Genomic DNA, 70,618 nt, shown 5'->3' with positions numbered 1-70,618 from the left:
ATGTCTGTCCATCCTCCAGTCCAGACTGTGACCTCCTTGAGAACAGGGGCATGATCCTTCAACCCTATGCCTTAAAATCTAGCATAATCTTTCACATATAATAGATGCTCAGTAAGTGATTGTTACATTTGATAAAATAAGATAAACACTTTTTATTGAGGGCTTATCAGATACCAGGCAAAATGATAAATATTTTGTATACATCATCTAATTTAATCTTCACTGCTTCCCCACTTCACATTGAAGAACTAGTGTTCAAAAAAAAATAGTTTTTCCTAAATAAACACCAAGAAGCAAATATTTTATCAGGAGTATCCAGTATTTTGGCTGGACCACACTGGAAGTTGTCTTAGGCCACACATAAAATACACTAACACTAATGATAGCTGATGAACCAAAAAAAAAAGTCACAAAAAAATTTCATAACATTTTAAGAAAGTTTACAAATTTGCGTTGGTCTGCAGGTTGGACAAGCTGGTTTTAGATGGAGGGAGGGGGCCAGGAGAAAAAAACAAAATTAGTAAAACATTCTAAACTATGTTTCTGTGCCAAGAAAACCTTTAAGACTATTTATCTCAAGGACCTTTCCAACTACCCCACCTACCCACATGGAACTCGCAGGATAGATCTTCTCTGCTATCCTATCCTTCCCTCTCCCATCAGGGCCTGTATTTCCAGCTTTCAATTTGCTGCCTCTTTCCAGCATCCCAGGGGTCTTTTTAGTGTCTTTATCCTCCAGGGAATTGCTACCCTCATGTAGGATGCTAATAATAGGATAAATACCCCAGCTCTTTTGCTTCCCACACTCTAACCCCTGTAGGACCAGATTCCACTATCACATCCTGCCTCAGACCTGGTAAGTTTGTCTCTCTGTCTGTTTGGTCTTCTCAGTGTGCCTATTATACGGTTGAACAAAGACATGACTGCCACTAAGGTAATTTTTTCACTGAGGTTGTCTCTCCTTCAGATTAAAAGGACTTACAAATGAATTACACTTTTGACCACTGTTTTGTGGCCATGTAGTTTAATTGGCTCTTCAGATAACTGTCTCCCCTAGTAATTGCCATAGTAGCCTATGAAGTAGGAATCAACCTCTCCAGGTTACACAGATAGGGAAACAGTTTGAGAGAGTTTAGGTGGCTTGACTGAGATCACACAGCTGGTGAGTTGTAAAGCTGGGATTTGAATCTGGCTGCCCTTGGGCATCCATGAGTGAGTGCTAAATTCTAGGTTGCTCACTTCCAGACGCTCATGAGCACCTTCAGGATAAAGAACTTGCTCCTTTCCTCAAGAGACAGCCTTGTTCCTGGCATTTTAACTCCTATTCTTATATATTTTAGGTAAGGCCTTTCTTATACCAAGTGCTAAAATAAATAAGAACAAAGCAGAGGAATGAGGGGCATGAAGGAGAGTTATTATTCTGGAGAGCTATCTGGAGGAGGCAGGGAGTCTTCCTTGCCTGATCTCAGTAAGCAGATGAATCACAGGAAAATGACACTAGAGTATAGGCAGAAAAGTGTTCATGGGCAGAGAGTAGAAAGCTTTAAGAGTCTCTAGACATTCACCGTGGAGAGGACTCTGCAGCCGTGCCACCTACTCCCAGCCTACACATCACTGAATCAGACTAAAGTGGCAAAGGTTCCTTTGAACACGGTGATGATAACCCATCTTCTGCCTTGCATACTTTCCCAGTACCCTAAAATCTCATCCTGAGTGTTTTTCATGAGGTCTAACTCAAATATTAGTAGGAGAGTCAAAAAGTGAAGACCCCCAAGGCTCTCACCTCAACCTTGAGCTCTTTCCTAAAATCCAGGAATATTATACTCAACATATGCTCTTCCAAATTCATTTTCCCCATCTGTGCAAAGTGGGTGAGACAAGGGGAAATTCTGGTCATTATGCTGTGTAGTTCCAGATCAAGGGTGGAGCAAAAGTTTTTTGAGTAGCAGTTTAAGGCCTGAGAAAATCTGATTCAATTATTAAAAGACTGAGGTGGAAGAAGAAAAGAAGGGAGGGAAAGAAAGTAGGGCCGTCTCATTCATGACTGGATTATTCAGCTCTCAATTTTCCCCACAAAGGGTACTGAAGCAAGGACACTCCAAAAACAATGTCTTACATAAATGTATGTCCCTGTGTCTTCTGAGTACAGCCTTGCTCATGCATCTTGCACAATAACATATATAGGTACACACAATCACATGCCCAGCCAAACACTGCATTCTCATCAAATGGAACAGTTCTACATGCATCATTTCACAAGGTTCTTCACACTCTAATTTCTCTATCCCAGACCTTTCAGCTACCATGAAGGCTAAAATCTCTTCTAGGCTTGCTTGGACCCCGGCTGGATGGTGGAAATTCAGGGAGATACAATAGAAGAGAAAAACAGGAAATACATGAAGGGATGATAAGACAGAAAGGAACAAGATGATTTGCTCAATATGAGAGTGACAGCCACAGTTGACACTGGGATGGAAAGGAGGCATCCTGGACCACAGTTCTTTCCTGAAGATCATATTAGAAGACCTTACCCTCTTCATTCCTGCTCCTACCTCTTTCCCCAAAGCAGTTTCCTATGATCTCTGGGTCTGGGTAGCTGATACTAAGGATTGCAAGGAGCATTGCATTTTAAGATTAGGAATACAGATGAGCATCACTATAGGGTACAATTTGTTCCACTATCTCTGTTTCAATTAGCAATTGGAACACAGTCACATACAATTATATTAGAAGCTCTTTTCTTTTGATAGAGGTACTTTTCTTTCTACTCTCTCCTATGTCTATTTCTGGTTCTTGTTCTCATCTTTTTTATCTCACCACCTCTCTCTCTACTGTCCCCTTCCTGCCATTTTTTGTTTAATCTTTCCTTTCTCTCAAATTCCCAATTACTACCTGGTTAGATAAGAAAAAAATGAGATAAAAATATATTTTAAAATGTAGGTGAGGGAAGATCAGGAGGGTGTTTGAGGGTAATAGACAGGAGATATGGGGAGATGTACGGAAGCACAGTACTGTCATTTGGTCAAACTTGGGTCTCCATTTTTGCTTTCAGGGAATGATTCCATGTTCCCAGTTGCTAAAATTTACTTCTTGCCTCTTTCTTTCATGTACTTTTGATTTTTATGAGAGAAAATGCCTTGTATTCAATCATTTCTCAATGACCTTAACAGATTATTTTTATAGCCAAATTAGCCTGATCCCTACCACTGATCAATTGTGCATGATCACAGCTGTTTCTACCAGCATCCATACAGGACACCTGAGGCAAGTGCAGGATCCTTGTACTAAACATAAGCCAGGCAATCTTACGCCTGTATCAGACTATGAGAGACTCAGCCTATCACCTCTGTTTTGCTGTTCCTGGTCAGAACCTAGGTTCTGAGCCTCATCTATGGGTTATTATAGGCTCAATGGCTTGAAAAATCCATCCAAGATCTCTCCTCCTTCCTATCAATTCCCTTCAGACCTGATCTTTCCATCTTGAAAAGTAACCACATTTGAGTCTTCCATCGAATCTGCCTGACTTTTTATCATTAATATTACTTTTATATTTTCACACAGGCAGATGAATCCGAAGAAAAAAATATTAGACTATAGGCAAAAGAGGGCTCACAGGTAGAAGAAAGCTGTAAAATTCTCTAGCCACAGCCTGTCACCATAGAGAAGTTTCTACAGCCATGCCACTTGCACACCACCCACAGCCTGGACATCATTGAATCAGATAGAAGTGTGAAGGGCTCCTTTGAACCTTGAAGATAGTAACCCACCTCCTGTCTTGCATTATCTCCCAGTGCCCTACCATCTTCCCATCCTGGATGCTTTTCATGAAGTCTAATGCAAATATTTCCTGCTGCTTTTCAGCCATAGCATAAAGATGAATCCCAGTTGCTTCATCTCTCAGGGATTCCTAGGACTCAGAGCAAGGTAGTGAGGTCTTCTCTACCCACCTTACTTGGCCATGAAACTCATAAACCATAGCCATCAGAACCCAACCTCCTTTCTGCTCATGGGAATTCCAGGCCTGGAGGCATCCCACTTTTGGATTGCTTTTCCCTTCTGCTCCATGTATGCCCTGGCAGTGCTGGGAAACATGGTAGTGCTGCTAGTGGTACATTCAGAGCCTGTATTGCACCAGCCCATGTACCTGTTCCTCTGCATGCTATCCACCATTGACCTCGTCCTCTGCACCTCCACTGTGCCCAAGCTCCTTGCACTTTTTTGGGCAAAGGATGCTGAGATCACCTTTGGGGCCTGTGCTGCCCAGATGTTCTTTATCCATGGCTTCTCAGCTGTAGAATCTGGTATACTGCTAGCAATGGCCTTTGACCGCTACTTAGCCATCTGCCAGCCTCTGCACTATGGGTCATTGCTCTCCCCAGAGTCTGTAGGCAAGCTGGGGGCTGCAGCCGTGCTTCGTGGCTTGGGACTCATGACCCCACTCACCTGCTTACTAGCAAGACTGAGCTACTGCAGTCGAGTGGTGGCCCACTCCTACTGTGAACACATGGCTGTGGTGAAGCTGGCTTGTGGAGGAACACAGCCAAACAACATCTATGGCATCACCACTGCCACACTGGTGGTGGGCACTGACTCCATCTGTATTGCTATCTCCTATGCACTCATCCTCCGGGCTGTGTTAGGCCTCTCCTCCAAGGAGGCAAGGGCTAAGAGCTTTGGCACTTGTGGCTCCCACCTGGGTGTCATCCTTCTCTTCTACACACCAGGACTCTTCTCCTTCTACACACAGCGGTTTGGCCAGGACGTGCCCCGGCACATCCACATCCTCCTAGCTGACCTCTACCTGGTTGTACCACCCATGCTCAACCCCATCATCTATGGCATGAAGACCAAACAGATCTGGGATGGGGCCCTCCGGCTTCTGAAGTGGGGCCCTGCTTAGTCATAAAGTCTTCAACCCCACGCTGAAACCTTTATCTTTGCCCCTCAGCCCTCGGGGGAGACTGGTGGCTCCCAACATGATAGGGACACAGAAACTCATGCTCCGTGGTACCCGTACTTTGATAAGGAGCAACAGCAAAGTCAGATGGTGGAAGATCTGTCAGGTGTTTCTTACTTATGATGTAGATATGGTTACAAAGCTCAGGGAGCCCCTGTCTAATGGGAAATATGGCTACCAAACTGATGATGGCCTCCCAGGGAATCCAATTCTGCATCTGACATTGTTCCTACCTTCCAGAAGATATTGATAAAATGGGAAAGATATAGCTACTGGTCTGACAAGGAGAAATAACCCTCATCCACAGGCAGGTGTTCCTACTCTGATAGGAATACATACATCCCTCCCTTAGCAAGTTCTACATCTGACTGGGGAGAAACACACCCACACCCATACATAGAATCGGGCAGAGAGGCAGAGATGAAGCACTTAGCAATTAGCCATAGGGATGATAACAACAAAAGAAGGAGAATCCTGGGCAAACTGTCCAGTGTACACAAGAATAAGTAACAAGGTATAATGTCAATCTAGGAAGGTTCTCTGGAGTAGTTTTTATCTTTTCACTGAGCATGAACTATGGGCCAAATATTTTGCTAAAATCCAGGGCAAATTAAGTCAAAGGCCTCCTCTTGTGATGACTGCTGTTAGAGGAAACACACGTAAGGAGACAGTGGCCAAACTGAATCATACTATTTCAGTTGTCCCTCCGTATATGCGGGAGGATTGGTTCCAGAAACCCCATATAAACCAAAATCCGTGCATATTCCAAGTGAGACCTAAGAACAGAAATATACAAAAAGTTGGCTCTCCTTATTTGCAGATTTTATATCCTGCAATTCCGATATTTTTATCTGTGTTTGGTTAAAAATAATCTGCCTATAAGTGGACCTGCATATTTCAAACCCATGTTGTTCAAAGGCCAAACTGTAATATGGTTAGGGTAAGCACAAAGACCATGGGTGTAAGAACACCAACTTGCTCAGGAGAAATGAGGCCCCAGGCCACACCTCATCTCACCCCATCTCTGTATGCAGGTAAGGCCATGCCTGGGTGTAAGGTGCAAGAGCAAAGCCTAATGCGAGATGACATCCTAAGTATTTCCTTCTATGCCCTGGGAGTGGCCTTGTGCAGATTCCATTAAGCATCAAAGTTCCAGGGAAGGAACCAGGTCCCTTCTTTGGGAAGCAAAAATGGAACTCTGTCCAATTTGACCTCCTGAGGCAGGTTTATAAAAATGAAAATTATAAAATGATGGCAGCCACTAGAGAGCTATTTGGCTCCTGGAGAAAGCATTTTAATAAGCTTGGAAAGAGCTTAAACAGGAGAAGGCCTCTAATGGGCTCAGGATTCCCTGGGTCCTCAGAACTGCAGTCAGTAGCCACAGTGGATTAGTTTCACATTCTGCAGTACACCAAGAGAATTTACTGTACACCAAGTACGTTTACTGTAGTTTCATAATCATCTGATGAGATAATTATCCCCAACTTACAGGGCCAGAGGCAGAAGATTAGGAAGACAGTTGCTTGCCCAAAAAAGCAAGTACATTTCTAATTTGAAACTCCATGCCTTTTACTCTTTACCAGGTGAGTTCCTATAAATCTAGACCCTAAGACCAAGAATCTAGTAAAAGTCTGACCCAAGGGTGAGAGGATAATGTTTTTCCTAACATCACTGACATTTCTGAGAACATGAAATATGCCAAATGCTATTCTAGGTGTTGGACTTATTGGTGATTCAGGAAGATAAATTTTTGACAACTTGAATATGGGACCCCAGCAAAACTCCCCCGTGTGATCTCAGTGACTGTCATATTACTCAACCTGAAGCCATCCAAATAATTCTTCCTTCACCCCAGGTCTCACCACAAATGAGTTTGGTAGTCTTAATTTGCCCACAGACACCTCAGGTTGTCAGATAATCAGAGGCCACAGATTAGCCGGTAAATTCTATTCTCCAGGGTCCTTAACTCAAACTGTAGGGGAAGTCAGGAAAACTTGCTACATCCTATTTGGGACTATATTGGCTATGGCTGGATTATTTTTCCCAAAGCTCTTTTTTAAATGAGCTATAATTTACATAAAATACATCTCTGAAAAATACATACACATCAGTATAAACACCATCTTAATCAAGATGCAAAGTATCAGCTGGGCACCGTGGCTCATGCCTGTAATCCCAGCACTTTGGGAGATTCAGGCCAACAGATTGCTTGAGCCCCACAGTTCGAGATCAGCCTGGACAATATAGCAAGACTTCGTCTACAAAAAATACAAAAATTAGCCTGTAGTCCCAGCTACTCAGGAGGCTGAGAGGTGGGAGGATTGCTTGAGTCTGGCTGAATCGAGGCTGCAGTGAGCTGTGATTGTACCACTGCTCTACAGCCTGGGTGACAGAGTGAGATCTTGTCTCAAAAAAAAAAAAAAAATTCACAATCACAAAACGTTCCCTTGTGCTCCTTCCTAGCAATACCCTTGACCCTCCATGGAGATAGCCGTTGTTCTACTGTTTAATTTTTGATCACCTTGGATTAAATTTACCATTCTAGAAATTCGCATAAATGGAATTATACAATACATATACTTTGTCTGACTTCTTTGGCTCAACATAACGTTTTTGAGATTCATGTTGTGTCCATCAACTGTTAATTTCTTATTGCTAAGTAATTTTCCATTGTATGAACATATCAAAGTTTACTTCTGGATACCTGAGTTTCCCATATTTTACTATTTTGAATAAAACTGCTATGAATATTTCTTAACCTAGCAGTGAAATGGCTGGGTCAGAGGTTAATAGAACCTGCTTTTTCAAAGTAATCACACCATTTTCTAATCTCACTGGTGATGTTTAACAGTTCCCACCTGTTCTACATCCTGGTCAGTCCTTAACATTGTCATTCTTTTTTTCATTTTAGCCAGTCCGTTGACTAAAAGTAAGCTAGTAACTTGTGATTTTAATTTGCATTTCTCTGATGTTGAGCAACTTCTCACATGTTTTCTGTTCATGCATATGCCTTCTGTAGAATGTTTGTTAAAGTCTTTTGCCCACTTCTAATAAATTTTTTATCTTGTTGATTTGTACTAGCTGTTTATATATTCTGGATACAAGTCATTTGCCAGATATACATAGTGAAAATATTTTATTCAATTTTGTGACTTGCCTTTTGATTTTTTTTTAATTTTTGGATACAGGGTCTTGCTCTGTTACCCTGGTGGTCGCAGTGGTGTGACCTTGGCTCACTACAACCTCAAACTCCCAGGCTCCAAGTAATCCTCCCACCTCAGCTTCCCAAGTAGCTGGGACTACAGGCATGAGCCACCACACCCAGCTACTTTTTCTTTCTTTCTTTCTTTCTTTTTTGTAGAGATGGGGTTTTGCCATGTTCCCCAGGCTGGTCTCAAACTCCTGGGCTCAAGTGATCCACCCACTTCAGCATTCCAAGTGCTGTGATTACAGGCATAAGCCACAGCTCCTGACCTTCATTTTCTTACTAGTATCTTTTGGTTACAGGAAATTTTTAATTATGATGAAGTCCAAATAATCAATTTCATTCATGGTTACTGCTTTATTTTACAGATTTAGCTTTTAATTTGAGGCCTATGATCCAACATGAATAAAAATTGTGTATGTTGTAACCTAGAGTTCAAGATTTATTTTTCACATGAATATTCCATTGTTTCAGAATTATTTGTTAAAGATTTTCTTTTCCAAATTGACTTGCCTTGGCAACTGGGTCAAGAAAGTGATCAAGAAAGTGTCAATACTACACTTTCTTAATAATAGTATTAATAGTAAGTCTCAAAATGAAGTAGTGTAAGTCTTCTAACACTATACTTCCACAGTGGTTCTCATTATTCTGGGTTCTTTGTATTCCCATATATATTTTTAAATCAATTTGTTCATTTCTATAAAAATTGCTAGAGTTTTGATTGTTTGATATTTAATTTTTAAAATTTTATTGTACTGGCTAGGACCTCCAACACATCGTTGAATAAAACTAGTAAAGCAGACATCCTTGCCTTGTTTCTGATATTTTTCTTTTGTTAACACCTTTATTGAGATGATTCAAATACTATACAATTCACCCATTTAAAGTGTGCAGTTCAATGGTTTCTAGCATATCCACAGATACATGCAACTGTCACCACAGTAAATTTTAAAACATTTTCCTCACCTCAAAAACAAACCTCATACCCTGTAGTTATCACCCTCATATTCTCCTGTCCCCACCAGCTCTAAGCAACCACTAGTCGGCTTCCTCCTGCCTCTCTAGATTTCCCTACTCCAGACTTTCATATGAATGAAAACATAATATATGCTACTTTGGGAATGACTTCTTTCACTTAGCATAATGCTTTGTAGTTTCATCCATGTTGTAGCATATCAGTATGTCATTCCTTTTCCTAGCTGAATAATATTCCATTGTATGAATATATACCACATTTTGTTTATCCATTGATGAGTTGACAGATACTTAGGTTGTTTCCACCTTTTGGCGATTACAGATAATGTGACTATAACATCGTGTACAACTGTTTGTGTGGACATTGTTTTCACTTCTCTTGTGAATATACCTAGAAGTAGAGTTACTGGTCATGTGGTAACTCTGTTTAACCATTTGAGGAACTGCCAAAGTTATTCTAGAGCAGCTGCACCATTTTACATTTCTCATACCAGAAGTGTAGGAGAGTTTCAATATGTTCACATCCTAATGCCTGCTATGGTCTCTCACTCTCATATTAACAGCGTTATTGAGGTATAATTGATATGCAAAAACTTGTACCTATTTTGTGTAGACAGTTTGAGTTTGGACATATGCCTATATCCATGGGCTTGTTTCTGAAGTCAGGAGGATAGCATTCAGTCTTTCATGATGAAATATGTTAACTATGCACTTCTCACAGATGCCATGTTGAAAAAGTACACATCTATTGAAATTTGTTGCAAGTTTTCATCAAGAATTGTGTTGAATTTGGTAAGTTATTTTTCTTCACATACTGAGGTAACCATCTGGTTTTTCTCCCTTATGCTGCTGATGCAGTATACTGTACTTGCTTGTTTTTATTTTTATTTTACTTTTTTTTTTTTTGAGACAGAGCCTTGCTCTGTTGCCCAGGCTGGAGTGCAGAGGCACAATCTCAGCTCACTGCAACCTCCACCTCCACCTCCTGGGTTCAAGCAATTCTCCTGCCTCAGCCTCCCGAGTAGCTGGGACTACAGGCTTGCACCACCACGCCCAGCTAAGTTTTGTACTTTTAGTAGAGACGGAGTTTTGCCACATTGACCAGGCTGGTCTCAGACTCCTGACCTCAGGTGAACTGTTTCCCTCGGCCTCCCAAAGTGCTGCGAAATACTGCTTATTTTTAAATGTTAAATCCCATTTTGTCATGATGTATTATCATATTTATATATTGCTGGATTCAGTTTACTAATATTTTCATAAGGTTATGTTTATGTTCATGATAGGTATTGCTTTTTTAATTTTCTTGTAATTCCGTATCAGGTTTTTAATATCAGGGTTTTGCTTATCTCACAAAATATACTGGAAACTAATCCGTTATACTCTATTTTCTGATAATATTCATGTAACATTTATTTTATTTTTTTAAATATTTGATAGAATTCTGCATGAAAGAAACCCGGGTGTGAAGGGGGTTTTCTTTTTATTTCATGTTCAATTTTTAATGGATAGAGATTTATTAAGGTTTGTATTTTCAAAATTTTTCTATTTCCTCCAAAATTTCCTCTAAATATAACTCAAAATGATATACCAATGTTAGTATAAATGTTCATAATATCCCCTTATTATCCTTTCATTTCTATAGGACTTGTCATGTCTTTTAATTCTTGGTTATTTGTGTGTGCTTTGTCCTGTTCTGTAATGCTAGTTTGTGCAGGAAGGCATATCCATTTTGTTAATTTTTAGAACCAAATTATGGCTTTTAAAATTTTTGTGTCCATTTTTCTTTGCTAAGACTGTCAGGAGCTGGGAGCCCACATTTTCCCCAAGCCCATGATGCTGTTGTGCGTTAGCCAAAATTAGGTCTAATCCTGCTCTGCTCAGAAATAAGCTTAGCATAAACCTGCCCAGACCAAGTACCTGTAACCAGGAAGTCACAAGCTCTCCACAGGGTCCCCAGCTCCCTCCAAAACAACTCAGACCCCCTCCACCCATGTTGCTTCAAACAGACAGCTTTATGTCATAGGGATGAACGCAAGATGTATGGGGAAGCTTCCTTTTCTCCACAGCTCCTTCCTTCCCACACCATTTAAAAACTGAGAAATACTAAGGAGTTGCCGTTGAGTTTTAACACAGGACTTGGATCCTGAAAGCTATCAATGAAATTGCAGTGAGATCTGACTAAAATAAAACTGGAGTTTCTCCAAGGGTTTTAGTTTATGTATAGACTTAAGATCCATATAGAAAAAAATCATTATTAAATAAATCTGATCCTGTTTTGTTAAATTCTGTCCTTTAATCTCTGTAAATATTTTAAGCAGTAGATCCTCTTTAAATCTGACCATAGAAATATTGTCTCACATTCATAGTTGACAACCAAAATCCTTGATTAAATTTAAGTGGTGAAGCCAGGGTCTGGAGTGGATCAGGAATATCTCTAGTATTGAAAGACATTAAATTTTAAGTGATAGATGGCTGGATGGATGGATAAATAGATAAATAGACTCAGCCTGGTACAGAGGCCTTTATGTGTAAATCTGGCTCCTGTGAATATTTTGTAACCTGGCCTTCTGTGATCTTCCCTCCAGAATACAGATACTGCTAATCTATCTGTTAGCTGCTGAGATATCTGCAAATGTGATCTCTCTTTAACTTCCTTGAATATTTTTAATAGCACAAATAATGCGTATTCTATTAACAGCATGCATCTCATATTGGCATTTCAAAAGTTGGGACAGGTTGGCATATTTTATATATTTTATCCTAGGTAGGCAGCACAGGGTTAGAAGTGTATGCTCTAGACCCAAACTGAGTTTAAATCCTGGCTTTACTACTTATTAGTTGTAAGACTGTGGGCAAATTTCTTAACTCCTCTATGTCCTGTGTTCTTGTCCTGAGGGAAATGAGAGAACTTCTGTCATTGAGTGGTGGTGAGGTTAAAGGAGCTCATGAAGAAATCCTGAGACCCGAGTAAGTGGTAACTATGATCAGCTATTACATAGCTGACAGCCTTCTGACTTGAGTTAGCCTAGGATAAGATGGAGGGTAGCTCCCCTCTGTCCCTCCTCAAACTAGTCAGAATATGCCATCTAAGGGGAGGTTTATGCCATCAAAGCAGCTAGACCCAAGGTTGAGGCAGAGTCCATACTGTAGGCCTGTTTCTGTCCCACAAGCAGAAGTCCCACAGTAGGATTCAGGACACCTATCAAATTCAGCCTATGCTACGAGCAGCTACCGCAGATGAACCTGGAGGACTATCAATACATTGTTTTTCTCATATTTGACCAGTTGGTTGAGGATTGAAGAGGAACATTGTTGCCTTTAATCATGAGATGACCATGTTCCTGGATCATCAAGGAATAGTCCAACCCAAAAAAGGTAATGTTGTGATAACAGTCCATCACAAATACCCACCCAAAGTCATTATTTTATAAAAAGGAGGATCAGTAAAGGCCTTAAGGTAACTCTTCTCAGGTTATGGAAGGACCTGAAGTTGCCCACCCTAAACAGATTCCATTCAGGCCAGTGGTCCAAGGCCTCAGAGCTCAGGCTCCCCAGCCCAGACCCCAGCTTTGATACTCCAGCCCCTGAACTCACCACACCTCCAGAGCTTGTATCTCCTCTCATCTGTTCCTCTGTTTGTGAAAGTCATTACTTGCTGTGTCAGTAAAAGTCAACACTTTATAATCCTCTTGATGGAGGTAGGGATATAACAGGTCTGCTGGGATCCAGGTGCAAATCCAAGAGATTTCCACAATTTAACTTCCTGAACCCCCTGAGTTCTGAGCCAGGCAGCTCTGGGACATGGAAGGATGCATCAGGCAGTGTATCCTAATGATTCACACCTGAGGATTTTTCTTAGAGGGTACCAGAAGAATATTAAGATGTCCCATGGCCAGGGGCTGTGGCTCACGCCTGTAACCCCAGCACTTTGGGAGGCCGAGGCAGGCGGATCACGAGATCAGGAGATTGAGACCATCCTGGCTAACACAGTGAAACCCCGTCTCTACTAAAAATACAAAAAATTAGCCAGGCATGGTGGCGGGTGCCTGTAGTCCCAGCTACTTGGGAGGCTGAGGCAGGAGAATGGCGTGAACCCGGGAGGCGGAGCTTGCAGTGAGCCGAGATTGTGCCACTGCGCTCCAGCCTGGGTGACAGAGCGAGACTCCATCTCAAAAAAAAAAAAAAAAAAAAAAAAAAAAAAAAAAAAAAAGATGTCCCATACTGCATACCTGCTCTTTCCAAAGAGCCAGGCTATGAATTGCCTGGTGGCAAATGGAGGCAAGTTGGGGGAAACAGGATGGTTAGAGACTGAGACACACTCTGTCCTTTAGGGATAAAAGAGGCCATGAGTAATTCCTGCTTCTAGAAAGAATGAACACTGGCTCTTTTCAAATTCTGCCAAAGAGATATCAGGCAGTGTAGCCAAAGAGATGTGCATGAGTGCTTTAGATACGAGAGCATGTTAGTGAAAAGAGGTTCTCTGTCTAACTTTATGCCTGTACCTAGAGAACGTAGGTGACTGAAAATCTATATTGATGAAGCAATATCCCTTTCTCCCAGTAACACCTTTGGAGATTATTTATCAAGCATAATATAGTGAAAAAGCCATGATCTATTTCAGAGTCTGTCACTTGTCTACTGTGAGCAAATTATTTCCTCCTTGATAATGAGCAAATTATCTCCTTGCGCCTCTTATTCTTTATTCGTAAACTAGGGATGATGGTTATTTCATGAGATCATTGTTAGTATTATATTAGAATATACAAAGGGTGCAAAAAAAAAAAAGCTTGCAAGCTCCACACATAACTTCCTCTCCAATAGGAAACTGAGAACTGGTTCAATAACCTGTCTGGATTCCTCTATGGCCAGCATGTCATACTAACCCTCCCCCACCATTCATGGTCAGAGCTTTTTTTTTCTTTTTAATAAGTTTTATTCTGGAATAATTTTAGATTTACAAAAAAGTTACAAATATAGTTTATGGAGTTTCTGAATGTCCTTCACCCATTTTCCTTAATGTTAACATCTTACGTAACCATGGTACGTTAGTCAATACGTTAGTCAAAACCAAAGGACTAATATTGGTACATCGCTATTAACTAAAGTCCACAATTTATTTGGATTTCACCTGCTTTTCCAATGTCTTTCTTCTGTTCCAGGATCCAATCCAGGATACCAAATTGCATTTAGTCATTATTTCTCCTTAGTGTCTTCTGGTCTGAGATGGAAGTTTCTCAGTTTTTCCAAGGTTTCCATGACCTTGAGAGTCTTGAAGAACACTGGCTAGGTATTTTACAGAAGATCAGAGCTTTTAATTAACCAACTTTAGCCATCACTTCCTCCTCCATTTCTAGGATGGAGAGGACAATCTAGAGTTGAAAGGCTTTGCTACAGATGTCCTTTGTTTCACTGCAGGTCCCAGTGTGTCCTGGAGATTAGAGAAGAGAAAATTTCAAAGTTCAGTCTACTCAAGTCCCTTAGTTCCTGAGACCATCCAAGTTGTTCTTCCAACCTGGAGACCAATCTCTTACCTCTATGGGCTGCAACCCAATACAGGCATTCCCATATCTATCATACATCCTATGTTCATGCATTGAAATTTCAGTCAGAAATTTCACAGGTTCTTAACAAGTTTCAGTCTCTAAAGTTAATAAGAATTTTTTAAAGGATTTGTATGTGTATTTTGCTGAAATGCTAACTTCTCTCTGATGAAATATTTTCTTTAGCTTCTCTACAGCCTGTCTCTAGAATCCTTCATTTGCCTTAAAACTAATAAATGTGGACACAGTCAGATTGCCGGTCACATCTGGGATATGAGAGAAAATTATAAATGGAAGTAGACAGGTGAAACACAAGATCAATTCTTTCTGCTCGTATGGAGACTACTGCCATTCACCAACTTCAGCCATCCCCTCATCCTCAATCTCCAACATAGGGTAGCCTACAGGTGAAAGGCTCAGTTACAGATGTCCTGGAACTCTGTAGTTCTCTCTGTTTCACTGCAGTCCCAGGGTGTTTTCTTCATTCTAAAATCTGCATTTTCAATAGTCTTTTCAGTGGTTCACAAAATTCGGGTTTCTTTATGCACTGTGCTTTACTTAGAGATTAACCAGGTACCAATTCTGTTCTCAAGTAGCTATGACCTTAAAACACAGTAAACCATGTGTAAAAACTGAACTGCTACATTACACTACACCCTAGCCGATAACAGAGAAATAAGACTTCGTGTAAGAGAGGATGGTATTGGAGACTTTGAAGATGTGTTAGCCTTAAATATATAGACATAAAAGTCTTGCCAGCATTGTAGTTAACTGGATATGAAATCAGACAGAACTTAAACTCCTTATTAGCCAAGTGGCCCCAGAATAGATACCGAGCCTCTAAAAGTATCAGTTTCCACTCTATAAAATTGAGATACTAAAACAATCTGGAGCAGTTTAAGTAAGATGTTATATATAAAACAATGGGCCTTATTTTTCACTGTTTCAGCATCTTATTATACTTTAAGTTCTGGGATACATGCGCAGAACATGCAGGTTTGTCACATAGGTATACATATGCCATGGTGGTTTGCTGCACTCATCAACCCATCATCTACATTAGGCTTTTCTCCTAATGCTATCCCTCCCCTAGCCCCTCACCCCCTGACAGGCCCTTGTATGTGATGTTTCCTTCCCTGTTTCCATGTGTTTTCCTTGTTCAACTCCCACTTATGAGTGAGAACATGCGCTGTTTGGTTTTCTGTTCCTGTGTTTGTTTGCTGAGAATGATGGTTTCCAGATTCATCCATGTCCCTGCAAAGAATATGAACTCATCCTTTTTTATGGCTGCATAGTATTCCATGGTGTATATGTGCCACATTTTCTTTATCCAGTCTATCATTGATGGGCATTTGGGTTGATTCCAAGTCTTTGCTATTGTGAACAGTGCTTCAATAAACATATGTGTGCATGTGTCTTTATAGTAGAATGATTTATAATCCTTTGAGTATATACCCAGTAATGGGATTGCTGGGTCAAACAGTATTTCTGTTTCTAGATCCTTGAGGAATCATGACACTGTCTTCCGCAATGGTTGAACTAATTTACACTCCCACCAACAATGTAAAGCATTCCTATTTCTCCACGTCCTCTCCAGCATCTGTTGTTTCCTGACTTTTTAATGATCACCATTCTAAGTGAGATGGTAACTCATTGTGGTTTTGATTTGCATTCCTCTAATGACCAGTGATGATGAGCTTTTTTTCATATGTTTGTTGGCCACATAAATGTCTTCTTTTGAGACATTTATATCCTTCTGTCTGTTCATATCCTTTGCCCACTTTTTAATGGGGTTGCTTTTTCTTGCCAATTTAAGTTCTTTGCTTATTCTGGATATTAGCCCTTTGTCAGATGGATAGATTAAAAAAATGTTCTCCCATTCTGTAGGTTGCCTGTTCACTCTGATGATAGTTTCTTTTGCTGTGCAGAAGCTCTTTAGTTTAATTAATCCCATTTGTCAATTTTGGCTTTTGTTGCCATTGCTTTGGTGTTTTAGTCATGAAGTGTTTGCTCATACCTATGTCCTGAGTGGTATTGCCCAGGTTTTCTTTTAGGGTTTTTATGGTTTTAGATCTTACCTTTAAGTCTTTACTTTACCTTGAGTTAATTTTTGTAAAAGGTGTAAGGAAGGGATCCAGTTTCGGTTTTCTGCATATAGCTAGCCAGTTTTCCCAACACCATTTATTAAATAGGGAATCCTTTTCCCTTCCCCATTGCTTGTTTTTGTCAGGTTTGTCAAAGATCAGATGGTTGTAGATGTGTGGTGGTGTTTCTGAGGCCTCTCTTTGATTCCATTAGTCTATATGTCTGTTTTGGTACCAGTACCATGCTGTTTTGGTTACAGTAGCCTTGTAATACAGTTTGAAGTCAGGTAGCATGATGTCTCCAGCTTTGTTCTTTTTGCTTAGGATTGTCTTGGTTATACAGGGTCATTTTGGTTGCATATGAACTTTAAAGTAGTTATTTTCTAATTCTATGAAGAAAGTCAAGGGTAGCTTGATGGGAATAGCATTGAATCTATAAATTACTTTGGGCAGTATGGCCATTTTCACAATATTGATTCTTCCTATCCATCAGCATGGAACATTTTTCCATTTGTTTGTGTCCTCTCTTATTTCCTCGAGCAGTGGTTTCTAGTTCTCCTTGAAGAGATCCTTCACATCCCTTGTAAGTTGTATTTCTAGGTATTTTATCATCTTTGTAGCAATTGTAAATGGAAGTTTGCTCATGATTTGGCTCTCTTTTTGTCTATTTTGGTGTATAGGAATGTTTGTGATTTTTGTACACTGATTTTGTATCCTGAGACTTTGCTGAAGTTGCTTATCAGCTTAAGGAGATTTTGGGCGGAGACGATGGGGTTTTCTAAATATACAATCATGTCATCTGCAAACAGACAATTTGACTTCCTCTCTTCCTATTCGAATATGCTTTATTTCTTTCTCTTGCATGATTGCCCTGGCCAGAACTTCCAATACTATGTTGAATAAGAGTGGTGAGAGAGGGCATCCTTGTCTTGTACTGGTTTTCAAAGGGTGTGTTTCCAGGTTTTGCCCATTCAGTATTATATTGGCTGTGGGTTTCTCATAAATAGGTCTTATTATTTTGAGATACATTCCATCAATATCTAATTTATTAAGAGTTTTTAGCATAAAGAGGTGTTAAATTTTTTCATAGGCCTTTTCTGCATCTATTGAGATAATCATGTGGTTTTGTCATTGGTTCTGAAAGAGATACAGACACGAAAAATCCTTCAAAAAATCAATGAATCCAGGATCTGTTTTTTAAAACTAACAAAATAGACTGCTAGCCAGACTAATAAACAAATGAGAGGGGGGTGGAGCCAAGATGGCCAAATAGGAACAGCTCCAGTCTACAGCTCCCAGCATGACCGATGCAGAAGATGGGTGATTTCTGCATTTTCAACTGAGGTACTGGGTTCATCTCACTGGGGAGTGTCAGAAAGTGGGTGCAGGAGAGTGGGTGCAGCACACCCAGCGTGAGCCAAAGCAGGGTGAGGCATTGACTCACCCAGGAAGCATAAGGGGTCAGGGAATTCCCTTTCCTAGTCAAAGAAAGGGGTGACAGATGGCACCTGGGAAACCAGGTCACTCCCACCCTAATACTGTGCTTTTCCAGTGGTCTTAGCAAACGGCACACCAGGAGATTATATGCCACGCCTGGCTTGGAGGGTCCTACACCCACAGAGTCTCACTCATTGCTAGCACAGCAGTCTGAGATCAAACTGCAAGGTGGCATCAAGGCGGGAGGAGGGTCGCCCACCATTGATGAGGCTTGAGTAGGTAAACAAAGCAGCCAGGAAGCTTGAACTGGGTGGAGCCCACTGCAGCTCAATGAGGCCTGTCTGCCTCTGTAGACTCCACCTCTGGGGGCAGGGCATTGCCAAACAAAATGCAGCAGAATCCTCTGCAGACTTAAATGTCCCTGTCTCACAGCTTTGAAGAGAGTAGTGGTTCTCCCAGCACGCAGCTGGAGATCTGAGAACAGACAGACTGCCTTCTCAAGTGGGTCCCTGACCCCCAAGTAGCCTAACTGGGAGGCACCCCCCAGTAGGGGCAGACTGACACCTCACATGGCTGGGTACTCCTCTGAGACAAAACTTCCAGAGGAATGATCAGGCAGCAACATTTGCTATTGACCAATATCAGCAGTTCTGCAGCCTCGGCTGCTGATACCCAGGAAAACAGGATCTGGAGTGGACCTCCAGCAAACTCCAACAGACATGCAGCTGAGGGTCCTGACTGTTACAAGGAAAACTAACAAACAGAAAGGACATCCACACCAAAACCCCATCTGTACATCACCATCATCAAAGACCAAAGGTAGATAAAACCACAAAGATGGGGACAAAACAGAGCAGAAAAACTGGAAACTCTAAAAATCAGAGTGCCTCTCCTCCTCCAAAGGAACGCAGCTCCTCACCAGCAAAAGAACAAAGATGGATGGAAAATGACTTTGACGAGTTGAGACAATAAGCCTTCAGACGATCAAACTACTCTGAGCTAAAGGAGGAAGTTTGAACACATGGCAAAGAAGTTAAAAACCTTGAAAAAAAATTAGACGAATGGCTAACTAGAATAACCCATGCAGAGAAGTCCTTAATTAAAGGACCTGATGGAGCTGAAAACCAAGGCGTGAGAACTACATGACTAATGCACAAGCCTCAGCAGCCGATTTGATCAACTGGAAGAAAGAGTATCAGTGATGGAAGATCAAATAAATGAAATGAAGTGAGAAAAAGGAATAAAAAGAAATGAACAAAGCCTCCAAGAAATAAGGGACTATGTGAAAAGACCAAATCTACATCTGATACAGGGAGAATGGAACCAAGTTGGAAAACATTCTGCAGGATATTATACAGGAGAACTTCCCCAATCTAGCAAGGCAGGCCAACATTCAAATTCAGGAAATACAAAGAATGCCACAAAGATAGTCCTTGAGAAGAGCAACTCCAAGAAACATAATTGTCAGATTCACCCAGGGTGAAATAAAGGAAAAAATCTTAAAGGCAGCCAGAGAGAAAAGTTGGGTTACCCACAAAGGGAAGCCCATCAGACTAACAGCTGATCTCTCAGCAGAAACTCTACAAGCCAGAAGAGAGTGGGGGCCAATATTCAACATTCTTAAAGAAAAGAATTTTCAACCCAGAATTTAATATCCAGCCAACCTAAGCTTCATAAGTGAATGAGAAAATCCTTTACAGATAAGCAAATGCTGAGAGATTTTGTCACCACCAGGCCTGCCCTAAAAGAGCTCCTGAAGGAAGCACTAAACATGGAAAGGAACAACCAGTACCAGCCACTGCAAAAACATGCTAAATTGTAAACACCCTCAAGGCTACGAAGAAACTGCATCAACTAACAAGCAAAATAACCAGCTAACATCATAATGACAGGATCAAATTCACACATAAAAATATTAACCTTAAATGTCAATGGGCTAAGTGCTCCAATTAAAAGACACAGACTGGCAAATTGGATACAGAGTCAAGACCCATCAGTGTGCTGCATTCAGGAAACCCATCTCACGTGCAGAGACACACATAGGCTCAAAATAAAGGGATAGAGGAAGATCTACCAAGCAAATGGAAAACAAAAAAAGGCAGGGGTTGCAATCCTAGTCTCTGATAAAACAGACTTTAAACCACCAAAAATCAAAAGAGACAAAAAAGGCCGTTACATAATAGTAAAGGGATCAATTCAATAAGAAGAGCTAACTATCCTAAATATATATGCACCCAATACAGGAGCACCCAGACTCATAAAGCAAGTCCTTAGAGACCTACAAAGAGACTTAGACTCCCACACAATAATAATGGGAGACTTTAACACCCCACTGTCAACATTAGACAGATCAATGACTTAGAAAGTTAACAAGGATATCCAGGAATTGAACTGAGCTCTGCACCAAGCGGACCTAATAGACATCTACAAAACTCTCCACCCCAAATCAACAGAATGTACATTCTTCTCAGCACCACATCATACTGATTCCAAAATTGACCACATAGTTGGAAGTAAAGCACTCCTCAGCAAATGTAAAAGAACAGAAATTATAACAAACTGTCTCTCAGACCACAGTGCAATCAAACTAGAAATCAGGATTAAGAAACTCACTCAAAACCACTCAACTACATGGAAACTGAACAACCTGCTCCTGAATGACTACTGGGCACATAACAAAATGAAGGCAGAAATAAAGATGTTCTTTGAAACCAAAGAGAACAAAGACACAACATAGCAGAATCTCTGGGACACATTCAAAGCAGTGTGTAGAGGGAAATTTATAGCACTAAATGCCCACAAGAGAAAGCAGGAAAGATCTAAAATTGACACCCTAACATCACAATTAAAAGAACTAGAGAAGCAAGAGCAAACACATTCAAAAGCTAGCAGAAGGCAAGAAATAACTAAGATCAGAGAAGAACTGAAGGAAATAGAGACACAAAAAACCCTTCAAAAAATCAATGAATCCAGGAGCTGGTTTTTTGAAAAGATCAACAAAATGGATAGACTGCTAGCAAGAATAATAAAGAAAAGGGAGAAGAATCAAACAGATGCAATAAAAAATGATAAAGGGGATATGACCAGCGATCCCACAGAAATACAAATTACCATCAGAGAATACTATAAACACCTCTATGCAAATAAACTAGAAAATCTAGAAGAAATGGATAAATTCCTGGACACATACACCCTCCCAAGACTAAACCAGGAAGAAATTGAATCTCTGAATAGACCAATAACAGGCTATGAAATTGAGGCAATAATTAATAGCTTACCAACCAAAAAAAGTCCAGGACCAGATGGATTCACAGCCAAATTCTACCAGAGGTACAAGGAGGAGCTGGTACCATTCCTTCTGAAACTATTCCAATGAATAGAAAAAGAGGGAATCCTCCCTGACTGATTTGATGAGGCCAGCCTCATCCTGATACCAAAGCCTGGTGGAGACACAACAAAAAAGGAGAATTTTAGACCAATATCCCTGATGAACATTGATACAAAAATCCTCAATAAAATACTGGCAAACTGAATCCAGCAGCACATCAAAAAGCTTATCCACCGTGATCAAGTAGGCTTCATCCCAGGGATGCAAGGCTGGTTCAACATATGCAAATCAATAAATGTAATCCAGCATATAAACAGAATCAACAACAAAAACCCTATGATTATCTCAATAGATGCAGAAAAGTCTTTTGACAAAATTCAACAAAGCTTCATGCTAAAAAGCCTCAATAAATTAGGTATTGATGGGAAGTATCTCAATATAATAAGAACTACCTATGACAAACCCACAGCCAATATCATACTGAATGGGCAAAAAACGGAAGCATTCCCTTTGAAAACTGGCACAAGACAGGGATGCCCTCTCTCACCACTCTTATTCAACATAGTGTTGGAAGTTCTGGCCAGGGCAAAAAGGCAGAAGGAAATAAAGGGTATTCAATTAGGAAAAGAGGAAGTCAAATTGTCCCTGTTTGCAGATGACATGATTGTATATCTAGAAAACCCCATCATCTCAGACCAAAATCTCCTTAAGCTGATAGGCAACTTCAGCAAAGTCTCAGTACACAAAATCAATGTGCAAAAATCACAAGCATTCTTATATACCAACAACAGACAAACAGAGAGCCAAATCATGAGTGAACTCCCATTCACAATTGTTTCAAAGAGAATAAAATACCTAGGAATCCAACTTACAAGGGATGTGAAGGACCTCTTCAAGGAGAACTACAAACCACTGCTCAATGAAATAAAAGAGGATACAAACAAATGGGAGAACATTCCATGCTCATGGGTAGGAAGAATCAATATCATGAAAATGGCCATACTGCCCAAGGTAATTTATAGATTCAATGCCATCCCCAGCAAGCTACCAATGACTTTCTTCACAGAATTGGAAAAAACTGCTTTAAAGTTCATATAGAACCAGAAAAGAGCCTGCATTGCCAAGTCAATCCTAAGCCAAAAGAACAAAGCTGGAGGCATCATGCTACCTGACTTCAAACTATACTATAAGGCTACAGTAACCAAAAATCATGGTACTGGTACCAAAACAGAGATATAGACCAATGGAACAGAACAGAGCCCTCAGAAATAATGCCACATATCTACAACCATCTGATCTTTGACAAACCTGACAAAAACAAGCAATGGGGAAAGGATTCCCTATTTAATAAATGATGCTGGGAAAACTGGCTAGCCATATGTAGAAAGCTGAAACTGGATCCCTTCCTTACATCTTATACAAAAATTAATTCAAGATGGATTAAAGACTTATATGTTAGACCTAAAACCATAAAAACCCTAGAACAAAACCTAGGCAATACCATTCAGGACATTGGCATGGGCAAGGACTTCATGTCTAAAACACCAAAAGCAATGGCAACAAAAGCCAAAATTGACAAATGGGATCTAGTGAAACTAAAGAGCTTCTGCACAGCAAAACAAACTACCATCAGAGTGAACAAGCAACCTACACAATGGGAGAAAATTTTTGTAATCTACTCATCTGACAAACGGCTAATATCCACAATCTACAATGAACTCAAACAAATTTACAAGAAAAAAGCAAACAACCCCATCAAAAAGTGGGTGAAGGATATGAACAGACACTTCTCAGAAGAAGACATTTATGGAGCCAAAAGACATATGAAAAAATGCTCATCATCACTGGCCATCAGAGAAATGCAAATCAAAACCACAATGAGATACCATCTGACACCAGTTAGAATGGCGGTCATTAAAAAATCAGGAAACAACAGGTGCTGGAGAGGATGTGGAGAAACAGGAACACTTTTACACTGTTGGTGGGACTGTAAACTAGTTCAACCATTGTGGAAGTCAGTGTGGCGATTCCTCAGGGATCTAGAACTAGAAATACCATTTGACCCAGCAATCCCATTACTGGATATATACCCAAAGGATTATAAATCATGCTGCTATAAAGACACATGCACACGTATGTTTATTGTGGCACCATTCACAATAGCAAAGACTTGGAACCAAGCCAAATGTCCAACAATGACAGACTGGATAAAGAAAATGTGGCACATATACACCATGGAATACTATGCAGCCATAAAAAATGATGGGTTCATGTCCTTTGTAGGGACATGGATGAAGCTGGAAAACCATCATTCTCAGCAAACTATCGCAAGGACAAAAACCCAAACACCACATGTTCTCACTCATAGGTGGGAATTGAACAGTGAGAACACATGGACACAGGAAGGGGAGCATCACACACTGGGGCCTGTTGTGGGGTGGGGGGAGGGGGGAGGGATAGCTTTTGGAGATATACCTAATGTTAAATGATGAGTTACTGGGTGCAGCACACCAACATGGCACATGTATACATATGTAACTAACCTGCATATTGTGCACATGTAACCTAAAACTTAAAGTATAATTAAAAAGAGAGAATTAAATAGATCCAATAAAAAAATAAAGGGGATATCACCACTGATCCCAAAGAAATACAAACTACCATCAGAGAATATTAATGTGTGATGGGTTATGTTTACTGATTTGTGTATGTTGAACCAACCTTGCATCCCAGGGATGCAGCCAACCTGATCATGGTGGATGAGCTTTTTGATGTGCTGCTGCATTTGGTTTATGAGTATTTTACTGAGGATTTTCTCATTGATGTTTATCAGGGGTATTGGCCTGAAATTCTTTTTTTGTTGTTTCTCTGCCAGGTTTTGGTATCAGGATGATGCTGGCCTCGTAAAATGAGTTAGGGAGGAGTTTCCCTTTTTCCATTGTTTGGAATAGTTTCAGAAGGAATGGTACCAGCTCCTCTTTGTACCTCTGGTATAATTCAGCTGTGACTCCATCTGGTCCTGGGCTTTTTTTGGTTGGTAGGCCACTAATTACTGCCTCAATTTCAGAACTTGTTATTGGTCTATTCAGGGATTCGACTTCTTCCTGGTTTAGTCTTGAGATGGTGTATGTGTCCAGGAATTTATCCATTTCTTCTAGATTTTCTAGTTTATTTGCATAGCGGTGTTTACGATATTCTCTGGTACTAGTTTGTATTTGCCCCTTAATCATTTTTTATTGCATCTGTTTGATTCTTCTCTCTTTTCTTCTTTATTAGTCTGGCTAGTGGTCTATTTTGTTAATCTTTTCAAAATACCAGCTCCTGGACTCACTGATTTTTTTTTAAGGGTTTTTCATGTCTCTGTCTCCTTCAGTTCTTCTCTGATCTTAGTTATTTCTTGTCTTCTGCTAGCTCTTGAATTTGTTTGCTCTTGCTTCTCTAGTTCTTTTCAATGTGATGTTAAGGTGTTGATTTTAGATCTTTTCTGCTTTCGTCTGTGGGCATTTAGTGCTGTAAATTTGCCTCAAACACTGCTTTAGCTGTGTCCCAGAGATTCTGGTACTTTGTGTCTTTGTTCACATTGGTTTCAAACAACTTATTTATTCCAGACTTAATTTCATTATTTACCCAGTAGTCATTCAGGAGCAGTTTGTTCAGTGTCCATGTACTTGGGTGGTTTTGAGTGAGTTTCTTAACCCTGAGTACTAATTTGACTGCACTGTGGTCTGAGAGACTGTTATGATTTCCATTCTTTTGCATTTCCTGAGGAATGTTTTACTTCCAATTATGTGGTAAATTTTAGAATAAGTGCAATCAATGTGGTGCCGGGAAGAATGTATATTCTGTGATTTGGGGTGGAGAGTTCTGTAGATGTCTATTAGGTCTGCTTGGTCCAGAGCTGAGTTCAAGTCCTGAATATCCTTGTTGATTTCCTGTCTCTTTGATCTGTCTAATATTGACAGTGGGGTGTTAAACTCTCCCACTATCATTGTGTGGGAGTCTAAGTCTTTTTGTAGGTCTCTAAGAACTTGCTTTATGAATCTGGGTGCTCCTGTATTGGGTGCATATATATTTACGATAGCTCTTTTTGTTGCATTGATGCCTTTACCATTATGTAATGCCCTTCTTTTTCTTTTTTGTTCTTTGTTGGTTTAAAGTCTGTTTTGTCAGAGACTAGGATTGCACCCTCTGCTTTTTTTTATTTTTTGCTTTCTATTTCCTTGGTAAATATTCCTCCATCCCTTTATTTTGAGCCTATGTGTGTCACTGCACATGAGATGGGTCTCCTGAATACAGCACACCGATGGTTCTTGACTCTTTATCCAATTTGTCAGTCTGTGTCTTTTAATTGGGGCATTTAGCTTGTTTACATTTAAGGTTAATATTGATCTGTGTGAATTTGATCCCATCATTATGATGCTAGCTGGGTATTTTGCCTGTTAGTTGATGCAATTTCTTCATAGTGTCAATGGTCTTTACAATTTGGTATGTTTTTGCAGTGGCTGGTACAGGCTTTTCCTTTTCATATTTAGAGCTTCCTTCAGGAGCTCTTGTAAGGCAGGCCTGGTGGTGACAAAAATCTCTCAGCATTTGCTTGTCTATAAAGGATTGTATTTCTTCTTCACTTCTTAAGTTTAGTTTGGCTGGATATGAAATTCTGGGTTGAAAATTCTTTTAAGAATGTTGATATTGCACCCACTCTCTTCTGGCTTGTAGGGTTTCTGCAGAGAGATCTGCCGTTAGTCTGTTGGGCTTCCCTTTGTGGACAGACACTTCTCTCTGGCTGCCCTTCACATTTTTTCCTTCATTTCAACCTTGGCGAATCTGATGATTGTGTCTTAAGGTTGCTCTTCTTGATGAGTATCTTTGTGGTGTTCTCTGTATTTCCTGAATTTGAATGTTGGCCTGTCTTGCTAGGTTGGGGAAGTTCTCCTGGATAGTATCATGAAGAGTGTTTTCCAACTTGGTTCCATTCTCCCTATCACTTTCAGGTAAACCAATCAAATGGAGGTTTGGTCTTTTCACATAGTCCATATTTCTTGGAGGCTTTGCTCGTTCCTTTTCATTCTTTTTTCTCTAACCTTGTCTTGATGCTTTACTTCATTAAGTTGATCTTCAATCTCCGATATCCTTTCTTCCTCTTGATCAATTTGGCTATTGATACTTGTGTATGCTTCATAAAGTTCTCATGCTGTGTTTTTCACTTCCATCAGGTCATTTATGTTCTTCTCTAAACTGGTTATTCTAGTTAGCAATTCCTCTAACCTTTTTTCAAGTTTCTTAGCTTCCTTGCATTGGATTAGAACATGCTCCTTTAGCACAGAGGAGTTTGTTATTACCCACCTTCTGAAGCCTACTTCTGTCAATTCATCAAACTCATTCTCCATCCAGTTTTGTTCCTTTGCTGGCGAGGAGTTGTGATTCTTTGCAGGAGAAGAGGCGTGCTGTTTTTTGGAATTTTCAGCCTTTTTGCACTGGTTTTTCCTCATCTTCGTGGATTTATCTACCTTTGGTCTTTGATGTTGGTGACCTTTGGGTGGGGTTTTTGTGTGGACATCATTTTTGTTGATGTTGACACTATTGCTTTCTGTTTGTTAGTTTTCCTTCTAACAGGCCCCTCTGCTGCAGGTCTGCTGGAGGTCCACTCCAGACCCTGTTTGCCTGAGTATCACCATTAGAGGCTGCAGAACAGCAAAGATTGCTGCCTGTTCCTTCCTCTGGAAGCTTTGTCCCAGAGGGGCACCCACCAGATGCTAACCAGAGCTCTGTATGAGGTGTCTGTTGACCCCTCCTGGGAAGTGTCTCCCAGTCTAGAGGCACAGGGGTCAGGGACCCACTTGACGAGGCAGTTTGTGCCTTATCTGAGTTCAAGCACTGTCCTGGGAGATCTGCTGCTCTCTTCAGAGCTGGCAGGCAAGAACATTTAAGGCTGTTGAAGCTGTGCTCACAGCCGCCCCTTCCCCCAGGTGCTCTCTTCCAGGGAGATGGAAGTTTTAGCTATAAGCCCCTGACTGGGGCTACTGCCTTTCTTTCAAGATGTCATGCCCTGAGAGGAGGAATCTAGAGAGGCAGTCCGGCTACAGCGGGTTTGCGGAGCTATGATGGGCTCCGCCCAATTCGAACTTCCCAGCAGCTTTGTTTACACTGTGAGGGGAAAACTGCCTACTCAAGCCTCAGTAATGGCAGACGCCCCTCCCCCCACCAAGCTCAAGCATCCCAGGTCAATTTCAGATTGCTGCCCTGGCAGCAAGAATTTCAAGCCCATGGCGGGTACCTGTACCCCACGTAGTCGCCGGTTACCGATCGGACTAAGTTCCAGAAACGAGATAAAGTAATAATAGGTACTGTGGGGAAAAAACACAGAAGAACAATTCTGTAATATAGTGGTGATTTACAAGTGAAGTTAAAATGTCCCCAGAAGTGGCCTTGAACCGAATATCTCCAATGCTCTCCCCTTTCATATATAGTGTGGTCCGGAATGGAAAAGTGGGACTGGATGCTACAAACTGTTTGAGGATAACTGACTTGAAATCTGGCTGCACATCATTGACTCCTGGGCCCAACTGTGACCGATTTAAACTGCACATACCATATGCTGGAGAGACATTAAAATGTAGAAATGACATCCTGAGCCCCTGCAGGAGGACTCAATTCAAGGCCACCAGAGAGGTTGTCATTGAGTTTAAATTCCTGGGAGAGAGGATCTGATTGGCAGCTTGGGCCAAGTGACCACTTGTGATCAAGTTATATGGCCAGGATTTCTGGGTCATGTATTATCAACCTGATTAGTAGAGGGGATATCATTTTCAATGCCCAATACCCAGAACTGCCTCCCGATTTTATCTTTGGGGAAGATGCTGAATTCCTGCCAGACCCCTCAGCTTTGCAGAATCTTGCCTCCTGGAATCCTTCAAATCCTGAATGTCTCTTACTTGTGGTGAAGGAACTTGTGCAACAATATCACCAATTCCAATGTAGCTGACTCTGGGAGAGCTCCCGCCTCATGTTTGAATACCAGACATTACTGGAAGAGCCACAGTATGGAGAGAACATGGAAATTTATGCTGGGAAAAAAAACAACTGGACTGGTGAATTTTCAGCTCGTTTCCTTTTGAAGTTGCCAGTGGATTTCAGCAATATCCCCACGTACCTTCTCAAGGTTCATGCAAAAAGAGTAAAACAACAAAGACCAAAAAGGAGAAACTCTTGTATAACACAAAGCAACAGCCAAAAAAACAAAAACAGAAACCTACCAGCACACCAGAAACAATCCAGAATACCCTTCCTTCCTTCCTTCCTTCCTTCCTTCCTTCCTTCCTTCCTTCCTTCCTTCCTTCCTTTCTTTTTTTCCATCCGTGGCCCAGGCCGCATGTAATCTACTCGGCTCACTGCTGCCCCGCACCGCAGACTGCCTGGGACTGCCAGCGCTCGCCAGCCTGCTTTTCCTCCATAGGCTGCAGGCGCGGTTTCGCCATGTTGGACACACTGCTCTCCGGCTCCTGACCCCGAGTGCTCTGCCCGCCTTGGCCTCCCAAAGTGCTGGGACTGCGGGCGGAGTCTCGCTCACTCGGTGCTCCCTGTGGCCCTGGCTGGAGTGCGGTGGTGTGGTCTTGGCTCGCGGCAGCCTCCGCCTCCAAGCCGCCTGCCTTGGCCTACCAGGTTGCTGGGATTGCAGGCCCTGCCTGGCCGCCGCCCCAGATGGGAGGTGAGGAGCGCCTCTGCCCGGGCACCCATCATCTGGGAGGAGAGGAGCGCCTCTGCCCGGCCACCCATCGTCTGGGAGGTGAGGAGCGCCTCTGCCAGGCCACCCATTGTCTCGGAAGTGAGGAGCACCACTGCCTGGCCGCCCTGTCTGGGAAGAAGTGAGGAGTGCCTCTGCCCGGCCAACCCGTCTGGGAGGTGAGGAGCGACTCTGCCCGGCCACCCCGTCTGGGAAGAAGTGGGGAGCGCCTCTGCCCGGCCACCCCATCCGGGAAGAAGTGAGGAGCGCCTCTTCCCGGCCGCCCAGTCTCGGAAGAAGTGAGGAGTGCTTCTGCCCCGCCACCTCATCTGGGAAGTGAGGAGCGCCTCTGCCAGGCCACCCATCATCTGGGAAGTCAGGAGCGCCTCTGCCCGGCCACCCATCGTCTGGGAAGTGAGAAGCACCTCTGCCGGGCCGCCCCATATGGGAAGTGAGGAGCGCCTCTGCCCGGCCACCCATCGTCTGGGAAGTCAGGAGCACCTCTGCCCGGCCGCCCCGTCTGTTAAGTGGGGAGAGCCTCTGCCCGGCCGCCCCGTCCGGGAAGTGAGAAGCACCTCTGCCCGGCCACCCATCGTCTGGGAAGTGAGGGGTGCTTCTGCCCGGCCAGCCATCGTCTGGGAAGTGAGGAGCGCCTCTGCCCGGCCATCCATCATCTGGGAAGTGAGGAGCGCCTCTGCCCGGCCACCCATCGTCTGGGAAGTGAGAAGCGCCTCTGCCCGGCCACCCATCGTCTGGGAAGTGGGGAGCGCCTCTGCCAGGCCGCCCCATCTGGGAAGTGAGGAGCGCCTCTGCCCGGCCACCCATCATCTGGGAAGTGAGGAGCGCCTCTGCCCGGCCGCCACGTCCGGGAAGAAGTGAGGAGCACCTCTGCCCGGCCGCCCGGTCCGGGAAGAAGTGAGGAGCGCCTCTGCCCGGCCGCCGCGTCTGAGAAGAAGTGAGGAGCGCCTCTGCCCGGCCGCCGCATCCGGGAAGAAGTGAGGAGCGCCTCTGCCTGGCCGCCCCGTCTGAGAAGTGAGGAGCGCCTCTGCCCAGCCGCCCCGTCCGGGAAGAAGTGAGGAGCGCCTCTGCCTGGCCGCCCCGTCTGGGAAGAAGTGAGGAGCGCCTCTGCCCGGCCGCCCCGTCCGAGAAGAAGTGAGGAGCGCCTCTGCCGAGCCGCCCCGTCTGGGAAGAAGTGAGGAGTGCCTCTGCCCGGCCACCCAGTCCGGGAAGAAGTGAGGAGCGCCTCTGCCCGGCCACCCATCATCTGGGAGGTGAGGAGCGCCTCTGCCAGGCCACCCATCGTCTGGGAGGTGAGGAGCGCCTCTGCCAGGCCACCCATCGTCTGGGAAGTAAGGAGCGCCTCTGCCTGGCCGCACTGTCGGGGAAGAAGTGAGGAGAGCCTCTGCCCGGCCACCCCGTCTGGGAGGTGAGGAGTGACTCTGCCTGGCCGCCCCATCTGGGAAAAACTGGGGAACGCCTCTGCCCGGCCGCCCCATCCGGGAAAAAGTGAGGAGTGCCGCTGACCGGCCACCTCGTCTGGGAAGTGAGGAGCGCCTCTGCCAGGCCACCCATCATCTGGGAAGTGAGGAGCGCCTCTGCCCGGCCACCCATCGTCTGGGAAGTAAGGAGCGCCTCTGCCCGGCCACCCATCGTCTGGGAAGAGAGGAGAGCCTCTGACCGGCCACCCATCGTCTGGGAAGTGAGGAGCGCCTCTGCCCAGCCACTCATCATCTGGGAAGTGGGGAGTGCCTCTGCCTGGCCGCCCCGTCTAGGAAGTGAGGAGCACCTCTGCCCGGCCACCCATCGTCTGGGAAGTGAGGAGCGCCTCTGCACGGCCGCCCCTTCCGGGAAGAAGTGAGGAACGCCTCTGCCCGGCGGCCCCGTCCGGGAAGAAGTGAGGAGCGCCTCTGCCCGGCCGCCCCGTCCGGGAAGAAGTGAGGAGCGCCTCTGCCCGGCCGCCCCGTCCGGGAAGAAGTGAGGAGCGCCTCTGCCCGGCCGCCCGGTCTGGGAAGTGAGGAGTGCCTCTGCCCGGCTGCCACATCTGGGAAGAAGTGAGGAGAGCCTCTGCCGGCCGCCCCGTCCGGGAAGAAGTGTGGAGCGCCTCTGCCCGACCGCCCCGTCTGGGAAGAAGTGAGGAGCGCCTCTGCCCGGCCACCTCGTCTGGGAAGTGAGGAACACCTCTGCCCGGCCGCCCCGTCCGAGAAGAAGTGAGGAGCGCCTCTGCCTGGCCGCCCCGTCTGGGAAGAAGTGAGGAGCGCCTCTGCCCGGCCACCCCGTCCGAAAAAAAGTGAGGAGCGCCTCTGCCCTGCCGCCCCGTCTGGGAAGTGAGGAGCGCCTCTGCCCAGCCACCCATCATCTGGGAGGTGAGGAGCGCCTCTGCCCGGCCACCCATCGTCTGGGAGGTGAGGAGCGCCTCTGCCGGGCCACCCATCACCTGGGAAGTGAGGAGCGCCTCTGCCTGGCCGCCCTGTCTGGGAAGAAGTGAGGAGCGCCTCTGCCCGGCCACCTCGTCTGGGAAGTGAGGAGCGCCTCTGCCAGGCCACCCATCATCTAGGAAGTGAGGACCGCCTCTGCCCGGCCACCCATCGTCTGGGAAGGGAGGAGCGCCTCTGCCCGGCCGCCCCATCTGGGAAGTGAGGAGCACCTCTGCCCGGCCACCCATTGTCTGGGAAGTGAGGAGCACCTCTGCCCGGCCGCCCCGTCTCGGAAGTGGGGAGCGCCTCTGCCCGGCCGCCCCATCCGGGAAGAAGTGAGGAGCGCCTCTGCCCAGCCACCCCATTCGGGAAGAAGTGAGGAGCGCCACTGCCAGGCCACCCATCAACTGGGAGTTGAGGAGCGCCTCTGCCCGGCCACCCATCGTCTGGGAAGTGAGGAGCGCCTCTGCCCGGCCACCCATCGTCTGGGAAGTGAGAAGCGCCTCTGCCCGGCCGCCCTGTCCCGGAAGAAGTGAGGAGCGCCTGTGAACGGCCGCAACTTCCGAGAAGTGAGGAGAGCCTCTGCTCGGCTGCCCCGTCTGGGAAGAAGTGAGGAGCGCCTCTGCCTGGCCGCCCCATCTGGGTAGAAGTGAGGAGCGCCTCTGCCAGGCCACCCATCATCTGGGAAGTGAGGAGCGCCTCTGCCCGGCCACCCATCGTCTGGGAAGTGACGAGCACCTCTGCCCAGCCGCCCCGTCTGGGAAGTGGGGAGCGCCTCTGCCTGGCCGCCCCGTCTGGGAAGTGAGGAGCGCCTCTGCCCGGCCCCCCATCGTCTGGGAAGTGAGGGGCACCTCTGCCCGGCCACCCATCGTCTGGGAAGTGAGGAGCGCCTCTGCCCGGCCACCCATCGTCTGGGAAGTGAGGAGCGCCCCTCCCGGCCAACTATCGTACGGGAAGTGAGGAGCGCCTCTCCCCGGCCACCCATCGTCTGGGAAGTGGGGAGCGCCTCTGCCTGGCCGCCCTGTCTGGGAAGAAGTGAGGAGCGCCTCTGCCCGGCCACCCCATCTGGGAGGTGAGGAGTGACTCTGCCCGGCTGCCCCGTCTGGGAAGAAGTGGGAGCGCCTCTGCCCGGCCACCTCATCTGGGAAGTGAGGAGCGCCTCTGCCAGGCCACCCATCATCTGGGAAGTCAGGAGCGTCTCTGCCCAGCCGCCCCGTCTGGGAAGTGAGGAGCGCCTCTGCCGGGCCACCCATCATCTGGGAGGTGAGGAGCGCCTCTGCCCGGCCACCCTCGTCTGGGAGGTGAGGAGCGCCTCTGCCTGGCCGCCCTGTCTGGGAAGAAGTGAGGAGCGCCTCTGCCCGGCCACCCCGTCTGGGAGGTGAGGAGTGACTCTGCCCGGCCGCCCCATCTGGGAAGAAGTGGGGAGCGCCTCTGCCCGGCCGCCCCGTCTGGGAAGAAGTGAGTAGCGCCTCTGCCCGGCCACCTCGTCTGGGAAGTGAGGAGCGCCTCTGCCAGGCCACCCATCATCTGGGAATTCAGGAGCGCCTCTGCCCGGCCACCCATCGTATGGGCAGTGAGGAGCGCCTCTGCCCGGCCGCCCCGTCTGGGAAGTGAGGAGCGCCTCTGCCCGGCCACCCATCATCTGGGAGGTGAGGAGCGCCTCTGCCCGGCCACCCATAGTCTGGGAGGTGAGGAGCGCCTCTGCCGGGCCACCCCTCATCTGGGAAGTGAGGAGCGCCTCTGCCTGGCCGCCCTGTCTGGGAAGAAGTGAGGAATGCCTCTGCCTGGCCAACCTGTCTGGGAGGTGAGGAGTGACTCTGCCCGGCCGCCCCGTCTGGGAAGAAGTGGGGAGCGCCTCTGCCCGGCCGCCCTGTCTGGGAAGAAGTGAGTAGCGCCTCTGCCCGGCCACCTCGTCTGGGAAGTGAGGAGCGCCTCTGCCAGGCCACCCATCATCTGGGAATTCAGGAGCGCATCTGCCCGGCACCCATCGTCTGGGCAGTGAGGAGCGCCTCTTCCCGGCCGCCCCGTCTGGGAAGTGAGGAAGGCCTCTGCCCGGCCACCCATCGTCTGGGAAGTGAGGAGCACCTCTGCCCGGCCGCCCCGTCTGGGAAGTGGGGAGCGCTTCTGCCTGGCTGCCCCGTCTGGGAAGTGAGGAGCGCCTCTGCCCGGCCACCCATCGTCTGGGAGTGAGGAGCGCCTCTGCCCGGCCGCCCCGTCCGGGAAGAAGCGAGGAGCACCTGTGCCCGGCCTCCCCTTCCGAGAACAAGTGAGGAGCGCCTCTGCCCAGCCGCCCCGTCCGGGAAGAAGTGAGGAGCGCCTCTGCCCGGCCGCCCCGTCTGGGAAGAAGTGTGGAGCGCCTCTGCCCGGCCGCCCCGTCCGAGAAGAAGTGAGGAGCGCCTCTGCCGAGCCGCCCCATCTGGGAAGAAGTGAGGAGCGCCTCTGCCCAGCCACCCAGTCCAGGAAGAAGTGAGGAGCGCCTCTGCCCGGCCACCCATCATCTGGGAGGTGAGGAGCGCCTCTGCCCGGCCACCCATCGTCTGGGAGGTGAGGAGCGCCTCTGCCAGGCCACCCATCGTCTGGGAAGTAAGGAGCGCCTCTGCCTGGCCGCACTGTCTGGGAAGAAGTGAGGAGCGCCTTGCCCGGCCACCCCGTCTGGGAGGTGAGGAGTGACTCTGCCTGGCCGCCCCATCTGGGAAAAACTGGGGAACGCCTCTGCCCGGCCGCCCCATCCGGGAAAAAGTGAGGAGCGCCGCTGCCCGGCCACCTCATCTGGGAAGTGAGGAGCGCCTCTGCCAGGCCACCCATCATCTGGGAAGTGAGGAGCGCCTCTGCCCGGCCACCCATCGTCTGGGAAGTAAGGAGCGCCTCTGCCCGGCCACCCATCGTCTGGGAAGAGAGGAGAGCCTCTGCCCGGCCACCCATCGTCTGGGAAGTGAGGAGCGCCTCTGCCCGCCACTCTCATCTGGGAAGTGGGAGCGCCTCTGCCTGGCCGCCCCGTCTGGGAAGTGAGGAGCACCTCTGCCCGGCCACCCATCGTCTGGGAAGTGAGGAGCGCCTCTGCACGGCCGCCCCGTCCGGGAAGAAGTGAGGAGCGCCTCTGCCCGGCGCCTCGTCGGGAAGAAGTGAGGAGCGCCTCTGCCCGGCCGCCCCGTCCGGGAAGAAGTGAGGAGCGCCTCTGCCCGGCCACCCCGTCCGGAAAGTGAGGAGCGCCTCTGCCCGGCCGCCCCGTCTGGGAAGAAGTGAGGAGCGCCTCTGCCCGGCCGCCCCCGATCTCTGGGAAGAAGTGAGGAGCGCCTCTGCCCGGCCGCCCTCGTCTGGGAAGAAGTGAGGAGCGCCTCTGCCCGGCCACCCCGTCTGGGAAGAGTGAGGAGCGCCTCTGCCCGGCCCCCCGTCTGGGAAGAAGTGAGGAGCGCCTCTGCCCGGCCACCTCGTCTGGGAAGTGGAGGAGCGCCTCTGCCCGGCCGCCCTCGTCTGGGAAGTGAGGAGCGCCTCTGCCCGGCCACCCCGTCTGGGAAGAGTGAGGAGCGCCTCTGCCCGGCCGCCCCGTCTGGGAAGATGAGGAGCGCCTCTGCCCGGCCGCCCATCCGGGAAGAAGTGAGGAGCGCCTCTGCCCGGCCGCCCCGTCCGGAAGATGGGAGCGCTCTGCCGCCCCCGTCGGGAAGAAGTGAGGAGCGCCTCTGCCCGGCCACCCGTCGGGAGTGAGGAGGCCTGCCCGGCATCCGTCGGGAGAGTGAGGAGCGCCTCTGCCCGGCCGCCCCGTCTGGGAAGTGAGGAGCGCCTCTGCCGGATCATCTGGGAAGTGAGGAGCGCCTCTGCCCGGCCACCCATCTCTGGGAAAAGTGAGGAGCGCCTCTGCCGGCCACCTCGTCTGGAGTAGAGGTGCCCCCGGCCGCCCACTCGGGGTGGGGCCTTGCGGGCCGCCACCGGGGGGGGGGGGGGGGGCCCCCGTCTGGGAAGAAGTGAGGAGGCCCGCCCACCTCTGGGGGGGGGGCCCGCCCCCATCCCTCATCTGGGGGGGGGGGGCGCCGGCGCCGTCTGGGAAGAAGTGAGTAGCGCCTCTGCCCGGCCACCTCGTCTGGAAGTGAGGAGGCGCCTCTGCCAGGCCACCCATCATCTGGGAAGTGGAGCGCCTCTGCCCGGCCCCCCATCGTCTGGGCCAGGTGAGGAGCGCCTCTCCCGGCCGCCCCGTCTGGGGAAGTGGGAGCGCCTCTGCCGGCCACCCATCCTGGAGTGAGGAGCGCCTCTGCCGGCCCCCCATCATGGGAAGTGAGGAGCCCTGTGCCCGGCCCCCTTCGGAACAGGGGGCGCACTGCCCGGCCACCCGTCTGGGAGTTGAGGAGGCCTCTTGCCCGGCCACCCTCTGGGAAGTGGGAGGCCTCTGCCCGGCCCCCCGTCTGGGAAGTGGGAGCCTCTGCCAGAGCTTGGCCCGTCTGGGAAGGGAGGAGCGCCTCTGGCCCGCCCCCCGTCCGGGAAGGAAGCGAGGAGCCCTCTGCCCGGCCACCCTTCCTGGAGGAGGAGCGCCTCTGCCCGGCCCCCGTCTGGGAAGTAGGAGCGCCTCTGCCGGCCCCTGTCGGAAGAAGTGAGGAGCCCTGCCCGGGCCCCGTCTGGACGTGAGGAGGGCTCTGCCGGCCGCCCCATCGGGAAGAAGTGGGGACGCCCTCTGCCCGGCCCGCCCCATCCTGGGAAGAAGTGAGGGAGCGCCTCTGCCCCGGCCAGCCCCGTTGGGAAGTGAGGAGGCCTCTGCCGGCCCCCATCATCTGGGGAAGTGAGGAGCGCCTCTGCCGGCCACCCCGTCTGGGAAGTGAGGAGCGCTCTGCCGCCTCTGCCCGGCCGCCCCGTCTGGGGAAGTGAGGAGCGCCTCTGCCCGCCCGCCCGTCTGGGAGAAGTGAGGAGCGCCTCTGCCCGGCCCCCCATCGTCTGGGGAAGTGAGGAGCGCCTCTGCCCGGCCGCCCCTCTGGGAAGTGAGGAGCGCCTCTGCCCGGCCACCCCGTCTGGGAAGAAGTGAGGAGCGCCTCTGCCCGGCCACCCGTCTGGGAGTGAGGAGGCCTCTGCCCGGCCGCCCCGTCTGGGAAGTGAGGAGCGCCTCTGCCCGGCCACCTGTCTGGGAGAGTGAGGAGCGCCCTGCCCGGCCACCCCGTCTGGGAAGTGAGGAGCGCCTCTGCCGGCCCCCATCTGGGAAAGGGCCCGCCCCCCCAATCCTGGGAGTGAGGAGCGCCTCTGCCCGGCCGCCCCGTCCGGGGAAGTAAGTGAGGAGCGCCTCTGCCCGGCCGCCCCTCCTGCTGGGAAGTGAGGAGCGCCTCTGCCCGGCCCCCATCGTCCGGGAAGTGAGGAGCGCCTCTGCCCCGGCCCCATCCGAGAAGTGAGGAGCGCCTCTGCCCGCCCCCCTCTGGAGCAAGTGAGGAGCGCCTCTGCCCGGCCGCCCCCTACGTCTGGAAAGTGAGGGGAGCCCTCTGCCCGGCCCCCGTCGGGGAAGTGAGGGGAAGCGCCTCTGCCCGGCCCCCCGTCTGGGGAAGTGAGGAGCGCCTCTGCGGCCGCCCCGTCTGGGAAGGTGAGGAGCGCCCTCTGCCGCCACCCATCTCGGAGGTGAGGAGGCCTCTGCCGGCCACCCTCGTCTGGGAGAGTGGAGGAGCGCCTCTGCCCGGCCACCTCGTCTGGGAAGTGGGAGGCCTCTGCCTGGCCGCCGTCTGGGAAGAAGTGAGGAGCGCCTCTGCCCGGCCACCCGTCTGGAGAAGTGAGGAGCGCCTCTGCCCGGCCCCTCTGGGAAATGAGGAGCGCCTCTGCCCGGCCGCCCCTCCGGGAAGTGAGGAGCGCCGCTGCCCGGCCCCCTCATCGGGAAGTGAGGAGCGCCTCTGCCCGCCCCCCGTCGGGAAGTGAGGAGCCCTCTGCCCGGCCCCCCGTCTGGGAAGTGGGAGCGCCCTGCCCGGCCACCCCGTCTGGGAAGGGGAGCGCCTCTGCCGGCCGCCCCGTCGGGAAGAGGAGCGCCCTCTGCCCGCCCCCCTCCGGGAAGTGAGGAGCGCCTCTGCCCGGCCCCCTCGCGGGAAGTGGAGGAGCCGCCTCTGCCCCCGCCACCGCGTCTGGAAGTGGGAGCGCCTCTGCCTGGGCCGCCCTCTGAAGTGAGGACCCTCTGCCGCCCCCGTCGGGAAGAAGTGTGGAGCGCCTGCCGCCGCCCCGTTGGAAGTAGACCCCCTGCCGCCGCCCCTCCGGGAAGAGTGAGGAGCGCCTCTGCCAGCCACCCCATCATCTGGGAAGTCAGGAGCGGCCTCTGCCCGCGCCCTCGGGAAAATGAGAGCGCCTCTGCCGCACCTCCTGGGAAGTGAGGAGCGCCTCTGCCCGGCCCCATCTCTGGGAAGTGAGGAGCGCCTCTGCCGGCCCCCATCGTCTGGGAGTGAGGAGCGCCTCTGCCCGGCCACCCCGTCTGGAAGTGAGGAGCGCCTCTGCCTGGCCGCCTGTCGGAAAGAAGTGAGGAGCACCTCTGCCCGGCCCCCCGTCGGGAAGGTGGGGAGCGCTTGCCGGCCCCCATCGGGGAAGTGAGGAGCCGCCTCTGCCCCGGCCACCCATCGTCTGGGAAGTGAGGAGCGCTCTGCCCGGCCCCGTCTGGGAAGAGGGGCCTTGCCGGCCCCCGTCCGGAAGAGGGAGGCCTCTGCCCGGCCGCCCCGTCTGGGAAGTGGGAGCGCCTCTGCCCGCCCCCGTCTGGGAAGTGGGAGCGCCTCTGCCGGCACCATCGTCTGGGAAGGAGGGCGCCTCTGCCCGGCCACCCCATGTCTGGGAGAGTGAGGAGCGCCTCTGCCCGGCCCCCCGTCCGGGAAGAAGTGAGGGAAGCGCCTCTGCCCGGCCAGCCCCAGTCTGGGAAGAAGTGAGGAGCGCCTCTGCCAGCCGCCCCTCGGGGAAGTGGGAGCGCCTCTGCCTGGCCGCCCACTGGGAAGAAGTGAGGAGCGCCTCTGCCCGGCCACCCCGTTCTGGGAAGTGGGAGCGCCTCTGCCGGCCCCTCTGGGAAAAGCGCCGCCGCCCCTCCGGGAAGTGAGGAGCGCCTCTGCCCGGCCCCGTCGGGAAGGAGGAGCCTCTGCCGCCCCTTGGGGAAGTGAGGAGCGCCTCTGCCGGCCCCCCGTCCGGAAGTGAGGAGCGCCTCTGCCCGCGCCCCGTCTGGGAAGTGAGGAGCGCCTCTGCCCGGCCGCCCCGTCTGGGAAGTGAGGAGCGCCTCTGCCCGGCCCCCTCGGGAAGTGAGGAGGCCCGGCGCCCTCTGGGGCCCCTGCCGCCCTCCGGAAGAAGTGAGGAGCGCCTCTGCCCGGCCCCCCGTCTGGGAAGTGAGGAGCGCCTCTGCCCGGCCCCCGTCTGGGAAGTGAGGAGCGCCTCTGCCCGGCCCCCCGTCTGGGAAGTGAGGAGCGCCTCTGCCCGGCCCCCCGTCTGGGAAGTGAGGAGCGCCTCTGCCCGGCCCCCGTCTGGGAAGTGAGGAGCGCCTCTGCCCGGCCACCCGTCTGGGAAGTGAGGAGCGCCTCTGCCCGGCCGCCCCATCTGGGAAGTGAGGAGCGCCTCTGCCCGGCCCCCGTCGGGAGAGTGAGGAGCGCCTCTGCCGGCCGCCCGTCTGGGAAGAAGTGAGGAAGCCTCTGCCCGGCCACCCCGTCTGGGAAGTGAGGAGCGCCTCTGCCCGGCCGCCCCGTCTGGGAAGAAGTGGGGAGCGCCTCTGCCGGCCGCCCCGTCGGGAAGAAGTGAGGAGCGCCTCTGCCCGGCCACCCGTCTGGGGAAGTGAGGAGCGCCTCTGCCCGGCCGCCCCGTCTGGGAAGTGAGGAGCGCCTCTGCCGGCCCCCCGTCTGGGAAGTGAGGAGCGCCTCTGCCCGGCCACCCTCGTCTGGGAAGTGAGGAGCGCCTCTGCCCGGCCGCCCCGTCTGGGAAGTGAGGAGCGCCTCTGCCCGGCCGCCCCGTCTGGGAAGTGAGGAGCGCCTCTGCCCGGCCGCCCCGTCTGGAAGTGAGGAGCGCCTCTGCCCGGCGCCCCGTCGGGAGAAGTGAGGAGCGCTCTGCCGGCCGCCCGGGGGGGGGGGGGCCCCCGTCGGGAAGAAGTGAGGAGCGCCTCTGCCCGGCCGCCCCGTCGGGAAGTGAGGAGCGCCTCTGCCGGCCGCCCCTCGGGAAGAGTGAGGAGCGCCTCTGCCCGGCCGCCCCGTCTGGGAAGAAGTGAGGAGCGCCTCTGCCCGGCCGCCCCGTCTGGGAAGTGAGGAGCGCCTCTGCCCGGCCGCCCCGTCTGGGAAGTGAGGAGCGCCTCTGCCCGGCCACCCCGTCTGGGAAGTGAGGAGCGCCTCTGCCCGGCCGCCCCGTCTGGAAGTGAGGAGCGCCTCTGCCCGGCCCCCACGTCTGGGAAGTGAGGAGCGCCTCTGCCCGGCCCCCGTCTGGGAAGTGAGGAGCGCCTCTGCCCGGCCGCCCCGTCTGGGAAGTGAGGAGCGCCTCTGCCCGGCCGCCCCGTCGGGAAGTGAGGAGCGCCTCTGCCCGGCCCCCCGTCCGGAAGAAGTGAGGAGCGCCTCTGCGGCGCCCCTGGGAGGTGAGGCGCCGCCGCCGCCCTCGGGAAGTGAGGAGCGCCTCTGCCCGGCCCCCCGTCTGGGAAGAGGAGCGCCTCTGCCGGCCACCCTCGTCTGGGAGAGTGAGGAGCGCCTCTGCCCGGCCACCCATCGTCTGGGAAGTGAGGAGCGCCTCTGCCCGGCCGCCCCGTCTGGGAAGTGAGGAGCGCCTCTGCCCGGCCGCCCCGTCTGGGAAGAAGTGAGGAGCGCCTCTGCCCGGCCCCCCGTCCGGGAAGAAGTGAGGAGCGCTCTGCCGGCCCCCCGTCCGGGAAGAAGTGAGGAGCGCCTCTGCCCGGCCGCCCCGTCTGGGAAGTGAGGAGCGCCTCTGCCCGGCGCCCCGTCTGGGAAAGTGAGGAGCGCCTCTGCCGGCCGCCCCGTCTGGAAGTGAGGAGCCCTCTGCCCGCCGCCCCATCTGGGAAGTGAGGAGCGCCTCTGCCTGGCCCCTCGTCTGGGAAGTGAGGAAGCGCCTCTGCCCGGCCACCCATCGTCTGGGAATTGAGGGCGCTCTGCCCGGCCACCCATCACGTCTGGGAAGTGAGGAGCGCCTCTGCCCGGCGCCCCGTCTGGGAATGAGGGCACTCTGCCCGGCCACCCATCGTCTGGAAGTGAGAGCGCCTCTGCTCTGGGCTCGCCGTCCGTCTGGGAAGTGGGAGCGCCTCTCCCTGGCCCCCCGTCCGGGAAGTGAGAGCGCCTCTGCCCGCCCCCCACCCTCCGGGAATGAGGGCGCCCTGCCCGGCCCCCCGTCTGGGAAGTGAGGAGCGCCTCTGCCCAGCCGCCCCGTCCGGAAGAGTGAGGAGCGCCTCCCTGCCCCGGCCACCCCGTCCGGGAAAGTGAGGAGCGCCTCTGCCCGGCCACCCATCTCTGGGGAGGACCCCGCCCGCCCCACCGTCCGCGGAAGAAGTGAGGAGCGCCTCTGCTGCCGCCGGAGAAGTGAGGGCGGCACCTCTGCCCTGGCCGCCCCATCTGGGAAGTGAGGAGCGCCTCTGCCCGGCCCCCATCGTCTGGGGAAGTGAGGAGCGCCTCTGCCCGGCCGCCCCGTCCGGGAAGTGAGGAGCGCCTCTGCCGGCCACCCCGTCGGGAAGTGAGGAGCGCCTCTGCCCGGCCGCCCTCGTCCGGGAAGAAGTGAGGGAGCACCCTCTGGCCCCCTCTGGAAGTGGGAGCCCTCTGCCCGGCCACCCATCGTCTGGGAAGTGAGGAGCGCCTCTGCCCGGCCGCCCCCGTCCGGGAGAAAGTGAGGAGCGCCTCTGCCCGGCGCCCCGTCCGGGAAGAAGTGAGGGAGCGCCTCTGCCCGGCCGCCCCGTCCGGGAGAAGTGAGGAGCGCCTCTGCCCGGCCGCCCCGTCCGGGAAGAAGTGAGGAGCGCCTCTCCCGGCCGCCCCCGTCTGGGAGGTGAGGAGCGCCTCTGCCCGGCCGCCCCGTGGGAAGAAGTGAGGAGCGCCTCTGCCGCCGCCCTGTCTGGGAAGTGGGGAGCGCCTCTGCCCGGCCGCCCCGTCTGGGATGAGGAGCGCTCTGCCCGGCCACCCGTCTGGGAAAGTGAGGAGCGCCTCTGCCCGGCCCCCCGTCCGGAAGAAGTGAGGAGCGCCTCGCCCGGCCCCCCGTCTGGGAAGTGAGAGGCCTCTGCCCGGCCACCCACGTCTGGGAAGTGAGGAGCGCCTCTGCCCGGCCACCCACGTCTGGGAAGTGAGGAGCGCCTCTGCCCGGCCGCCCCCGTCTGGGAAGTGAGGAGCGCCTCTGCCCGCCACCCGTCTGGGAAGTGAGGAGCGCCTCTGCCGGCCCCCCTCTGGGAAGTGAGGAGCGCCTCTGCCCGGCCACCCTCGTCTGGGAAGTGACGAGCACCTCTGCCCAGCCGCCCCGTCTGGGAAGTGGGAGCGCCTCTGCCGGCCGCCCCGTCTGGGAAGTGAGAAGCGCCTCTGCCCGGCCACCCATCGTCTGGGAAGTGAGGGGCACCTCTGCCCGGCCACCCATCGTCTGGGAAGTGAGAAGCACCTCTGCCCGGCCGCCCCGTCCCGGAAGAAGTGAGGAGCGCCTGTGAACGGCCGCAACTTCCGAGAAGTGAGGAGTGCCTCTGCTCGGCTGCCCCGTCCGGGAAGAAGTGAGGAGCGCCTCTGCCTGGCCGCCCCATCTGGGAAGAAGTGAGGAGCGCCTCTGCCAGGCCACCCATCATCTGGGAAGTGAGGAGCGCCTCTGCCCGGCCACCCATCGTCTGGGAAGTGACGAGCACCTCTGCCCAGCCGCCCCGTCTGGGAAGTGGGAGCGCCTCTGCCAGGCCACCTATCATCAGGGAAGTGAGGAGCCCCTCTGCACGGCCGCCCCGTCTGGGAAGTGGGGAGCGCCTCTGCCCGGCCACCCATCGTCTGGGAAGTGAGGAGCGCCTCTGCCCGGCCGCCCCGTCTGGGAAGGGAACATCACCTCTGCCCGGCCACCCATCACCTGGGTAGTGAGGAGCACCTCTGCCCGGCCGCCCCGTCTGTTAAGTGGGGAGCGCATCTGCCCGGCCGCCCCGTCTGGGAAGTGAGAAGCGCCTCTGCCCGGCCACCCATCATCTGGGAAGTGAGAAGCGCCTCTGCCCGGCCACCCATCGTCTGGGAAGCGAGGGGCGCCTCTGCCCGGCCACCCATCGTCTGGGAAGTGAGGGGCGCCTCTGCCCGGCCACCCATTGTCTGGGAAGTGAGGAGCGCCTCTGCCCGGCCACCCATCGTCTGGGAAGTGGGGAGCGCCTCTGCCTGGCCGCGCCATCTGGGAAGTGAGGAGCACCTCTGCCCAGTCACCCATCGTCTGGGAAGTGAGGAGCGCCTCTGCCCGGCCGCCCCATCCGGGAAGAAGTGAGGAGCACCTCTGCCCGGCCGCCCCGTCCGGGAAGAAGTGTGGAGCACCGCTGTGCGGCCACCCCATCCGGGAAGAAGTGAGGAGCGCCTGTGCCCGGCCACCCATCGTCTGGGAAGTGAGGAGCGCCTCTGCCCAGCTGCCCCATCTGGGAAATGAGGAGCGCCTCTGCCTGGCTACCCATCGTCTCGGAAGTGAGGAGCACCGCTGCGCGGCCGCCCCGTCCGGGAAGAAGTGAGGAGAGCCTGTGCCCGGCCGCCCCGTCCGAGAAGAAGTGAGGAGTGCCTCTGCCCGGCCGCCCCGTCCGGGAAGAAGTGTGGAGCACCTCTGCCCGGCCGCCCCGTCCGGGAAGAAGTGAGGAGCGCCTGTGCCCGTCCGCCCCATCCGAGAAGAAGTGAGGAGCGCCTGTGCCCGTCCGCCCCATCCGAGAAGAAGTGAGGAGCGCCTCTGCCTGGCTGCCCTGTCTGGGAAGAAGTGAGGAGCACCTCTGCCCGGCCACCCATCGTCTGGAAAGTGAGGAGCGCCTCTGCCCGGCCACCCATCGTCTGGGAAGTGAGGAGCGCCTCTGCCCAGCCGCCCTGTCTGGGAAATGAGCGCCTCTGCCCGGCTACCCATCGTCTTGGAAGTGAGGAGCACCTCTGCCCGGCCGCCCCGTCTGGGAAGTGGGGAGCGCCTCTGTCTGGCTGCCCCATCCGGGAAGTGAGAAGCGCCTCTGCCCGGCCACCCATCGTCTGGGAATTGAGGGGCGCCTCTGCCCGGCCACCCATTGTCTGGGAAGTGAGGAGCGCCTCTGCCCGGCCACCCATCGTCTGGAAAGTGAGGAGCGCCTCTGCCCGGCCTTCCATCGTCTGGGAAGTGAGGAGCGCCTCTGCCCGGCCACCCATCGTCTGGGAAGTGAGGAGCGCCTCTGCCCGGCCACCCATAGTCTGGGAAGTGAGGAGCGACTCTGCCCGGCCACCCATCGTCTGGGAAGTGAGGAGCACCTCCGCCCGGCCGCCCCGTCCGTGAAGAAGTGAGGAGCGCCTCCGCCCGGCCGCCCCATCTGAGAAGAAGTGAGGAGCGCCTCTGCCTGGCCGCCCCGTCCGGGAAGAAGTGAGGAGCGCCTCTGCCCGGCCGCCCCGTCTGGGAAATGAGGAGCGCCTCTGCCTGGCCGCCCCGTCCGGGAAGAAGTGAGGAGCGCCTCTGCCCTGCTGCCCCATCTGGGAAGTGAGGAGCGCCTCTGCCCGTCCACCCCATCTGGGAAGAAGTGAGGAGCGCCTCTTCCCGGCCACCCATTGTCTGGGAGGTGAGGAGCGCCTCTGCCGGGCCACCCATCGTCTGGGAAGTGAGGAGCGCCTCTGCCTGGCTGCCCTGTCTGGGAAGAAGTGAGGATCGCCTCTGCCCGGCCACCCCGTCTGGGAGGTGAGGAGCGACTCTGCCCGGCCGCCCCATCCGGGAAGAAGTGAGGAGCGCCTCTGCCCGGCCGCCCCGTCTGGGAAGAAGTGAGGAGCGCCTCTGCCTGGCCACCTTGTCTGGGAAGTGAGGAGCGCCTCTGCCAGGCCCCCCATCATCTGGGAAGTGAGGAGCGCCTCTGCCCGGCCACCCATCGTCTGGGAAGTGAGGAGCACCTCTGCCCGGCCACCCCATCTGGGAAGTGAGGAGCGCCTCTGCCCGGCCACCCATCGTCTGGGAAGTGAGGAGCATCTCTGCCCGGCCGCCCCGTCTGGGAAGTGGGGAGCGCCTCTGCCCGGCCGCCCCATCTGGGAAGTGGGAGCGCCTCTGCCCGGCCGCCCCATCTGGGAAGTGCGAAGCGCCTCTGCCCGGCCACCCATCGTCTGGGAAGTGAGGGGCGCCTCTGCCCAGCCACCCATCGTCTGGGAAGTGAGGAGCGCCTCTGCCCGGCCACCCATCGTCTGGGAAGTGAGGAGCTCCTCTGCCCGGCCACCCATCGTCTGGGAAGTGAGGAGCGCCTCTGCCCGGCCGCCCCGTCTGTGAAGTGAGGAGCGCCTCTGCCCGGCCACCCATCGTTTGGGAAGTGAGGAGCGCCTCTTCCCGGCCACCCCATCTGAGAAGTGAGGAGCCCCTCTGCCCGGCCACCCCGTCTGGGAAGTGAGGAGCGCCTCTGCCCGGCCACCCATCATCTGGGAAGTGAGGGGCGCCTCTGCCCGGCCACCCATCGTCTGGGAAGTGAGAGGCGCCTCTGCCCGGCCACCCGTCGTCTGGGAAGTGAGGGGCGCCTCTGCCCGGCCACCCATCGTCTGGGAAGTGAGGAGCGCCTCTGCCCGGCCATCCATCGTTTGGGAAGTGAGGAGCGCCTCTGCCTGGCCACCCATCGTCTGGGAAGTAAGGAGCACCTCTGCCCGGCCTCCCCGTCCGGGAAGAAGTGAGGAGCGCCTCTGCCCGGCTGCCCCGTCCGGGAAGAAGTGAGAAGCGCCTCTGCCCGGCCGCCCCTTCCGGGAAGAAGTGAGGAGCGCCTCTGCCCGGCCGCCCCGTCCGGGAAGAAGTGAGGAGCGCCTCTCCCCGGCCACCCCGTCTGGGAAGTGAGGAGCGCCTCTCCCCGGCCGCCCCGTCTGGGAAGTGAGGAGCGCCTCTGCCCAGCCACCCCGTCTGGGATGTGGGGAGCACCTCTGCCCGACCGCCCCGTCTGGGAGGTATACCACGGAGGCCAGAAGCAATCTGGGGGCTGGACGTGGTGGCTCACGCCTGTGGACCCAGCACTCTGGGGGGCTGAGGCGGGTTGATCACTTCAGGCTAGGAGTTCGAGACCAGTCTGGCCAACAGGGCGAGACATATGAAAAATGCAACAGACAAACCAACCAACCAGCTCAGTGACAACAAAACAGGTCTATCCTGGAGTCATACTCTAATTTTTTCTGTTTTCCTCCCTTTCTGATCCTTTATCCCACTTTCTTTTTCTTCCTCTTCCTTCTCCTTCTTCGTCAAATAGAGGATTGAGTTATTATCACTGATCCGTATAAAGTCCCTCTCTCATTTATTTTGATTCCCACTCCCCATTTCTATTCCCCGTCTTCCCATGTGCATCCTTCCTAATATGTTTGATACGCATCTTTTTGTATGTATTTTTAGAAAATGTTTATTGTTTTTGTGTGCAAAAAAAATTAATTAAAAAAAAAAACTTTGAGAAAAAAAAAAAAGAATTTCAAGCCCATGGATCTTAGCTTGCTGGGCCCCAGGGTGGTGGGATCCACTGAGCTAGACCACTTGGCTCCCTCACTTCAGCCCCCTTTCCAGAGGAGTGAACAGTTCTGTCTCACTGGTGTTCCAGACGCCACTGGGGCATGAAAAATCCTGCAGCTAGCTCAGAGTCTGCCCAAACAGCCATCCAGTTTTGTGCTTTAAACCCAGGGTCCTGGTGGTATAGGCACCAGGAGGGAATCTCCTGGTCTGTGGGTTGCATAGACCATGGGAAAAGCATAGTATCTGGGCTGGATAGCACCATTACATCAGGTCCTTTAAGGACTCATCTGCATTGGTTATTCTGACCTAAAACCATAAAAACCCTAGAAGAAAACCTAGGCAATACCATTCAGGACATAGGCATGGGCAAGGACTACATGTCTAAAACACCAAAAGCAATGGCAACAAAAGCCAAAATTGACAAATGGGATCTAACTAAACTAAAGAGCTTCTGCACAGCAAAAGAAACTACCATCAGAGTGAACAGGCAACCTACAAAATGGGAGAAAATTTTTGTAACCTACTCATCTGACAAAGGGTTAATATCCAGAATCTACGATGAACTCAAACAAATTTACAAGAAAAAACAACCCCATCAAAAAGTGGGTGAAGGATATGAATAGACACTTCTCAAAAGAAGACATTTATGCAGCCAACAGACACATGAAAAAATGCTCATCATCACTAGCCATCAGAGAAATGCAAATCAAAACCACAATGGGATACCATCTCACACCAGTTAGAATGGCCATCATTAAAAAGTCAGGAAACAACAGGTGCTGGAGAGGATGTGGAGAAATAGGAACACTTTTACACTGTTGGTGGGACTGTAAACTAGTTCAACCATTGTAGAAGTCAGTGTGGTGAATTCCTCAGGACCAACCCAAATGTCCAACAACAATAGACTGGATTAAGAAAATGGGCACATATACACCATGGAATACTATGCAGCCATAAAAAATGATGAGTTCATGTCCTTTGTAGGGACATGGATGAAACTGGAAATCATCATTCTCAGTAAACTATCGCAAGGACAAAAATCCAAACACCGCATGTTCTCACTCATAGGTGGGAATTGAACAATGAGAACACATTGACACAGAAAGGGGAACATCACACTCCGGGGACTGTTGTGGGGTGGGGGGAGGGAGGAGGGATAGCATTAGGAGATACACCTAATGCTAAATGACGAGTTAATGGGTGCAGCATACCAACATGGCACATGGATACATATGTAACAAACCTGCACATTGTGCACATGTACCTTAAAACTTAAAGTACAATAATAAAAAATTTTTTTAAAAAGACATTTATGCAGCCAACAGACACATGAAAAAATGCTCATCATCACTGGCCATCATAGAAATGCAAATCAAAACCACAATGAGATACCATCTCACAGCAGTTAGAATGGCGATCATTAAAAATTCAAGAAACAACGGGTGACAGAGAGGATGTGGAGAAATAGGAGCACTTTTACACTGCTGGTGGGACTGTAAACTAGTTCATCCATTGTGGAAGATAGCGTGGCGATTTCTCAAGGATCTAGAACTAGAAATACCATTTGACCCAGCAATCCCATTACTGGGTATATACCCAAAGGATTATAATCATACTGATATAAAGACACATGCACACATGTTTATTGTGGCACTATTCACAATAGCGAAGACTTGGAACCAACCCAAATGTCCAACAATGATAGACTGAATAAAGAAAATGTGGCACATATACACCATGGAATACTATGCAGCCATAAAAAAGGATGAGTTCATGTCTTTGCAGGGACATGGATGAAGCTGGAAACCATCATTCTCAGCAATCTATCACAAGGACAAAAAAACCAAACACCGCATGTTCTCACTTATAGGTGGGAATTGAACAATGAGAACACTTGGACACGGGAAGGGGAACATCACACACCGGGGCCTGTTGTGGGGTAGGGGGAGGGATAGCATTAGGAGATATACCTAATGTAAATGACAAGTTAATGGGTGCAGCACACCAACACGGCACATGTATACATATGTAACAAACCTGCATGTTGTGCACATGTACCCTAGAACTTAAAGTATAATTAAAAAAAAAAAATCTAAGGCCTCAAACTATGAAACTACTACAAGAAAATATTGGGGAAACTCTCCAGGACATTGGACTGGGCAAAGATCTCTTTCAAATATTCCATAAGCACAGGCAACTAAAGCAAAACTGGACAAATGAGATCACATCAAGTTAAAAAGCTTCTGCACATCAAAGGAAACAATGAAGTATAGAGATAACCCACAGAATTGGAGTAAATATTTGCAAACTATCCATCTGCCAAGGGATTAATAACCAGAATATACAAAGAACTCAAACAACTCTATAGGAAAAAAATGTAATAATCTGAATCAAAAATGGACAAAAGATCTGAATAGACATTCCTCAGAAGAAGACATACAAGTGGCAAATGGATATATGAAAATGTGCTCAACACCACTGATCATCAGAGAAATGCAAATCAAAACTATGAGATATTATCTCACCTCAGTTAAAATGTCTTTTATCCAAAAGAAAGGCAATAACAAATGCTGACAAGGATATGTAGAAAAAGGAACCCTCATACACTGTCAATGGGAATGGAAATTAGTACAAACACTATGGCGAACAGTTTGAAGGTTCCTCAAAAAAAAAACTAAAAATAGAGCTACCATATGATCTAGCAATCCTACTGGATACTGCTAGGTATATATCCAGCAGAAATACTGTTACGTATATACCCAAGAGAAAGGAAATCAGTATATCAAAGAGATATCTGCACTCCCATATTTATTGCAGCACTATTCACAATACCCAAGATTTGGAAGCAACCTAAGTGTCCACCAACAGATAAATGGATAAGGAAAGTGTGGTACACATACACAGTGGAGTACTATTCAGCCATAAAAAGAAGGAGAACCTTTCATTTGCTACAAGATGGATGGAATTGGGGATTATTAAGTAAAACAAACCAAACGCAGGCAAACAAACAAATTATTACATTCTCACTTATTTGTGGGAGCTAAAAATTAAAACAATTGAACTCATGAAGATAGAGAGGATGATAATTATCAAAGGCTGGGAAGGGTAGTGGGGAAAGGGTGCGGGGGATAATTAATGGGTTCAAAGATACATGAGATAGAATGAATAAGATCTAGTATTTTATAGCATAACAAGGTGAATACAGTCAATGATAATTTATCATTTTAAAATAACTAAAAGCATATAATTGGATTATATATAACACAAATGATAAATGCTTGAGGTGATGGATAGACACCCCACTTACCCTGATGTGATTATTATGGATTGTATGCTCTACCTGTATCAAAATATCTCATGTACCCCACAAATATATACACCTACTATAGACACATAAAATTGAAAATTAAAAAAATTACTTTGGCAAATTTTATGTTCTATATGTTTTACGATTAAAGATAAAAATAATATAATCTGAGAATGTCCCCAGCTCAGTGACAAGAACACAGTTTGTTGTCAAATGTCAATTTCCTCCTCACCACTCACTGGTGGGACACTTACCTTGGGGTCATGCGAAATAAATCACTCACCTGCAGGTGTTAAAAAATATTAGTCACATCAGTCACATGAAAATAATTAGCTTCTGGAAGTAAGCAGATGGTGGCACGCGAGGAAGAGCACCAGCCACTCTTCTCTGCATCAAAACTTCCTTAAAAGCAGCTTCCAGACATGGACACAGCATCTAGGTGTGGGGTGATGACCAGTGTCAAAGAAAGCAGCCCGGACTCCCCCATCTTGTAGATATTTTACCAAATCAGATAATGAAGACATGGGAGGGAGCGCGCACCCAGGACCACGGGCTACTGAGTTTCCACTCCTTCCCAGTCTCAGAGAAGCTTCCCCCAGCCCAACTCTGACTTCTCTTCCTTCTCAGCCGCATTTCTCCACACACCCTTTGAAGGCTCTGCTCCTCCCACTGTTCCTCCCTCACTCCTCCCACGGCTCCTCCTCGTCCCTCCCCTTTCCTCTCAGACTTGCCTCTGAGCGGAAACTGAAAGTGAAATAGGGAGCTGGCTACCAGCGTTGAGTCCCCTGTAAAGGTGAGTGAACCCCACTAGATCAAGGGACCCCTGCCCTCCTAGGGGACCTCTCTCCCCTGCCCCAGGGTTGCAGAGCCCCTTCCAACCAGTCTCCATCCTTGAGCTGGTCCCATTTGCCCCTTGTCCCACCAGGGATCCCTCAACGCAAGACCAGCTATGCTTCCGGTGCTGGCCCCCTACCCGGGAGGAGGCTGGGGTGTGGACCTGACTGCCGAGTTACCCAGAAGGGGAAGGGGCCCGGCTGCCCCCTACCTGGGAGGAGGCTGGGTTGTGGACGTGACTGTGGAGTTACCCAGAAGGGGAAGGGGCCCGGCTGCCCCCATGCTGGCACCTGACCTGGGATGAGGGCTGGGTGCGGCTGGGATAGCCAGGACTACAGCCTACCCAGGAGGGTAAGGAGTGCAGTGTCGGGGAGGTCTGCAATTCTGGAGACTCCCAGGTCCAAAAGTCCTCCAGAGGTGAGAGGGGCAGGCTGTTTAGGATGTTCAACCAGAAATGTATAGGCCTTCAAAATTATTCTTTGCCCTAGAATAAGTGTTGTCAGAAACTAAACTAAGTTTGGAGCAGCTGAGAAAAGAACCGAGGGAGTGCTGGCCACAGTTCCTGTTGCTCTGTGTGTATACATACATATACACCTACATACATATATGCACCTGACTTCCGCCGTTATAGGAAGGATTAATGAAGATATATTCAAAGCACGAAGTATCTCTGGCACATGAAAGGTACATGGTAAAAAGTAGCTATAATTTCTCAGCAACATGGAGGCCTGTTGGTACCAGACAGGAGATGGATGAGCACTGAGAGTTTAAGCAGGAATGGACATGATGAGAGTAGAACTGTCAACAGCTTTATGAGGTTCTTGCCAATTTTCATTCCCTCTTTTAGGGACTCAGTTTCTCCTTCTGTCTCACTGGATCAATGGACCAAACAATGGAGGATTTCTTGTTATTCAGAACAAGAATAAACTTATTCAACAAACTGTTTGATCAGTGCAAAAGTAATTACTGTTTTTGACATTAATTGTTTTGCCATTAATTTTATGCCTTGTTTTTTGTTTTTTGTTTTTGGTTTTTTTGAGAGGGAGTCTCGCTGTGTCCCCCAGGCTGGAGTGCAATGGCACAATCTTGGCTCACTACAACCTCTGCCTCCCAGGTTCAAGCAATTCTCCTGCCTCAGCCTCCCAAGTAGCTGGGATTACAGGCGCCCACCACCACTCCCAGCTAATTTTTGTATTTTTAGTAGAGACAGGGTTTTACCATATTGGTCAGGCTGGTCTTGAACTCCTGACCTAAAGTGATCCACCCACCTTGGCCTCCCAAAGTGCTGGGATTACAGGTGTGAGCCACCGTGCCTGATCCATTATTTTTATTTTTTATTTTCCTTTGCATCATTTTTTCTTCTTTTTTTAGTATATTTTTAATTTTTGTGGGCATATAGTAGGTATATTTATGGGATATATGGAATATTTTGATACAGGTATACAATGTATAATAATCACATCAGGGTAAGTGGGGCATCTATCACCTCAAGCATTGATCATCTGTGATACTAACTACGCAATTATACTCTTATTTTTCAGTGTACAATTAAATTATTGACTATAGTCACCCTGTTGTACTATCAAATACTAGATCTAATTCACTCCATTTTTGTACCCATTAACCATCCCACCTTCTCCCCCACACACAGACCCTCCCTACTACTCTTCCCAGCCTGTGGTAACCATCTTTCTATTCTCTAACTCCATGAGTTCAACTGTTTTAATTTTTAGCTTCTACAAATCAGTGAGACCATACAATGTTTGTCTTTCTGTGCCTGGCTTATTTCACTTAACATAGTGACCTCCAGTTCCATTCATGTTGTTGTGAATGACAGGATCTCATTATATTTTATGACTGAATAGTACTCCGTTGTGTATACGTACCACATTTTCTTTATCCATGTATCTGTTGATGGACACTTAGATTGCTTCCAAATCTTGGCTACTGTGAAACATGCTGCAGTAAACATGGAAGTGTAGATATCTCTTTAATATACTGATTTCCTTTCTTTGGGGTATATACTAGCAGTGGGATTGATGAATCACATGGTAGCTCTATCTTCAGTTTTTTGAAGAACCTCCAAACTGTTCTCTGCAGTGATTGTACTAATTTACCTTCCCACCAACAGCATATGAGTGTACCCTTTTCTCCACACCCTCACCAGCATTTGTTATAGCCTGTCTTTTGGATAAAAGACATTTTAACTGAGATGAGATTATATCTCATTGTAGTTTTGATTTGCATTTTTCTGATAATCAATGATGTTGAGCAACTGTTCATATACCTGTTTGTCATTTGTATGACTTCTTTTGAGAAATGTCTATTCAGATATTTTGTCCATTTTTGAGTCAGATTATTATTTTTTTCCTATAGAGTTGTTTGAGCTCCTTATATATTCTGGTTATTCATCCCTTGTCAGATGGATAGTTTGCAAATATTTACTCCAATTCTGTGTGCTGTCTCTTCACTTTGTGGATTGTTTCCTTTGCTGTGCAGCACCTTTTCAACATGATGTGATCCCATTTGTCCAAGTTTGCTTTGGCTGCCTGTGCTTGTGGGATATTTGAAAGAAATCTTTGCCTAGTCCAATGTCCTGGAGAGTTTTCCCAATGTTTTCTTGTAATAGTTTCGTAGTTTGAGGCCTTAGATTTAAGTCTTTAATCCATTTTGATTTGATTTCTGTATATGGTGAGAGATAGGAGTGCAGTTTCATTCTTCTGCATGTGGATATCCAGTTTTCCCAGCAGCATTTATTGAAGAGACTGTCCTTTCCTCACTGTATGTTCTTGGTACCTTTGTTGAAAATGTGCTCACTGTGGATGTATGGATTTGTTTCTGGGTTCTGTATTCTACTGGTCTATGTGTCTGTTTTTATGCTAGTACCATGCTATTTGGGTTACTTTAGCTCTACAGAATAATTTGACGTCAGGTGATGTGATTCCTCCAGTTTTGTTCTTTTTGCTCAGGATAGTTTTGGCTATTCTGAGTCTTTCGTGATTCCATATAAATTTTAGGATTGTTTTTTCCTATTTTTGTGAAGAATGTCATTGGTATTTTGGTAGGGATTATGTTGACCTTCTGTTTTTCTTACACAGATGTTCTCGTATTCTCTTTTCCCTTTCTTCTTCTCTCCCAGCCAATCCCCCTGAAGGTCTCCACACTGCTGTTGAACAGCACACTTGACAATGGCTTCAGCAGCACGCTTGACAATGATGTGGGAGGAGGTCACATGCCCTGTCTGCCTGGACCCCTTCGTGGAGCCTGTGAGCATCGAGTGTGGCCACAGCTTCTGCCAGGAATGCATCTCTCAGGTTGGGAAAGGTGTGGGCAGCGTCTGTCCTGTGTGCCGGCAGCGCTTTCTGCTCAAGAATCTCCGGCCCAATCGACAGCTAGCCAACATGGTGAACAACCTTAGAGAAATCAGCCAGGAGGCCAGAGAGGGCACACAGGGGGAACAGTGTGCAGTGCATGGAGAGAGACTTCAACTGTTCTGTGAGAAAGATGGGAAGGCCCTTTGCTGGGTGTGTGCCCAATCTCGGAAACACCGTGACCACACCATGGTCCCTCTTGAGGAGGCTGCACAGGAGTACCAGGTGAGGCCTTAGAGACACAAACAGGAAGAAAGAAGATGGGCCCTGGTGAGTGCTTTGTTTTCAGAGCAGGGAATGGGAGAGGACCACCTCTGGATTGGAGGGGTTAGAGAAAGGAGGGGTTTACCTCTCTCCATGTCTAATGTAGGAGGAGAATTATAAGTTAAACCCAACCTCATTCCCCAGGCATAGGAGATACGCATGAGAAAATGCTGCAAGGATTACCCTACCCTATTACTTGGTTTGCATGGGACTAATAAGCTGTCTTTCCCTGCAGGAGAAGCTCCAGGTGGCATTAGGGGAGCTGAGAAGAAAGCAGGAGTTGGCTGAGAAGTTGGAAGTGGAAATTGCAATGAAGAGAGCAGACTGGAAGGCAAGAATGACATCCTGAAGGGGATCTTAGGCTGGAAGGCTGGGCAGGGTCCAGGGTCCTCAACTCACAGCCTTAACTGTAGCTGTGCCTGTCTGAGCAGTGATAGAGTTGGTCCGTCTCACTCTCCAGAAACCAGCTGCTCTCTAGGTTTCCAGATGGAGGGGAATAAAAATGATGCAGGTTCAAAGGGGAGCTCCCCATCAGGCCTAAAGATAAAGAATCCTGGAAGAAAGTGCTGAGAGGATCTAGCTATACCCTAAAGTTTCGAGATCCTCTGAGTCTAGTCTCAGAGGTGTGACGGCATCAGCACCTGGATGTCTGAGACAAATATCCTAGGAGAAACCCAACTGCTAGCTAAGCCTTTCAGGAAATGACAAGGGCTGTGAGGAATAAACTTAAGGAAACCATCTGACCAGGTGGTTACTTGACCGTGACCAGATCTCTGGTCCAAAATATAATGAAGAATCAATGTTTGTTCTGCACTGATGATTTCCTAGGAGAGTTGGGGCATGTCGGGGATGAGAGGGGAGAATAAGGAGCCCATCCCCAGTAGATCCCAGAAGAGGAACATTTGGGATTGAGGTAGGGCGTGAGTTGGGTTGTGGTGACAAAACAGACCCTCATGTGTCATCGAGTGACCTTCCAGTTACTAACAGGAGAGGAAAAGCAAAGAATGTCCCCAAGCCCCCTTTCCCAGGACTTAGAAGTGGTGGTGTGAGCCTGGCTTTGTGAGGTTGTTGGAGGTGGGAACAGGTGTTTTTTCCTCAGTAACTCACTGAGACAGGAAGACACAGGAGCACATTTGAGTGGTGACTGGGTTTGGAAGAGAGGTTGGAAAAAGTCCCCAATGCCGTATATTCGTGTAGCTGTGGTTGTGTAGGCCAGCTACAGTGTGCCCTCACTAAGTGCATTCCCCTCACTGTCCCGGAAACCTCAACCACCTACCTCCCAAGCAAAATTGTGTGTGTGTGTGCGTGCATGTGTGCATGTGCGCGTGTGTTTTCCCAGACAGCACCAGAGTGGAGTCTCTGGGGAATAGGAAGAGGTACCAATACCTCCATTCCCAAAGCTTGGGAGATTTTCATAAAAACCACCTCTCTTTCCCTTGACACTAAAGAAAACAGTGGAAACACAAAAATCTAGGATTCACGCAGAATTTGTGCAGCAAAAAAACTTCCTGGTTGAAGAAGAACAGAGGCAGCTGCAGGAGCTGGAGAAGGATGAGAGGGAGCAGCTGAGAATCCTGGGGCAGAAAGAGGCCAAGCTGGCCCAGCAGGGCCAGGCCCTGCAGGAGCTCATCTCAGAGCTAGATCGAAGGTGCCACGGCTCAGCACTGGAACTGCTGCAGGTGAGACAGGGAGGGGTTCCCTTCTACGATTCAGGGAATAACTGAAAAAGACCAGAGCTATCTGGAACTGCCATTCAAATAAATGGACACCTGGTCCCTGGAATGTTCTTAAATGAAGTAGAATTCAAACCCATGAATGGTTTGCGTTCAAGACACAAAGTAAAGATGAAAATAAGTACAGGACCTTTTTAAAAATCAATGTATGTTGCACTTAGAATCATTTTGCATCCACCAGTGATACGTTTGCCTCACTGTAGGAAGCTATGGACTAGATGGTCTCACAAGTCCCTTCTGTTCTAACATTCAGCAGTTCTTTCCCTACACCTGTTCACTGTCACTCAGAGTGGTCATGAGCCATTGCTTTCTGGTTTGTGCAGAAAACCTAATTGTATTGGGTTGACTTGACAGGCTCTCTTCTGCCCAACATTGAACCAGGCTTTTTATTTATTTATTTATTTATTTATTTATTTATTTATTTATTTATTTATTTTTGAAATGGAGTTTCGCTCTTGTTGCCCAGGCTGGAGTGCAATGGCACGATCTTGGCTCACTGCAACCTCCGCCTCCCGGGTTCAAGCGATTCTCCTGCCTCAGCCTCACATCACCACGCCTGGCTAATTTTGCATCCCTAGTAGAGATGAGATTTCTCCATGTTGGTCAGGCTGGTTTCCAGCTCCCAACCTTAGGTGATCTGCCCACCTCAGCCTCCCAAAGTGCTGGGATTACAGGCGTGAGCCACCACACCTGGCCGTGAACCAGGCTTTCTAACACACTTTTGACTGAGTCTAGGAGCCTGCTAGCTCCCATGTAATGGCTCCCAATCCCTGCAACAAAAATATTCTCCATGATTTGCTTTCACATACAGGAAGAGGCAACATTAAGTACCCAAGGGAGCTTTAACTAACCAACCTTTCCTTCCCAAGCAATGCTAGCCCACAAGTGGAATAGAGCAGTTTCTAGACACCTGAACTTGGCCATTCTCTGCCTGTGATTGTTTCTGGGCTTAAGCCAAGCTGGGCTGTATGTCCTCTCTGCCCTCATTTCTTTCTCCCCTGGGGAAAAAAAAAAAAACTGGTCTTTGAGTCAGAGTCCTGAAACTGATAACCCTTCCCTAGCTGTAGGTCACATCCATGCTGGGCTTCTGGTTACCTCACAAGCAGCCACACATCCTTTCTGCTTCAAGCTGGTCAGAATCATCTTTGGGGCCTTGGACTAGAGGAAGGCGAGGAACAGTGCCCCAGGGACCAAAGATGGATCACATCACCCACAGGGCTGATGTCTCAGTGGCGATCCAGCAATCCAGAACTTACTTTCTGTCTCTTTTCTCCTCAGGAGGTGATAATTGTCCTGGAAAGGTAAGGAGGAGTTTTCTTTGTTAGAAGAGGGGCCAGCAGAAAGCATATATGCCTATGACAAAGGTTATTGAATTAGAAGTACATGCACTGAAGTTTTCCCCATCTGGCTTCCTATTCTCAAAAACTTCATTCTCTATAAAATATTTTCTGGTCTCAGAAAGTAAAGCCCTGCCAAACAGGGAAATCCTGGGAAGTTCTGGGTCTTCCCAGAATTCAGACTACTGGGACATGGCTTGCTGGGACTCCTTTTCTCAGTGGAATCTAACCAGTTACCTCCCAAAAAGAGCCATGAGTAAGACCCACAGTGTGGGCAAGACTTCTTGAGGTTCCTTGCAGAAGTGATTCAGCCTGTCTCAGATGGCTTGCCTATAAAATGAAATTGAATGAATTTGCCAGGTGACCTCAGGCTTAGACAGGAGAGACAGACTGTCCACATGCTGCAGAGCCTCCTATAACCAGGAATTCCTGGGTAGAAACTAAATTCTGCATTGTTTGCCTCTCACACCCACCCCTGGAGACTTGAACACCAGAGGTGTTTGTAAATTTGAGTTGAATTAAATTATCAGAGTCCTCCACAATGGAGGTTATAGTGTTAGGGTTTAGGATAGGAGTAGGAGACAGGAGTCTCAAACTCTCTTTCCCCCAGGAGTGAATCCTGGAACCTGAAGGACCTGGATATTGCCTCTCCAGAACTCAGGAGTGTGTGCCATGTGCCAGGGCTGAAGAAGATGCTGAGGACATGTGCAGGTGAGGCAAGTTCTAGTTTTGTGGGGGATAATGGGGTGCAGAGTAGATCCCAGGGTCAGGGAGCCTGGATGGCAACTTGGAGGAGAGATGGCAGGTCAGAGCAGGGGGAACAGAGATGGAGGTAAGAAAGATGGTTTCTTCAAAGGTCAGGACCAAGGCCAGAACTGGCTGAATGGTCATTTCCCCACACAAGGAGGTTCACCCCTCATGCTTACCCTGGAGTTTACACAAAATCCCCCCACCACAGGCACAGAGTTAGTGACTCCCCCCATGCAAGGCCTGACTGTGGTCCTCTCTCTGCAGTCCACATCACTCTGGATCCAGACACAGCCAATCCGTGGCTCATACTTTCAGAAGATCGGAGACAAGTGAGGCTTGGAGACACCCAGCAGAGCATACCTGGAAATGAAGAGAGATTTGATAGTTATCCTATGGTCCTGGGTGCCCAGCACTTCCACTCTGGAAAACATTACTGGGAGGTAGATGTGACAGGAAAGGAGGCCTGGGACCTGGGTGTCTGCAGAGACTCTGTGCGCAGGAAGGGGCACTTTTTGCTTAGTTCTAAGAGTGGCTTCTGGACAATTTGGTTGTGGAACAAACAAAAATATGAGGCTGGCACCTACCCCCAGACTCCCCTCCACCTTCAGGTGCCTCCATGCCAAGTTGGGATTTTCCTGGACTATGAGGCCGGCATGGTCTCCTTCTACAACATCACTGACCATGGCTCCCTCATCTACTCCTTCTCTGAATGTGCCTTTACAGGACCTCTGCGGCCCTTCTTCAGTCCTGGTTTCAATGATGGAGGAAGAAACCCAGCCCCTCTAACCCTCTGTCCACTGAATATTGGATCACAAGGATCCACTGACTATTGATGCCTTTCTCTGCACACTGCCACTCTCCCCATTGGCACCACTTCTCAGCCACAAACCCTGCCCCTTTTCCCCATGAACTCTGAACCACCTTTGTCTCTGCAGAGGCATCCGGATCCCAGCAAGCGAGCTTTAGCAGGGAAGTCACTTCACCATCAACATTCCTGCCCCAGATGGCCTTGTGATTCCCTACAGTGAAGCAGCCTCCTTATATTTGGCCCAAACTCATCTTGATAAACCAAAAACATGTTTCTGCCTTCTTTATGGGACTTAAGTTTTGTTTTCTCCCTCCATCTCTAGGGTGTCATCTTTGGTGAGATCTCTATTATATCTTGTATGGTTTGCAAAAGGGCTTCCTAAAAATAAAAAATAAAATTTAAAAAACTGTGCCTCAGTCTATCCCATTCAGTCTTTGTTCCTTAATCCTGAAATACTTGAGAACTCTGAATATGATTAATAGTGATGTGTCTTTAACATTGCACATGCTTTTCATGTCTAGACTGTCCCCTCTTCTCCATTTGAAGTGTTTGATCTTGGACTGAAGACCCAGGTCAAGTCTTCTGTACTTCCCCATCATCACCTTCCCTGTCATAGCTGCTGTGGTGATAGAAGGCCATTTGGGCTCTGATCGCTGTCCGAGGGGATATTAACTCCATACCATGAGGGAACACCTGCTTTTGAAATACAAAGTTCTCCTGGGGCTGGGGTAGCTCTGTGACCTCTGCATCTCTGACCCTCACAGACCTGAAGCACCTTCGGTCCATGTTCTCAGTAAGTGATGAGTGACAACATCAAAGTTCTTGGAGCTCTCTGGGGCTGCCCCATGCTTTCAGTGTTCTAGACAACTGGCCAACTCCTGTGCCCCTTGGAATATCCAATTTTAATGTTATTTCTCTCTGGAATGCGCCTTTCTTGGGCAAAGTTTTCTGACTTTTCCAGAAGAGTAAATGTTGCATCCGCTAAGGGATAAAGAAAAAGGGGGTGTGTGCTGTGGGTGTGACCACATCCCCAATCATGAGGAAGGGATTTGGAGCCTGAAGAAATGTGTGTCTGTGTCAGCATGTGCTCACATTCGGCAGGTGAGGCCATGAGTATTAGGAAGAAAGGGACCATCTTGTCTTCCAGAAGCTTCCACTGCAGAGGATGAGGTATCCTTTCAGGCAAGGGGAGGAGAGACTGTGTGGAGGTGAGAAGAGAACACAGCAGCAAAGAGTAATAGTGAAGCATGGCTTCATCTTCTTCCTGTCTCTATGACCAGGCTACCTCCCCTAAAACTCCTGCCCCCAGCCCCATGCCTCCTACTTGAATGGTTTGGATGAGGAAAGAAGAGGTTGAAAGGATATGGAAAGAAAGCCAAACGAAGGAGCTGTCTAAGTTCCTGGACACAGCCACTAACAAGCCCTCTCTAGCATGTGCAGCTCAGGCCTGTGCCCCAGGGCTGGGGCTTTGGGATGGGATGACAGAGAGAAGAGGAGCAGGGGCTGTAGCAAGGTCAAAGATGCATCTCTGGGAAGGGAAGGGCCCAGCATCTGACAGCTTCTGCAGACAGATCCAGGAGTGTGGGGTGGTCTCTGGTGTCAAAGTAAAGGATGAGACATAGACTCCCTCTAGAGTGTTCCCATAAGTGGGTCATGGCAACTTCCTTCTCCTACCTTCTTTCAAACCCAGAGCATCTCTCATTGTTGCCACTTCCCCCCTCAGCTCTCTCTGACAAAAAGCCATTCTCCCTGTTCCCATCCCTTTCCTTCCAGTTTTAGACTTCTCAGCCCTGGATGATTCTGCTTCATTCCACCTGCCCTAACCCCTCTTCCTTTGAACTACTCCCCAACACACACACAGACATGTGCATGCACACATGACACATCCCTGGCTCTCAACCCACCTTGTTCTTGGCCTCAACTTTGACCTAGATCTCAGAGGGCTACCAGTAGATCCTGTCAAGGTCCCACCATGGGGGTAAAGGTCAAAGCATAGAAGCCTGTGGAGCTGGTATCCCTAAGTCTCTTGCAGGAATTGTCCGAGCCTGGTGAGGGACCGCAGGTGGGGAGGTTAAGGTGTGGAAGGAGCTAGAGGGAGTTAGTGCATGCCCAGGGGGGTGTGGGTCACTGCAACACGTGACTGACTGCTGCTTTGTTGATGAAATTTCCTCCTGGTTTTTAGTTCCTAAAACCAAGGGATTGGGGCTGAAATTCTCCCAGCCATGCACATCCTGATTATAATGAAGTTGATTTAAAAAGCGTTTCAGAAAAAGAAAAAAAAAAGGCAGAGCATTTCAGATACCACAGGCCTTTCTTAATGTGAGGGACACTTGCTTAGAGACATAGAATGTGCCCTCTCCTAGCCCCCTTGTGATTCTGCCTTGGGAACTGTTTCAACAGAGAGGTTTTCAGTACCTGTTCTGTGCAGGCCCTAGAGGAAGAGCCCATAGCCTTCTCCAAGCCTCTTTGTCTGTAGGGACAGCTCCAACAACAGGGAGCAGCAGTACATGTAAAGCTAGTTCTGCCCTATGGAGAGAAGGGACCCTAAGTCCTGTGGTGATGTTGTCTGAGAAGGGTGTGGATGTCAGAGCTTGACCATTGCACCCCCTGTGCCTAACACAGTGCTAGGGACAAAGCAGATTTCAGAAAATAGCTATTGGAATGCATCTCAGAAGTCCAGCTGAAATTTCACTTGGACCGATGTTGCGAGAGTATCTTATCTGTATAAGACGAAATATTTACACAGACTCCACTTCCAGGGGAAGTGATTGATACAATAGAATGGTCAAAAAGGCATTTCCCACTGTAGTTACAAAATGCATTGTTCTCCCTCTTTCCCCCTACTTTTGAAGTTTAAAAGTCCTCAAGCTTCTTTGGAAATTCAAGAGGGAAGTAGGAGCTCCAAGAGGAAGCCCCAGTAGTGCCAGACTGGTTTTCTCGATCAGTGGTCCCCAACCATTTTGGTACCAGGGGCCTGTTTCATGGAAGATACTTTTTCCATGGATTAGGGGGGTTGGTTTTGGGATGAAACTGTTCCACCTCAGATTATACCAGGCATTAGATTCTCATAAGGAGCACGCAACCTAGGTCCCTCACATGTGCAGTTCACAATAGAGTTCATGTTCCTATGAGAATCTAATGCTGCCACTGATCTGACAGGAGGTGGAATTCAGGCAGTAATGCTCACCTGCTACTCACTTCCTGTTGTGCGGCCCAGTTCCTAACAGGCCATGGACCTGTACCAGTCTATGGCCAGGGGGTTGGAGCTCCTGTTCTTGACGATCAGGGATGTGTAGTTTTTTACATTTTTTATTGACATAAATGTGCATTCAGAAAAGTGCACATAGCATTCACATCAGTGATTCTTTTTGTAAAAAGTTGAATAGAAACCTGTAATAGAATCCATACAGAACCAGAACATTCTCACCACCCCAGCAGATCCAAATGAGCTCCCTTCAAGTCACAGCCCATGAAGGTAATCACTATCCTCAGATATACAACTCTATTTGTTTTGATATTTTGAATCTATGTAACTACAGTACCCATTCTTTTATGCCTAACTTCATTTTATTTTTTTATTCTCTTATACTTTAAGTTCTAGGGTACACATGCAGAATGTGCAGGATTGCTACACAGGTATACAAGTGCAGTGGTAGTTTGCTGCACCCATCAACCCGTCTTCTACATTATGTATTTCTCCTAATGCTATCCCTCCCCCAGCCCGCCACCCCCTGACAGGCCCTGGTGTGTGATGATCCCTGCCCTGTGTCCAAGTGTTCTCATTGTTCAATTGCCACCTATGAGTGAGAACATGCAGGTGTTTGGTTTTCTGTCCTTGTGACAGTTTGTTGGGAATGATGGTTACCAGCTTCATCCATGTCCCTACAAAGGACATGAATTCATCCTTTTTTATGGCTGCATAGTATTCCATGGTGTATATGTGCCACATTTTCTTTATCCAGTCTATCACTGATGGACAACATTTGGGTTGGTTCCAAGTATTTGCTATTGTAACACACGTGTGCATGTGTCTTTATAGCAGCATGATTTATAATCCTTTCGGTATGTATCTAGTAATGGGATTGCTGGGTCAAATGGTATTTCTAGTTCTAGATCCTTAAGGAATTGCCACACTGTCTTCCACAATGGTTGAACTAACTTACACCTCCACCAACGATGTAAAAGTGTTCCTATCTCTCCACATCCTCTCCAGCATCTGTTGTTTCCTGACTTTTTAATGATCGCCGTTCTAACTGGTGTGAGATGGTATCTCATGGTGGTTTTGATTTGCATTTCTCTGATGACCAGTGATGATGAGCATTTTTTCATGTGTCTTTTGGCTGCATAAATGTCTTCTTTTGAGAAGTGTCTGTTCATATCCTTTGCCCAATTTTTAATGGAGTTGTTTTTTTCTTGTAAATTTGTTGGAGTTCTTTGTAGATTCTAGATATTAGCCCTTTGTCAGATGGGTAGATTGCAAAAATTTCTCCCATTCTGTAGGTTGCCTGTTCACTCTGATGGTAGTTTCTTTTGCCATGCAGAAGGTCTTTAGTTTAGTTAGATCCCATTTGTCAATTGGGGCTTTTGTTGCCATTGCTCTTTGTGTTTTAGTCATGAAGTCCTTGCCCATGCCTATGTCCTGAATGGTATTGCCTAGGTTATCTTCTAGGGTTTTTATGGTTTTAGGTCTAACATTTAAGTCTTTAATCCATCTTGAATTAATTTTTGTATAAGGTGTAAGGAAGGGATCCAGTTTCAGCTTGCTACATATGGCTAGCCAGTTTTCCCAGCACCATTTATTAAATAGGGAATCCTGTCCCCATTGCTTGTTTTTATCAGGTTTGTGAAAGATCAGATGGCTGTAGATGTGTGGTGTTATGTTCTGAGGCCTCTGTTCTGTTCCATTGGTCTAGATATCTCTTTTGGTACCACTACATGCTGTTTTGGTTACTATAGCCTTGTAGTATAGTTTGAAGTCAGGTACCATGATGCCTCCAGCTTTGTTCTTTTTGCTTAGGATTGTCTTGGCAATGTGGGCTCTTTTTTGGTTCCATATGAATTTTAAAGTAGTTTTTTCCAATTCTATGAAGAAAGTCATTGTAGCTTGACAGGGATGGCATTGAATCTATAAATTACCTTGGGCAGTATGGCCATTATATTGATTCTTCCTATCCATGAGCATGGAATGTTCTTCCCTTTGTGTCCTCTTTTATTTCATTGAGCAGTGGTTTGTAATTCTCCTTGAAGAGGTCCTTCACATCCCTTGTAAGTTGGATTCCTAGGTATTTTATTCTCTTTGCAGCAATTGTGAATGGGAGTTCACTCATGATTTGGCTCTCTGTCTGTTATTGGTGTATAGGAATGCTTGTGTTTTTGCACGTTGATTTGTATCCTGAGGCTTTGCTGAAATTGCTTATTACCTTGATATTTTGGGCTGAGACAGTAGGGTTTTCTAAATATACAATCATGTTATCAGCAAACAGGGACAATTTGACTTCCTCTTTTCCTTATTGAATACCCTTTATTTCTTTCTCCGGCCTGATTGCCCTGGCCATAACTTCCAACACTATGTTGAATAGGATTGGTGAGAGAGGGTATCCTTGTCTTGTGCCAGTTTTCAAAGGGAATGCTTCCAGTTTTTGCCCATTCAGTATAATATTGGCTGTGGGTTTGTCATAGATAACTCTTATTATTTTGAGATACATCCCATCAATACCTAATTGATTGAGAGTTTTTAGCATGAAGGGCTGTTGAATTTTGTTGAAGGCCTTTATCACATCTATTGAGATAATCATGTGGTTTTTGTCATTGGTTCTGTTTATGTGATGGATTACATTTATTGATTTACGTATGTTGAACCAGCCTTGCATCCCAGGGATGAAGCCAACTTGATCACGGTGGATAAGCTTTTTGATGTGCTGCTGGATTCAGTTTGCCAGTATTTTATTGAGGATTTTTGCATCAATGTTCATCAGGGATATTGGTCTAAAATTCTCTTTTTTTGTGTCTCTGCCAGGCTTTGGTATCAGGATGATGCTGGCCTCATCAAATGAGTTAGGGAGGATTCCCTCTTTTTCTATTCATTGGAATAGTTTCAGAATGAATGGTACCAGCTCCTCTGTGTACCTCTGGTAGAATTTGGCTGTGAATCCATCTGGTCCTGGACTTTTTTTGGTTGGTAAGCTATTAATTATTGCCTCAATTTCAGAGCCTGTTATTGGTCTATTCAGAGATTCAACTTCTCCCTGGTTTAGTCTTTGGGAGGGTGTATGTGTCCAGGAATTGATCCATTTCTTCTAGATTTTCTAGTTCATTTGTGTAGAGGTGTTTATAGTATTCTCTAATAGTAGTTTGTATTTCTGTGGAATCAGTGGTGATATCCCCTTTATTATCTTTTTTATTGCATCTATTTGATTCTTCTCTCTTTTCTTCTTTATTATTCTTGCTAGCAGTCTATCAATTTTGTTGATCTTTTCAAAAAAACCAGCTCCTGGATTCACTGATTTTTTGAAGGGTTTTTTTTGTGTCTCTATCTCCTTCAGTTCTGCTCTGATCTTAGCTATTTCTTGCCCTCTGTTAGCTTTTGAATTTTTTTGGTCTTGCTTCTCTAGTTCTTTTAATTGTGATGTTAGAGTGTCAATTTTAGATCTTTTCTGCTTTCTTTTGTGGGCAATTTAGTGCTATAAATTACCCTCTACACACTGCTTTAGCTGTGTCCCAGAGATTCTGGTATGTTGTGTCTTTGTTCCATTGGTTTCAAAGAACATCTTTATTTCTGCCTTCATTTTGTTATTTACCCAGTAGTCATTCAGGAGCAGGTTGTTCAGTTTCCACTTAGTTGTGCAGTTTTGAGTGAGTTTCTTAATCTTGAGTTCTAATTTGATTGCACTGTGGTCTGAGAGCCAGTTTGCTGTGATTTCTGTTCTTTTACATTTGCTGAGGAGTGCTTTACTTCCAACTATGTGGTCAATTTTAGAATAAGTGTGATGTGGTGCTGAGAAGAATGTATATTCTGTCAATTTGGGGTGGAGAGCTCTATAAATGTCTATGAGGTCTGCTTGGTGCAGAGCTGAGTTCAAGTCCTGGATATCCTTGTTAACCTTCTGTCTCGTTGATCTGTCTAATATTGACAGTGGGGTGTTAAAGTCTCCCATTATTATTGTGTGGGAATCTAAGTCTCTTTGTAGGTCTCTAAGAACTTGCTTTATGAATCTGGGTGTTCCTGTATTGGGTGCATATATATTTAGGATGGTTAGCTCTTCTTGTTGAATTGATCCCTTTACCATTATGTAGTGGCCTTGTCTCTTTTGATCTTTGTTTGTTTAAAGTCTGTTTTATCAGAGACTAGGATTGCAACCCCTACTTTTTTTTTTTTGCTTTCCATTTGCTTGGTAAATCTTCCTCCATCCCTTTATTTTGAGCCTGTATGTGTCTTTACACGTGAGATGGGTCTCCTGAATACAGCACACTGATGGATCTTGACTCTATCCAATTTGCCAGTCTGTGTCTTTTAACTGGGGCATTTAGCCCATTTACATTTAAGGTTAATATTGTTATGTGTGAATTTGATCCTGTCATTATGATGTTAGCTGGTTATTTTGCTCGTTAGTTGATGCAGTTTCTTCATAGCATCGATGATCTTTACAATTTGGCATATTTTTGCAGTGGCTGGTACCACTTGTTTCTTTCCATGTCTAATGCTTCCTTCAGGAGCTCTTATAAGGCAGGCCTGGTGGTGACAAAATCTCTCAGCATTTGCTTGTCTGTAAAGGATTTTATTTCTCCTCACTTATGAAGCTTAGTTTGGCTGGATATGAATTCTGGGTTGAAAATTCTTTTCTTTAGGAATGTTGAATATTGGCCCCCACTCTCTTCTGGCTTGTAGGGTTTCTGCTGAGAGATCAGCTGTTAGTCTGATGGGTTTCCCTTTGTGGGTAACCCAACCTTTCTCTCTGGCTGCCCTTAACATTTTTTCTTTCATTTCAACCTTGTTGAATCTGACAATTATGTGTCTTGGGGTTGCTCTTCTCAAGGAGTATCTTTGTGGTGTTCTCTGTATTTCCTGAATTTGAATGTTGGCCTGCCGTGCTAGGTTGGGGAAGTTCTCCTAGGTAATATCCCGAAGAGTGTTTTCCAACTTGGTTCCATTCTCCCCATCACTTTCAGGTACACCAATCAGACGTAGATTTGGTCTTTTCACATAGTCCCATATTTCTTGGAGGCTTTTTACTCTTTTTTCTCTAACCTTTTCTTCTCACCTTATTTCATTAATTTGATCTTCAATCACTGATACCCTTTCTTCCACTTAATCGAATTGGCTATTGAAGCTTGTGCATGCATCATGAAGTTCTCGTGCCATGGTTTTCAGCTCCATCTGGTCATTTAAGGTCTTCTCTACACTGTTTATTATAGTTAGCCATTTGTCTAACCTATTTTCAAGGTTTTTAGCTTCCTTGCGATGGGTTTGCACATGTTCCTTTAGCTTGGAGAAGTTTATCACCAACCTTCTGAAGCCTATTTCTGTCAACTTATCAAAGTCATTTTCCATCCAGCTTTGTTCCGTTGCTGGCAAGGAGCTGTGATCCTTTGGAGGAGAAGAGTTGCTTTGGTTTTTAGAATTTTCAGCTTTTCTGTTCTGGTTTCCCCCCATTTTTGTTCTTTTTGTCTACCTTTGGTCTTTGATGTTGGTGACCTACAGATGGGGTTTTGGCATAGATGTCCTTTTTTTTAATGTTGATGCTATTCCTTTCTGTTTGTTAGTTTTTCTTTTAATCATCAGGTTCCTCAGCTGCAGGTCTGTTTGAGTTTGCTGGAGGTCCACTGCAGACCCTGTTTGCCTAGGTATCACCAGCGCAGCCTGCAGAACAGAAAATATTGCTTCCTGATCCTTCTTCTGGAACCCTCATCCCAGAGGGGCACCTGCCCATATGAGGTGTCTGTCAGCCCCTGCTGGGAGGTGTCTCCCAGTTAGGCTACATGGGGGTCAGGGACCCACTTGAGGAGGCACTTTGTCTGTTCTCAGAGCTCAAACACCATGCAGGGAGAACCACTGCTCTATTCAGAGCTGTCAGACAGGGACGTTTAAGTCTGCAGAAGTGGTCTGCCGCCTTTTGTTCAGCTATGCCCTGCTCACAGAGGTGGAGTCTATAGAGGCCATAGGCCTTGTTGAGCTGTGGTGGGCTCCGTGCAGTTCTAGCTTCCTGGCCCCTTTGTTTACCTACTCAAGCCTCAGCAATGGTGGATGCCCCTCCCCCAGCCAGACTGCTGCCTCTGAGTTCAATCTCAGACTGCTGCACTAGCAATGAGCAAGGCTCCATGGGCATGGGGCCTGCCGACCCAGGCACAGGAGAGAATTTCCTTGTCTGCCAGTTGCTAAGACCCTGGGAAAAGCGCAGTATTTGGGAGTCAGTGTCCCATTTTTCCAGGTACAGTCTGTCATGGCTTCCCTTGGCTAGGAAATGGAAATTCCCCTGACCCCTTGTGCTTCCCAGGTGAGGTGATGCCCCACCCTGCTTTAGCTCACCCTCCATGGATTGCACCCACTCTCCAACCAGTTCCACTGAGATGAACCAGGTACCTCAGCTGCAAATGCAGAAATCACCCGTGTTCTGCATCAATCACGCTGGGAGCTGCAGACCAGAGCTCTTCCTATTTGGCCATCTTGAAGTCTAGCTTCATTTTAGTTTCATGTTTGTAACTTAACATTATAAGATTCATCCTTATTATTTCTTGTAATTGCAATCCATTCATACCATTGCTGTTTTATATTTTATTGCATAGACATACTACAACTTATTTATCCATTCTATTGTTAATGACATTTAGGTAATTTCCAGTTTGAGGCTATTAAAATATAAGTAGGTGGAGCCAAGATGGCCGAATAGGAACAGCTCTAGTCTATAGCTCCCAGGGTGAGCGACACAGAAGACGGGTGATTTCTGCATTTCCAACTGAGGTACCAGGTTCATCTCACTGGCAAGTGTCGGAAAGTGGGTGCAGGACAGTGGGTGCAGCACACTGAGCATGAGCCAAAGCAGGGTGAGGCATTGCCTCACCCAGGAAGTGCAAGGGGTCAGGGAATTCCCTTTCCTAGTCAAAGAAAGGGGTGACAGACAGCACCTGGAATATCAGGTCACTCCCACCCTAATACTGCGCTTTTCCAATGGTCTTAGCAAACAGCACACCAGGAGATTATATCCCGTGCCTGACTCAGAGGGTCCTACGCCCATGAAGCCTCACTCACTGCTAGCACAGCAGTCTGAGATCAAACTGCAAGGCAGCAGCGAGGCTGGGGGAGGGGCGCCCGCCATTGCCCAGGCTTGAGTAGGTAAACAAAGCAGCCAGGAAGCTCGAACTGGGTGGAGCCCACCATAGCTCAAGGAGGCCTTCTTGCCTCTGTAGACTCCACCTCTGGGGGCAGGGCATAGACAAACAAAAGGCAACAGAATCCTCTGCAGACTTAAATGTCCCTGTCTCACAGCTTTGAAGAGAGAAGTGGTTCTCCCAGCATGCAGCTGGAGATCTGAGAATGGACAGACTGCCACCTCAAGTGAGTCCCTGACCCCCAAGTAGCCTAAGTGGGAGGCACCCCCCAGTAGGGGCAGACTGACACCTCATACCACTGGGTACTCCTCTGAGACAAAACTTTCAGAGGAACAATCATACAGCAACATTTCCTGTTCACCAATATCTGCTGCTCTGCAGCCTCGCTGCTGATCCCAGGCAAACAGGGTCTGGAGTGGACCTCCAGCAAACTCCAACAGACAGGCAGCTGAGGGTCCTGACTGTTTCAAGGAAAACTAACAAACAGTAAGGACATCCACACCAAAACCCCATCTGTATATCACCATCACCAAAGACCAAAGGTAGACAAAACCACAAAGATGGGGAAAAAACAGAGCAGAAAAACTGGAAACTCTAAAAATCAGAGTGCCTCTCCTCCTCCAAAGGAACGCAGCTCCTCACCAGCAACGGAAAAAAGCTGAATGGAGACTGACTTTCACGAGTTGAGAGAAGTCTTCAGAAGATCAAACTACACCGAGCTAAAGGAGGAAGTTCGAACCCATGGCAAAGAAGTTAAAAACCTTGAAAAAAATTAGACAAATGGCTAACTAGAATAACCAATGCAGAGAAGTCCTTAAAGGACTTGATAGAGCTGAAAACCAAGGCACAAGAACTACGTGATGAATGCACAAGCCTCAGCAGCCGATTCAATCAACTGGAAGAAAGGGTATCAGTGATGGAAGATCAAATGAATGAAATGAAGTGAGAAGAGAAGTTTAGAGAAAAAAGAATAAAAAGAAATGAACAAAGCCTCCAAGAAATATGGGACTATGTGAAAAGACCAAATCTACATCATCTGATTGGTGTACCTGAAAGTGACGGAGAGAATGGAACCAAGTTGGAAAACACTCTGCAGGATATTATACAGGAGAACTTCCCCAATCTAGCAAGGCAGGCCAACATTCAGATTCAGGAAATACAGAGAACGCCACAAAGATACTCCTCGAGAAGAGTAACTCCAAGACACATAATTATCAGATTCACCGAAGTTGGAATGAAGGAAAAAATGTTAAGGGCAGCCAGAGAGAAAGGTTGGGTTACCCACAAAGGGAAACCCATCAGACTAACAGCTGATCTCTCGGCAGAATCTCTAGAAGCCAGAAAGAGTGGGGGCCAATATTCAACATTCTTAAAGAAAAGAATTTTCAACCCAGAATTTAATATCCAGCCAAACTAAGCTTCATAAGTGAGGAGAAATAAAATCCTTTACAGACAAGCAAATGCTGAGTGATTTTGTCACCACCAGGCCTGCCCTAAAGGGGCTCCTGAAGGAAGCACTAAACATGGAAATGAACAACCGGTACCAGCCACTGCAAAAACATGCCAAATTGTAAAAACCATCAAGGCTAGGAAGAAACTGCATCAACTAACGAGCAAAATAACCAGCTAACGTCATAATGACAGGATCAAATTCACACATAACAATATTAACCTTAAATGTCAATGGGCTAAA

At 49.0% G+C, this 70,618-nt stretch overlaps 2 protein-coding genes and 1 pseudogene across 3 annotated transcripts; all 3 read left to right on the top strand.

The window, feature by feature from the left end:
• Positions 1-3,958: 3,958 nt before the first annotated feature.
• Positions 3,959-5,099, top strand: LOC100601543 (putative olfactory receptor 52P1). Its single transcript, XM_003254802.2, has one exon. The coding sequence runs from the start codon at positions 3,959-3,961 to the stop codon at positions 4,898-4,900; it is 942 nt and encodes a 313-aa protein (XP_003254850.1). The 3' UTR covers positions 4,901-5,099.
• Positions 5,100-27,793: 22,694 nt separating this feature from the next.
• On the top strand, positions 27,794-50,643 carry LOC115838557 (annotated as a pseudogene). The gene is made up of 3 exons (XR_004033564.1): positions 27,794-28,139; positions 28,321-28,700; positions 50,431-50,643. The product of XR_004033564.1 is annotated as a BRISC and BRCA1-A complex member 2-like (transcript).
• Positions 50,234-58,650, top strand: TRIM21 (tripartite motif containing 21). The gene is made up of 7 exons (XM_030829073.1): positions 50,234-50,298; positions 53,479-53,935; positions 54,210-54,305; positions 55,423-55,653; positions 56,986-57,008; positions 57,655-57,755; positions 58,059-58,650. The coding sequence occupies exons 2-7, from the start codon at positions 53,528-53,530 to the stop codon at positions 58,625-58,627; spliced, it is 1,428 nt and encodes a 475-aa protein (XP_030684933.1). The 5' UTR covers positions 50,234-50,298; positions 53,479-53,527; the 3' UTR covers positions 58,628-58,650.
• The last annotated feature ends 11,968 nt before the right edge of the window (positions 58,651-70,618 follow it).

This window comes from Nomascus leucogenys, chromosome 15 (assembly GCF_006542625.1).
Source record: "Nomascus leucogenys isolate Asia chromosome 15, Asia_NLE_v1, whole genome shotgun sequence".
In the NCBI taxonomy this organism is placed as follows: domain Eukaryota; kingdom Metazoa; phylum Chordata; class Mammalia; order Primates; family Hylobatidae; genus Nomascus; species Nomascus leucogenys.
Note: the sequence above shows the minus strand (reverse complement) of the source record. Positions and strands in the feature narration are given on the sequence as shown.

Excerpts from the sequence above, each read along its gene's own strand:
- TRIM21 (XM_030829073.1), top strand. The coding sequence starts at position 53,528 with ATGGCTTCAGCAGCACGCTTGACAATGATGTGGGAGGAGGTCACATGC. Across the intron at positions 53,936-54,209 it reads AGGCTGCACAGGAGTACCAG|GAGAAGCTCCAGGTGGCATT; the intron begins GTGAGGCCTTAG and ends CTTTCCCTGCAG. Across the intron at positions 54,306-55,422 it reads TGAAGAGAGCAGACTGGAAG|AAAACAGTGGAAACACAAAA; the intron begins GCAAGAATGACA and ends TTGACACTAAAG.
- LOC100601543 (XM_003254802.2), top strand. The coding sequence starts at position 3,959 with ATGAAACTCATAAACCATAGCCATCAGAACCCAACCTCCTTTCTGCTC.